Here is a 70,037-nt window from a genome sequence, read left to right as displayed (position 1 = left end):
CCGCTGCAGAACGGCTGGGGGACAGCACAGCCCTTTCTCAGCGCTCCATAAAATGGAGGTCCCTGCGCTTGCCCAGCTGTGGGACCACACAGCATCCCATAGGGACCGCACCAGTGCGGAGGGACGCAGCCCTTGCTGTAACCCACAGTGGCCACCCTCATCATGGGGGTGAGGTTTTTTGGAACTCCATGCGAGGTGCTCCCCTGTCTCCGAGGCAGATGATCACGACAGCCACCAGGCACGCTCAGGTAAAGAGAACCAGGGTTTTCCCAGCAGCTGACACGTATCCCATCACCTGTCTGTTAAAGCTACCCAGGCAGGCCTTGCTGAGCTGGGATGCCCAAGCCCCTCCAGACCTTGGGACATGAGGGAGAAGCAGCCACCAGTCTCCCCCGCGCAGGATGGCAGCACTGTCCTCTCTGCCATGCTGGGCAAGCAGTACACGGCATCGTGCTGCCAGCCAGGCCAGGAGGTGGACAGCCACCCACCGCTCCCACTCCCTCCAAAGAAACCCCATTTTTCCCCTCTAAATTCCTGCCCTAGCTGCAGGAGCACCGACCTGGGTGCCCAGCCAGCACAGAGCAGAAGCCAGGGCTGCACGATACCAGCAGCAAAGGAATGCACAACGCTGCTACGGTTGAGGCTGCAGCCCTCCAGCCACCAGTGCACATCCCAGCGCAGCAGCCAGGAGCTGCCGAGGGTTTGTAGCAGGCGGCCATAGCCGCCAAGAGGAAATGCAGACACAGCACTACAGACTGTGAATTTATAAAGCAAGTGAAAGCCAGGCAGATGAAAGGCCTTGACCCTGTATCAGTACTTCCAAGCAGTAGCAGCTCCAGAGACAGCAGAGCTGCTCCAGTGCAAGACCTTGTGGCAGATCTGGAAATTGTTATCCCGTGGCTAGAAATGCTGTAGTCTCAGATCACCACAGACATCCTGCGTTAAAAGTTGTCTTGCCTGGTTCTACTGTGTCTCATTCAATGATCAGAAAGTCACTTTCTGCTAGCTCACCCTTGCAAGTACAGTTAGCTAGCATGGATGAAGGTGGCAGGCTAGAGCCCTAAATGCTGATGAGATGTTTAATTCATTAAGACTTCCAAGAACACAGGACAAATAAAGCATTGCACAGCCCTTCCAAACAAGGAGCCCACACCTTTCCCAGAGCTCAAGCCAAAAGTCAGAGGTGGGGGGTGCAATCAAGGGACTCCTTGGGTTCCAAAATTGCCCCTCTTGCAGACAAACCAGCTTTTTATGAGGATTCTTCCTCCTATGAGAGATGCAGCCCTGCACCCCTGCAGTTTGTATTTGTTCCACTTAAAGACAACCTCGCCAATATACAGTAAGAAACTACTTAGCACCCTGCGTGCATGATCACCGAGACTAATACCAAGATGATTAGAGCAATCAAGTGGAGCTTCTTGGGGAGAGGATGAAAACTCTCTCCCATCACTAGGGATTAAGAACAGATCAGATGCAAAAATGGAGCAGTCGCACACACTACTCGCTCAGCCTCCAGCACCTACCAATGCAAGCAGATTACAAACCATTTTCTCACAGGCATAAGTTTCTCTTGTCACTCCCAATTAGCACTACCTAGTCTTTCGCCCGGTGCCATGTACCCAGCAGCACCCACCAATTAAAAGAGCTGTACCATCATTTAAGCAACAACTGTCCCCTCACACTCCTACTCTGACCCAGAAATTACCATCACGACTTTAGCAACCTACTACCTACCTTGTAGCAAACAAACCTGCTCCTAACCTTCATTTGCTCACCTGAGCTGTACTGATCTTAACGAGAACTAGGTGATGCTCAAAACTACCCTCTGACCCCAGAGGTCCCAGGCTTAGCCATCAAGAGCTAGTTAGTCACAGGGGACACCAGGCCCTTCTGCCCTTGAAGAAGTTAATCACTGAGACAGGGAGCTTGCTGCCGGACAGCACTGGAGAAACACAGTGCAACTTTTACAGCGCCCTCCATGGATTAGCAACTAGTAACTAACATCAAATGATTTATCCGAGCAGATTTCAAAACATTTTTCCTCCTACCCAGCTGCAGCACATGCCACACTGAGTCAGCCTGAGGAAGAAGCCATGGGCGATGCTCTCTGGGACACTGCAGCAGACAGCATGTGGAGCATGTCTTTCACCAAATACTTTGTCAGCCAGTACAGTTATCACCAGTAAAAGTTACATGCTTTGGAGCTTGGAGGTAAGGAAAGAAAATCAAGTCCAGCGTGTGCTTTGCTGTCTCTTAACACCAAACAGATCTGCAGGCCATTTAGACTAGTGTGTAAGCCGGTCATGCTGCTGAAACGAGAAGTTCTGCCCTCTCCCTGCCCCTTCATTTCTACCTCAGGTGCCTGTGCAAGTATGAGATGAACCACACCAAGGAACTACAAAAAAACCCAGCATAACCAGATTATTCTTTAGCTGGATCTGCTTCCCCGTCCAAACAAAGGCTGGTGCCAGCATGAGGGAAGCAGGGGAACAGAGAGAAAGAGATTGCCCCTTTTGCACTTATGCTGAAGGAAACATTGCAGAAGAGAGATGAAAGGCCTTTTCAGCCTGCATCTAATTTGACAAGCGCCTTCGCAAGACGGCCCTACTCAATGTACTTCCAGCTTCTCCACGCGCAGAATTTTCCCTTTCTACCCTACATAAAGAACTTGTTTCATACTTATCACTGACAACTTGGCCCATGACAATGCCGGCCCAGCCATCTCACCCCAGCATGCACAGGGGTATGAATCAACATGGACTTCAGCGGCCAGCTCAGATGAATGCTGCCTGATGGGACGAGTGAATCAAGCTCCAAGACCACCAAAGCCAGCTGTGTTAAAGACATTGTGGCCAGTAATGCAGCGCAGTGGTGAGAAGCCTTGGAACATCAGCAGACAACATTTTATTTGCTGGCTAGAGGAAAAAGACTTGGGTCAGGCAGAGCCGTTTGGAGCTTGTACTGAGGAACGTACAAGACAAAAGCATTTGGAGTCTTTCCATATACTGGAAATCGAACGTCTGAGTTTTAAATCCCTTACTACATTTCAGGAGCAAGGAAACGCCTGTGTTCCAGACAGCTGAGCAAAATGTGCTTCAAATCGCACAAAGCACTTCACTCAGTCCCTCAGGATTTCTTTTCATTCTTGTTTTCAGCTTTTTCCTCCCCAAGGCGAAAAAATAATTTTCTTCCCGCTTGTCTCCCAAGACGCCAACTCCAGCAGCCGAGTGTCCCGCAGCACAACCCCCGCCCCCGCCAGCCGCTCCAGCTCTGCCCCGGCGCCCCCCGCAGTGGACAGGGGCCAACCCTCGCCTCTCCCGTCCCCTCGGCGCCCGCGGGATGCCCGGCTCTGGGCTTTGCGGCACCCCCTCTTTTTTTTTAAGGGGGGGGGGGGGGCTTCGCCTTACCCGGGCCAGGCGGGCGGCGCTCCGGATGGCCGCCGCCACGGCGCCGCCGTCGGGGTGCACCCGCTCCACGTGCCCCCACATCCGCTCCCAGGTCTGCCCGTCCATGGGGAAGCCGCTCTTGTTCACCAGGAAGAGCGACCCGCCGTCCCGCTGCTGCTCCTCCTCCTCCGAGCCGCCGCCGCTCCCGCCGCCGCCCGCCGCCCGCGGCTGGGCGCTCCGCGAACGGCCCCCCTCCTTGCCGGCCGCCGCACGGCGGGTGCTCCCGCGGCCGCCGCCGCCCGCCGCCGCGCCCGTCATGGCCCCGCGGCCATGCCCGAGCCCCGGCGCGCCGCGGGGACCGCTGTCGAGAGGCGCCCCGCGGCCTCGCCGCCGCCCGCGCCCCCTATATATATTTAATATATATATGTGTGTGTGTGTGTGTGTTACGTGCGTGCGGCAGAAGCTGGGCGCGGGGACGGCCCCTGGCTAGCGGCGGCCGCCCGCCCGCCCCGCGGCACGGTAGCTCGCTGGCCCCGGCCCGGCCTCAGCCGCGCTGGGGGCGCGCCCCGCGCCGCGCTCCATGCCGCCGCGTTACCACGCTACCGGCCGCCCGCCCGCCCTCGGCGCGCTCCTATTGGCGGTCGCAACAAAGAGGGGCGGAGCTCGAGGGGCGGGACGAGCCGTGACTGGCGGAGCCGCTGCCGGGCGGCGCCCCCTGCCGGGCGGCCCAGATCACCGGAACCGGGCGGCTCAGACTGAGCCCCTTCGCCCGCAGCCGCTCCGGCGTGCACGGCTGCCGGCGTGCCGTGCCGTGCCGTGCCTCACCTCCCGGGCCCCGCTGCCTGAGGGGCGCCTGAAGATCAAACTCTTCATCGAAGAGAGCTGGTCTCTTCCGTTCTTCCTAACGGAGCTGGAAAATTCTTTGTTAACCGTGGAGTGCTAACAGCGATGGCAGCGAGACCCCAGCCTGAAGGCGCGGGCTGCTGAGAAAGGCTCCCCGGGGCTCTTCTGCCCGGTGGGCAAACAAGCGCCCCAGCCCCGGGGGAACCCCCCCCAACAGCCAGGGCTCTGCATGCCCTGCTAACGCCAGCGAAACAGCGTCTGACCCCGCCTTGCCGGTGCCCGGTGTGATGAACTGTGCATGGGAACAGCAGGGAACTGTCTCTCCCCCAGGGCGGCCTTGCAGCACCTCCCGGGCAGACGACTCCCTGGCTGCTGCTGCTATCCTCACCGCTCAGCTCAGTTCCCAGATGCTTATTTGCATGCTCGGAGGGATGTTTTTAGCTCTTTGTATCAAGCACAACTGTGTCAGCCTAATACAACTCCTAGAGCCAGAGGTGAATCCCCATCAGAAATAAGTAATAGCCTGAAAAATGTTGCCATCCCCTGCCCATGCACTCACTCAGATCCCTCCTGATCCCAGCCAGGCTGCACATGTACTTGAGCATCTTCTCAGCACCTGCAAGTACTGACTTTCATCTCTTGCCATAAATATATCCATCCAGTGCCCTGATCAGCTTTCTGAAGGCTCTCGGGAGCCACGGGTGTATGTTGAGTCACTAATCACACTCTGCCGGAGTTGACATCTCTGTGAGTCCTACCAGTAATCTCCCTGCCACAACCTGGCCACATGGTATACCTGAATCTCATCAGGAGGTTTAACGTAAGGGAGGCTGGAGAAAGGCTGCTCCATCAGCTAAAGCAAACCAAGGGCTTCAGCTTACACAGCTCGCCCAGTGTCAGCTTTCAGCCCAAGAGATTTTGGTCTAAGGAGCCCCCCAAGCTGAATGGAGAGGCTCAGTGTGTAAATGGCAATGCAATGTAGGGGAGAGGAGGAAAGGTCAGAGCAGATTTAGAGCTGCTGTGAAATCTTCACCCTCTCCGTTATGTCCTGCATTTCCCTAATGATCAGGCAAACACTGCAACTGGAGGGCAAATGTGCTCCCATGCTGGGCAGAGGCGATCCACGCCCCCCACTGGGTTTTGGAGCAGGATCCCAGGGGAAGTACAGTCCCTCTCTCCTTCAGGAATACAGAGGAGGCTGCACACTGGCAACATGTGGGAGCACTGAGATAAGCTCCAGATGGGAGCTGATGAAGCACAGAGACCCTGAGAGGCTGCAGCCACAGAGGAGAGGGCTCTCAAGGAGCACAGGGAGGCTCAGGCAAGGCAGTGCAAGGAAAGGGAGGCTGAGAACGTGTGCAGGTTCACTGGAGCAGAGCCAGGGGAAAGCTTGAAAATCTTTCAGACCTGGATCTTAGGACTAATGGGACTGTGCAGGTGGTGGCAGCCATGCGTGAACAGCCCAGGGGCACGCTGTGTGTGATAGAGCCTGGAGTGCTGGGATTGCATAGCAGAAAGTCATCATCAAGGATGCTGTTACACAAGCTGGGAGTCACCTATTATCCCAGAGCCTTGTTTGCTGGTGGAACAGGTAACTATGGCGAGGCTGCCTCAGCCTCTCTTAGTGCTGCTCCACCGCCCAGAGCAGCCAGAAACCCTCAGATCATGCTTTCCTACACCCACCCACTTCCTAGCCACCCCGAAAGGGTGAAGACCAGAGTGATGCTACATGCTTTGCAATTCAAAGCCTTCTGCACCCACCATGCCAGGGTGTGCTCCATGCCAGAGGGAGGGACTCTCCCTGGCCAGACAGATAAGGATCACGGCAAAGTTGGAACATCACAGCCTTGTCCATAGCAGCCCTTTGCAGCACCCAGACCCCTTCTGATCAGAACTGAAAGAAAAAATATCTTACCAGCTCCTCCTTGATGCTCAGGGCAAGTTGAACTCCCAGAGGCCAGCCAGTGTGTCCAAGACCAGCTGTGGGCTGGAGAGGCAGGGCAGAAATTAGCAGAGGTCCTGAAGCTAGCAGCAACTTTGGAACAACAGCCTAAGTGGATAAAAGCAGAGTCCCCAGTCCCTACAGCTAAGGGAAAGCCATAATTGCCCTCTTCTCAGCTATAAAGTAAGAGTAAAAATAGAAGAATGTTGTCTTGGTTTAACTAATACCAGAGAGGGTTTGGGCTATGAAGAGACATTTGGGTTGAGTAAGAGTAAGGTGGGATATGCAGCATGCCCTCCAGCATCCAATGCCTTTCACCTTGTGGGACTCACCTAATTTTGATACCATACCTCAGCAAACCCACCTTGTTCCCCGCTCCGTGTGCTGCCCTTCCTCTCACAACCAGGCTACTGCCCAGCCACTGCTCCAGACTGCCAGAGCCTTTTGATTTTGAAATTGAGCCACTTTTCATGGAGGTACCTTTCTAAAGCTAGCTCTGAGTAACACCTCGAACCTACAGCCTTGTTCCTAATGCAGTGCTTGTTGCTACCACAGCTGCCTTCTGGGTCAAAGGAACTAATTTGATCATAAAATAATGTAAGAGGGTTTTAACCTTCATTATTTCAAATTGCAGACTAATTTAAATGCAGCATTCAAAAGGCCCTGCAGCGCAATTACACAACCAGCTGGGGGAAAATTAATAGCTCTTAATTGTACCATGGTAGCAAGGCGATATCAGCATCAGCAGTTTTTCTAAGAAGATTTCTTCTCCAAAAGTGTCACCTCCACGCCCCCTCAAAGAGTCCCACTAGCCTTTTCCCCAGAAAGCATCTTCCTACAACGAATTCAGCCCTGACACAGAGCAAACCGTCACAGCCCTGTGGTATTTTACAAACACAGAGGCCATCAATTTATGTATTTATTTGGGCATATTTAGGAAATCACTTCCTCTATTACCCATTGTTTCCAAGCGGCCCTCGTTACTGGCTCAGTGCAGGTGCCAGGAGCGAGCAGGAAAAGGCTTCCCTGGCCAGCAGCCCCAGCCTGGCCCCAGGGCAGGGAGCTGCTGCCAGCCTGGGGAAGGACCTGCTGGCTTTGCTAGGGAATGGACCACTGGTGTGATGAGTGCCTGTGAGGTCCCAGGCACTGCCCATGCTCCCACTTCAGTGCTTCAAAATTCAGTGGTTTTCTCCTTTGCAGGTTCTCTAACAGCGCAGCTCCAGCCTTTTGTAAGGTCTTAGTAAGGCCTTGCTCCAACTCAGCTATCAGCAGCCCCGTGTTAAAATACATCCCATCATGAACAGGGATGCCACTCTATGCTGCCAGGGCACACAAATGACGCACCAAACCCAGAGGTGGAGCAAGACCGGCGGCAGTGCTACAGTAAAAGATGAGCCAGTTGGCAGATTGCTGCAGCCTGGCCCTCCAGCCCCTCTAGGCCAGGCCATATGGTGATTCACCTGGTCCCAGCCCACACCAGTGCCCTTCTTGGTGCCACCACCGTGCCTCAGAGCTGCTCTTGCTGCATTTGCTTTGGTGCCTCTGCAGACAGGCAGTGGGGAGCTGGCCCAGCAGCCCACCTAGCAGGGGCAGGAGATGCTGCTCACATTGTCCTATTCTCCCTAGAACAGCTGAGGTTTGCTTTTCTGCAAGAAGGGGCACTCAAATCTGCTGACATCCAAGGAGGGCTGGGAAGCAATAGCCAGGGAATGGTCTTACACCACCTGAGCAAAAGCTTGGCAGTTTTATCTTTTCACCTTTCCTTCCATCAGATGTAAACCAGTGGCAACACGACAGATCTAGACGTGTGCTCTTATGCAGATCAGCAAAAGCGGATGCTAAGCACTCCACACTCAGTCAGGGTGTCCCTGTACCAGCACTGAGCGTATGAAAGGCAGGCTGGTTACTGGTGGAGCAGGAAATATATCCAGTACCTCCAGCTGGCAGTGGTCCATGCAAAAGCCTGAAGCCTGGGTACCTTGTAAGTGTTCCCAGCTTGGGCAGCCTGTTCTACTAAAACCAAGCGATCGTGATGGCCTTTTCTGAATTTAGGAACCACTGTACAGCCAGAAAAGCAGCAGCTGTCCAAAATGGTTAATTCTACAAAGGTGCTTCAGCTTTTGCAGAAGGGAAGTAGGAAAACACAGGTGGAAAAAGTTTGCCTGCTGAAAGTGAATTGCATTATTGCTATGCAAACATAGCTGGTTTCCTGAAAAGACCATAGTGACCTCATCTGATCCTTGAAAAGTAAAATAAAACTTGTTTGTTTGGGGCTTTTTCCTAAACTGGAAGTCATACTGGAATGGAATTTGTTTAGCAATTAAATGCAAGGTTAAATTGTGATAAGGATGTAACCATGGTAATATGGGCATGGCTGTTGATGCAAGTTTGCAGGAGCAATTTGCGTAACCACAAAGAACAACTTTATGTATTCATCAATGTGATCACTGGGAAAATAAATATGTAAAGCAGACAAAAAAAATCCCAGCAAGCTATAAAAAGGGATGCTTGAGGGTGTGCATCCTTGAAGCTTTCCCCAAAGTAGCCCTTTCTGGAAACTCTTAACACACAAATTGTTTTGCAATAGTCTAGCAGGAAAAACAGCCGTCAGCTGCTTTGAGTTTAGCAATGAAGAACACTAGCAATATCTTTTGATTTCTGCCTGAGCAAGTCCAGGACCTCCTGCAGTAATCCTACTGCAGCAAATCATTACTGTGTTTATCTTAGACGGGTTTGTTTAACTGGGCTCCAACTCATAGCCTAATCCAACAAGCAAGATTTCCAGCATTTTAAAAAAAATAAATAATCAAAGTGGCATGAAAAGCCTATAAATCAGGCCTCCCCTAAAACTAGTTTGCAAGCTTTGTCTTTCCACCCCTACTGCAGGTCAGCATGTCCTACTTGGCCTGAGCTTTGCTGACAGCAAAATAAATAGCCTTTCCTCTTCCAAACTTCTTACAGTTGCTTCACTCCTATGTACAACTGGTAGCATCAGATACACATGATACTGTTGTTTCCAAGTGGTACAACATCAGCATCCCTGTTAGCCTGCCTTACTCTTCCCTTCTTGTTCCAAAGGTTCAGTCCCAAATATTGCTGTAGCTTGGGAAAATAATTACGTCACTACAGTCTGCTGTGAGGGTCTTACCTGCCAGCATATCACAATTTGGTCTCCACAGCACTGTGCTTATAAAAACAAGGAAACATTAACATAACTTTCCATAAATCCCAGCAATCCATCTTTTCTGGACTAGTTACTTCTTCTTTAACCTGTAGTCAGGGGGTAAACTACTCCGCGCAATCACTTTTTTCTCAGGGGAACTGCATAACAAAAGCACAGAGAGTAAAGAAAGGCAGTGGCTAAAAAAAAAAATATCTGCTACTAGAAACGAGATCTCTTTTCAGCAATCGCCAGCACCTGCAGCCCTTGTCACAGGGGAGCTGCCAGTGGTGGCACCAAAGGTAAGTCAGGATTTACCTCCGCTGCCAAGTGAGCATGAGTCATCCTTGCCTGCACGGAGAGGAGAGTACTGCAGCAAAACCTCTGCCTGCTGAAGATTAGAAGCACAGTTGTTGGTGCTGCTCAGAAAGCAACAGAATTCTGTTATGGGATACCCTGTGCCCTCTACGTTAGGAAACACTTTGAACGAATGTTGTCCTTATGTACTAAAGTTCCTCAAATGCATTGTCTTTCCTGGCAGTACCTGAAAGCAGACTAAAAAGTTATTAACAATAGAATGTGTCACAAGCCCAGAAACCACAAACCCTTGATTTTAGGTGCCATGTGAAACCTGCAAAGAGAAAAACGTGTGATACTGTTCTCAATGCGATGGTACTGCCAGATATCATCAGAACACTGATGAATTCATTAGGTTTTGATCTGAAGCACCACTTCAAGCACACCTGGAAGGCAGTGCCCTGCAGATTAAGATTCCCCCTCTCTTGAGAATGATTGAACAGTAGTCAGAACACTGCAGAAGTGTCTGAAGGCGACACTAAAGTTCAAATACCATGGTCATTTTAAAAACTTAAAGCTCATAAAGGAATTATAGTCATCTGGAGCAAAACAATTTTTTTCAGTCATCTTCATTATTTGCCATGACATGAATGCTATTCTTTTTCAGAGGTAACTGGCAAACTCAAGAAGCCTACAGAGAATTTTCCAACATTAAAATCAAAGCCAGGAACATCCTAAGCACGACCATGCAAGCTGCAGATTTCAAGGAGGCTCCATAACGCTCCTTTGATTCTTGCAGCTCAAGCCTGAGCAGATGGAGTAGGCTGGAGGGAAATCACACCGAGCACGGGGCGCTCTGCTCCCCAAAAGCTGATGGGCCTCCGTATCGCCTCTGGTATTCTGGTATCAGCCTGGTTTGGGTAACTTTGTCAAGCTTGTGAGGGCTCCTCTACCCTCCTGAAGCTTCTGTGGAGCACTGACAAGATGACAAATCATGGCATTTCTAGGTATTAGCTGCTAAGTGAATTCCGGGCTTTTAGCATTAGGCCCCTAAATGAATTTAAGTTGTTCTCTGGGAGCAGACAATAACACAAATGCAAGTCCCCTGGAGCCAGTCAATGATCCAAGGGTGAGTCATCCTCTCCCTAGTGGGACAATGCCTCTCCACTCAGCACAGGATGGAGGTTTTGCCTAACACCTGTAGGGTTGTTCAGAATTAGCCGATTAGTGATTCTGAAGAATTCAAGTTACCTTCCAGGAATTAACAGAAAAAACAGTATGCGAAGGCTTAGAAACTGCAGTTATAGCTTAGCTTCATTTCTTTTTCCCTTGGCAGCAGGTTGGACAATTTGACTTCTTAGAGAATAACTGACGTTGCACTCATCTGCAGTCCCTCTTCTACCATACCCAAACTAGTGATCAGCATCTGAGAAAGCTTAGCACTGTGCCGTTCTGAAAAAAGAGATTGGCAAGTTTCTGGTTCAGCCTAGTGCAGGCTAGGAAAACTTCTGAAGCCTTGAATACTTCCCTGGGATTTTTCCCAGCAATTTTCACAGTGCTATAAGAACCAACGTTAGCCCCTGATGTCCCTATGTCACGCCTGCTCACCAAGACCTTGGGGTTTAGTAGTTCCCTACCTAATTTTTGAAAGCCAAGCAGATGTGTGGTCATCAAACTAAAGTTCAATTTTTCTCCTACAAGTCAGTTGAAGAAAGAAACTTTTGAAATACTTTTCTAGGGTAACAGCAATTTCTCCATTAAGGAACACCTAGATAGAGAACTAAACTATCATCCAGAGATCCCATTCTCTTCAGTAGGTTAAGAACTTCTTACTTCTGAGTAAGAAGACTCAGGCAAAGCATTTCTTTCTAGCTGCTATGTCCAATAATGCAAATATTTTACTTAACTGACCGAGTCTCATCCCACATCCACAGACAAATACAGGTAAAATATAAAGAGATGAAACAGTAAGAAATTGCTATTACAGTGATAAAACAGACATTATACACCAAAGTCATCTAGGCAAGGAAAAAGCTGGCTTCTAATCATACCTTCCCATTTCCCAGAATCAGCTCACTGGGATGCACATTCACTGCCTCATCTCCAAAGCTGGTAACTCTGACCTGCAGCCACAACAGCAGCACTTCTGGGCTCACAGGCGGCATTCTTTAACCACAATTTCTTAAAAATAATTGTTTTCATGATAGTCTTCCATCTGCATGCAGTTTATAGCTTTTGCAGGGTCTTGTGTCTGTTTCTAGAACTTGTAACACAAGGCCATGATGCTGACAATGCCCTTTAGATATTATTTATTTTTTTTAATGGCCTAAGCATTGTTACAAGCAGAAGCACTTTACTGAGAAAACACTGGAAAATAGCACCCTGGAAGCTGAATTTTGACCACTACTGATATTAAGGAGGTATTAGCCAATTACAAATCAGTAACTACACCTAACCATTGCCAGTACTCAGCCTCGTTTTTACCGCAACATAGCTGATGAAGTCCTTTCTACAAAGTTCAGGATGTTATTGTTTTGTCTTCTGAAAGATATTGTTTAATTCAAGATGTAAATATTGATTTAGAACACAGTCAGATAAGGCTAGCTCATTGTGAAGCACAGCCAGAAGGAAATCCAACAAGCTTCCAAAAACCTTTCCCAGCCTAGGAAGCAGCTGAACTGTTAGGCACCTGCCTATTTGTCCATGCACAAACCGAATCACTTTCTGGCAGCGGTAACACCCATTAACTTTGGATACATAGGACCTCCTCCCAACTATAGAATCAATTATCTGACTAATCATAGTTAGGATGGTGTAACATCTCCCACTTACCTGATGAGGTTTCTAATGTTTTCTTTCAAGAAAGCCTGAGCAGCTTCCAAAAAAAAAAAAAAAAAAAAAATCAAACAAACAACCAAAGCCCCACAAACTTTAAGGCAATAGTAATTTGCTGTGATTGTTCCTTCCTAGATGCGGGAATGTTTAAATTACAGAGGTGAACGGGGATATAACCTGCAGCTTTCATAGAAATACTGCAAGAGGAATACCGCCCTGTAGTCCCGGTTGTAAAATAAAGAGCCCGTCTGAAAGTGCAACCCAGTGTTGAACTGGATGTTAGTGTTGTTTTATGACAAAAGGCTTGCATGTCCTGTGCTCGGCAGCACCTGCAACCTCTTTCTGTGAAGAATCTCTTACAGAAAAATACCTTAGAGATAATCCCAGTTTTGTGGAGAAGGGAGATTGAAAAACACCACCAAAACCCAGAGCATTTTCTTACAGCGATTCTGCTTTCTTTGAAGCAGGTTCCTCCAACTTACCCAGCTCCCAGCTGATGTGCTGGGCTTAACGCCTGAGGGTGAGTGACCGAACTCTTGCAGTGTTCACAAGGGTCCTTCTGTGCTCCCACTGAAGACCACTCTGGTTTTAGAAATAAAAGTTGGGCCATAACTGAATGTAATGTCTCATTCCATCCTCTCTAAGAAGTTATCCTACCCTCTGTCCCCAGATAATCCACAGCTGGGTGCTTCATTAAAATAATATTTGCACTACCCTTAAGGAGCTGCCTTTGGATTGCTCTGCTTTAGAAGTTAACAGCACTTTCTTTTCCTCAAAGATCTTTTCCAAAGCAAAGGAGGAGAAATCACTGTGCTAGAGCAGTGCAACTCAACTAATGATGCTAATAATTTAATTAGATGCCCTGAGAAAATTTCTCTGTAAGCCAATACTCCTGTGTACAATACATTTATATACCCTGCGTACATGCACTCTGCATATAAGCATGAATACATGTTTATTAATGACACAGTGTATCATTCACTTATAGATTTTTCCTACATTAAATGGCAGCTTCTAAGGAAAAAAATGAATCATTTTTAGACCATCAGTTGTAGCAGCAGCTGTCAAAAATGGTAATCTTATCTCCAATCAAGTTACACGTTATACACTTTATTAGTAACACATAATGGTAAGGAATAATGCCACCCACATATACACATACATACAATATTGCAATCCGAGAATATTCATAAGGAATTTTAATTGTCTCTTGAAAAAAAGAATGGGACACTAACAAAACCAAAATATTACAGAAAAAATATTTGCTCTCTTCATGAGAAGAACCAAGACATGAGCAGTAAATAACATGGGTCTTGACATGGAAATACATTTCTTAGGAATATTTTTTGCTGAATTCATTCTAGTTCATGCGTTAACATCCCCTCTCCTCACAGACTTCAGACTGAATGGTGGAGGGGGAAATCACCTGCAATACAATAACTTAGCTTGCCATCTGTGCATCATTAGTAGCCTATAACACTTAAGGTGATACATACACGTATTGAAAGACAGCAACCCAAAAGGTCAAGTTCCCATTCACGCAGGAAAACTCATGAGTTCACAAAATAGAAAACAAAAGCAATAAATTCTTACAGCTTAACCCAACTTCACTTGGTTGTAGACACACAAGATAGTCCAAATATTTCTCAAAAAGCATTTTTTCATTAGGCAACATGGGCTGGCATCTCTAATTACACACTCCAGTGATTGTCTCTGAAACAACAGACTGTCTTGAACAAAAAAGATGTCCAAGAGGATGAAGTTAGGAAAGCTCTATTAACGTGAAATGAATCCTAGGTATTCTTTCCACTCCTTCCCTTGCTCATTCTTCCTTGTAAAACATAGGCATTCAGCAATAGAAAGAGATGTTATTAAAGACAAGCACTCATCTACAAAATAAATGCTCTGAAGGACTTATCTACCAAGCTGAAGAAGAAAGCTCCTGATGGCAGCAGTTCCAGACTATGCCTGACAGGTCTGGTATTTTCACACCCAGCCAAAAGAAACGAGGATTTTAAGGCCATGTTAGGAATCCTAAATGAAAATGGGTCAATGTTCTCTGGGTCTCTCCCACTGAAGTTAGCAAAAGTTTAAAATGGTCTGGAAGAAACAAATGAAGAGTTATTTTAAAGGCTCATCTTTGAATCTTGTAGCTGTAAGTTAGCAATTACACATGCTGGTGGGCCCCTGGGAACCTGGGGGCAGCCCCCTTGCTCACCATGACATGAGTTCTCTTGCATCCTCTACAGTTCTCTTGAAGCTCTTCAAGGAAAAGCATATTGAAAAGCAAAAGCTGATGCATGGGACTTGAGATGCCTCTTCTCACTTTCCTACTCCATCCTCTCATAGTTGAGATGTAGAGCTGACACGACAGAAACCCTATTTCCAATTCCAGATGGACGTTTGATTGGGTGGATGTTGTTTGTTTAAAAAACAAAAATTAAAAGCAGAAAAATCAATGCCCCAACTACCCCAAATCTATTTCTGCCATGAGCTAGAACCTCAGTGTCTTGACAGACAGGTAAGATTATTGCATAAAATACTGGTTTGTTCTTTATTTGCTCTTTAGTTTGCTGCTCGGCCTTTTATTTAAATACTTAGAAATAGCTCACAGGTTTCCAACTTTCAAGCTCCTTTTAGAGGGGGAGTATCAAATCCAGGATGCAATTAAGCCTTCATTATTCGGAATATTTTCTTTCAAGGGACCCAGCAGGTTTTGCAGCATGCCAAAATCTTGTTTGGACCTTTTCAGAGGGTAGCCAAGTAATTTGGCAGAAGATAACAAACACAAGGAGCCAGAAGGGCTAGAGTATTTTTTCAATAATTGGCTGAACATAACTAAAGAGACTGGAAACGAGTAGTGAAGAAAGGAATTAGAAGAAAAAAGTTCAATCTTTGACCTTGAATAGTGTGTACTGGACGTCTTGGAAAGCATTCTGAATACTGCCAAAGACCTTCTACTGGACATTTGAAAACACTTCTCCAAAACTGCAAAAATATTATCTCGTTAAGATATTGCAACAGTGTAAGTCTAAAGCAACCACTGGCCATGAACACAAATATTTACTGAATCTGTATCTTGCTGAAGAACGTATATATTTTGGCACACATTATTACCATTTTTCCAAAGGGAAAACCCACCCACAGATACCAAAAGGCACAAACTTTCACTTTGCTCACTCAGGCTGAAAACGTATACACCCCATCATGGGGCAGCTTATATCAAAGTAAGTCATTAAATGTAAAGAACTGACATAATGAAAGCATCTCTACTTCCACTCCTATACTCTTGCCTGCTGTTTGAATATGTATGAGTTACTTTTCCTATATTCAGCTACCTCACCAGGGGACTCTTCCCACCGACCTGGCCTCTCCAGGAGCAGCAAGATCTGCCCATTTTCTCTGTAGCACTGGACCTGACAAAGAGACATAGATCCTTTTTGGAAAGGTGAGTGTTCCAAGCATGCTTAGCTTATCCTGACAGGCATATTGCCATTCAGCCTTCCCATGTCTGATGCATTTATCATACAAAATGTTAAATCAAGATCATCAAGTTTAGAGGCTAAGTTTAGAAAGCTAACTTTACAAGGTTCTTTTTCATAGAAAAGGATTCTCTAAATCTACAGTGAAACAAGAGAAAGAAAACTATTTAATGATACTTTTCATATTGAAAATTATTTTGGAGTTAAAAAGTTCCCCACGCCCAACTGTAACAATCCATGGAAAACTTCGAGTAGGGTTCCACCTTCTGGATGGCACTACATCTGTGGGAACTCAAAGAGACGGCATCACTGATGGTACTGAACCTGCAGGCTGAGCTTAAAGACTGCAAAAACTGAAATGTTTGCAAAAAGTCCACTAACTCAGGTCTGACACTTTCATTAATAGTAGGGCCTCAGTATTACTGTAGTGCCATCGGTTCTGTAGATGTAGATAGAGCACAGGGTAAAGGAGAGTATTTTCAGAAGCACTGCAGTGAGAAATCCACATCCCAAATTCATATAAATGTAGTAACACCAAGTGAGTGTTAATGAAGTCTGCTCCTTTTGTAGCTAAGAAGGACAATATAAACAGCAAATATTTCATCAAAGTGAAACGTCACTATTTTCCTTTCAGTCATCCTTACAGCTTTTAACAAACTGCAAAAGACATTAAGTTATATGAGCACAAAAATTTCACAGGACAAATGATACAACTCACAAAGCAGACAAATAAATGCAAAAAAGGATAGAACAAATATTCAGAGGTTTAACACACAAAATGGAATTTCTTCAGCAGCACTGATTAAACCCAAGATGAGGCAAGGATCTTTACAAAGTAAAGGCACCAGCTCTTTGTAAACACGTACTCCTCTCACTTTAACTGAGAAAGCACTCAAAATATTCTGTGGAGGCAACCTGTGCGGTAGTGTTCCATTGCCTATAAATACTTCACAGGAGAGATATCAAAGGCCTTTCCTCTCCTTTTTACTATATTTAACAAGAAAATTTTTTCTTCAGTTTATCTAGTGGAAAAGTCTTTAAATCTCCCCAGAAATGTTATAATGAATCTGTAAGACAGTGTTTTCTCTTATCTGCCCTCTGATATCTATCAAGAAGTTTCAAGGCAAGAGAAATTTCAGATGCCAGTATGAACCACACACATTTGCAGTCATCTCTTGTTTTCAGTATTGTGCTATAGACAGTTTCCCAGAAGGAACCAATGGCTTATATTAAAAATACAGATACATTTAAAAAAAAAAAAAAAAAAAAAAAAAGGAACTTGTGCACATCCTCCAGCTGTACAGCTACCTACTCTGACTTTTCAAATGCACTAGCAAAGACTGAACAAGAAAAGAAGATTAGATACTTCTGATCATGATAACTGTACTTCAGGATTCCAGATTTTTTGAAGTACGCATCCTGAATGTACACGTCTCCCTAGCGTGGAGAATATTCACACAGTTCTTTACTAATGAAACTGCAAAACTCAAAAACTGGTAAAATAAATACTCCATACAAAGGTGAATTGTTTGCATCTTGGACAAAAGGAACTGAGCATCTTCACAGTGTCCACTGCACAACTATCACAAATATCACCAAACACATTTTACTACTCATACACACAAATCCAGTGATTACGCTAATTGATGTTGTTCAGTATCCAACCAAGCTTGTGCGTTTCCAAGTCACCTTCTTTCAGCTTTATAAAGCTGACTGAATTTTTAATGTAGTACTTTCAGGTTCTACAGGACTGTCAACTGGTACCTGGAGAGGGGGAAAAAAAACCCGGGAATTAAGCTGTTATTCAACAGAAGCTATTCTCAACCTCAGTATTCCTGGGTAATTGCATACACTATTGGAGTCTAACCTAATAATTAATTAGCAAAATCAGGCATTTATAGAAAGCCTTATTTTCCTTTACCTTCTGTAATGAAAAAAAAACCAAACAAAAAAACCCAACAAAAAAACCCTACAGAATTGAGTTTCTTAGTGTAACTCTAAAGTATGTATTTACTGCATATAGATATTTATCATCTAGAGAATAACTTTCAGGTTTTTTTCTTCAATACATTTAAACACAGCAGAATCTTGCTGATCAAGGTTTGGTATCAAAGTGCTGTTGTACCTTATTAACACAGGCAGCTCTCTATTTATGGTAATAACAGGGCAAGGACTCCCGGCTTCTGTTACACCCTGGCTAATAAGTCATGGGCCACTGCCTATAGTCAGCATGTACATCCCCAAGACAGCCCCGACCCAGGCTGGTAAAGCTACAGGACGCCCAGCTGCAGAGGTTTCAGGTTCAAGTTAGCTCATATAGCACCAACTTGGAAGTTTCTGAACGTTATGCAGACAGTAACAGTGTGCACTTGATCACAGATGATCAAAAGCAAGACACCTACACATAAAAAGAAGCCTGACAGAGGATCTTGCAATACCCAACTCCAAAAAGCAGTTTCATTATCTTAATCCAAATGATCAAAAAACCCACAGCACTGAAAAAATGTTTCCACTGACAGCCTTATTTCTACAGGTAACGGTGACAATTTGGAAAAGCTGCTGAAACAGTCTTGGAACCGCCTGAACAGCTGAAAATGCTGCGCTCACTGTTTAAATTGAGAGGGTGCTCAGCAGAAGAGGAGACCCAGCTCTTCATGTACACAGGATAGAAACTGCAGCATGACTTCTGTTCACCAGACACTGACTTCACCTAAAAGGACTTCAGGTATTTTAAATAAAATATGTCATCTATAGCACAGCCTCCTAACCCAATACACAAAAAGGCTTTACAATTTACAATGCTACCTGCAAATATGAAAAAGCAAGATTCAAGCAGTAAAAGCAGAGATTAATATTAGCCACTTAAAATTCAAGAAAATCTGAGAGCAGAAGTCTTTTAGTTTTTTTCATGGGAGCTAAGGGGAGAAACAGATACCTGAGGGTACCATCCCATGTGGTTCTGTTGTTCCAAAACAGCATGGAAACAATCATAAGATTTGGTCAATTGTCTTTTGCTGTTAATATTATTATGCCAATAGAAGCCAAGCATTCAAGTACAGTAACACAATCATGGTAAGAGAGTCAGCACTTACAGCTTTAACATCCAAATTCATAATCCCTGAATTCACATTGTGTCTTCGCAATTCTGATTTTATTAAGGCTGAAACAAAAATGTAAAAAGAAAGCTGGTTCACAACTTTGCAATGACATGCATTTCAAGGGAAACACACAGTGCAAGCACATGGAAGCTGCTTTCAGCACATATTAAAATACCTGTGTTCGGTCTTTCACAATTTGAACTTACTGACAATTTGAACTCGCTCCTCACAAAGCACACGCAGAAAACTACAATAAAAGCTTTTAAACCATGAGTGCATAAAGCAAAGCTTATTTTAGCACTTTCAGTACATTTGTAAGTATCAGCGTAAGTCACAGGTACAGTTCAGGAACACATCAGCAGTTTCTTGCATTTGGAAAACTGCAAACTGTCTCCATTTATGTATTTGTTTACATTTATTATCCTACTCTGGAGACAGACATCTGCCTCGAATTCAAGACATGGCGACAGATGGCTGTCCATATATCAGCAATATTATCCTTTAAACAAAGGGTGTGCACACAGCAATTATTTGAAGTGAAAAACAAAGCAAAAAAACCCTTTCAATCAAACCCTGCCTGCATTTATAACTTTTGTCAGTCCAGACAGAAAGCCACATATTTAAATCCCAGATGTCTGAGACATCTAAAAACTACCCAGAAATTCACTATCTCAAAAAAGCTTCCACATTTTTACATTAAAGAGAACTCATTACTTACATTTCTGATTAATTACCTGTTAAGATAATGCCCACAAAAATCCAAGCACAAAGAAAGAGGTTTCCTGCACGAGGACTGTAGTCTGTTGTGAGCTTTCCTTGAACAAGCGTGAAGACAATTCCAAATATCTATAAACAAACAAATCATTTCATCAGGATCACATTGAAAACAGTCATCACTTTACCTTGCAAAGTTTCAGGTCACATCTTAAAATAACCAGATTAAAAAATTAAGGCTACAGCAACATGACAGAGACTTAGCAGCCAAGTTTGAGAAAGCCACCTTAGATTTGAGCAGAGTGGCTTTCCTGACCATTACTTCACTTGAAGAAATAAGATGATATAACCTGTGCTGATGCATTAAGGAGACCGGAGGAAGTGCCTTCAGATTCTGGGTATGTAATTTCCACAGCGAATTCAAACCCAAGTGGGAGATAGCCAGTCATGAAGAACCTGTTGAAGATAAGAGTAAGAGGGTGACAGGTGTGGCCTTCATCTATTACTACAGCTAAGAAAATCAAATGTAAACACATGGTATTAGGAATTAGCTGGTACTCTTAACTGTCTGTTTTCAAGACCTAACATGATCCAATACTTGTTTTGCCTGCTTCATTCCCCTGACCTCACCCAACCATTTTAGCTATACGTCTCTCTGTTTTGGACAAAGATGTTTTAACATATTTGTCCTGTTTCTCATAATAACCTGCACTCCACTCCTTACATATTAAACAACCTTCTCTGACCAGTCCACAAAACATTCCATAACTGAAGCCAATTACTTTCAAAATGAAAGACATACACAAACACCATCCTTTGATCAGCCCAAAGATCCATGCTGGAGGACAAAAAGAGACCATCAGTAGAGAGAGAGGCTGGACACTGGAATGTCTGCTAGCAAGTGCTGTGGAAGAAGCTGAGGCGACCGATAGGTGACAGAAAGAGCAGGGATTTAATGCAGTTGAGGTTGGTTGATTGATTAGTCATTAAACTGAAACTATCCAGACATTTCCGGCTCTACCTTGACTGCTGTGTCTCGATACAGCACTATTCCCCAAGCACCTTTTGGGGCTTTTAGATTACATATCTATGAGAAATGCTCATGCTCTTCTGAGCAAACAAAGCATCCAGCATGTTGCTTGGGTTATCAAAACATAGATTAATAAAAATGCACAGAAGCCAGCCTTCCTAGATTTGCTCAGTCAAACCCTAATCATTTATGAACTGGTCAACAGAAAGATTCAGCTTTACTGCAGACAACTTTTTGAATTCGAACCAAACAAACTGATCACATACAGACTTCTGTTAGGTCCATTAAAATCTTAAATGGAATTCACTGGAAAGTCAGTTACTTTTATATTTATTCTGATGTAACAAGATAAAACTCTAGTAAACCCTATCTGTACTGTGAGCTATAGGCATAGGTTGAGAGCATGGTGACAGAATATACATAGAATCATTTAGTTAAAACAGTTAAATATTGTTTCTGAACAGAACTGAAGTAACTCTTCCAGTCCTCTTTAAGTGCTCACCCAAGTACTCCTCCAGTCACGAACACTACTATAAGGTATCCGAGGTCCAGGGTGAAAGTAAATACAAGCAACCCAATGAATGAGAGAATGTAAACAATCAAAGTAGTTTGCCTGCAACCCAACCAAAAAAAAAGGAAAACAATTAACACTGTTAACATAAGGTCATAGCACATTGCTGAAGCATGGAAGAGTAACATAGACATTACTTACTCCCTAAAAACTGACATTCTACAGCTATAGAATTTGCTTTGTGTAATTCTGACTCAAATGTATCATGTAATGAGAATGTATCTCTTCCCAAACTATTGCCTTGGTTATACGACTGCTTCACTCAAGGCTACAGACACTTACTCAGACTCTTTAAAAGAGTGGACAACCACAGGAGATACTGTTACCTTAAGACTATTTTAGTTCTCCACTATACTGCACCTCTTGGCCATTCTGAAGTGCTGCCCATTTTGCAATACATGTGCAGCCAAATCGAACACCAGTAGCAATAAAAGTCAGCCTAAGAGGCAAGTCAAACAAATCTCATTACATTGTTCTATTTATTTGAAGTCTGGAATAAAGGATATCATCCAAAATATTAAAGCACACATCACTTATTTATAAGCCAACACACTAGCAAAACCAAAGCCTATCTACAGCATTAACGTCCATTAGGTTTCTAGAGCTCTTGCCCATAATGTACTAAGAGTCACAGGGGAGAACTACCCCAGCACAAGAAGCACTGCTGAGGGGCACCACACCATGGGTGATAGACCCAGAAGCTCCTACCCCAGAACAGAGTTCTACTCCACGGTCATCCCCTGAATTAACGCAATGTTATGCTTACTAATAGGACCAGGATTAGAATTAAAAAAATGAGAATCCATCAACTGCCTGTTTTACAAAACAATGCAGAGTAAGTTTTGAACCTTTATGCTTTCCTAGGAGAAGGAGTCCACTGGGCCACCCGGCCACTGTATGTAGGATATAAAGTGCTTTTCTTGTTAGCCTTACACTCCTGAAGAGATAGGAGTAGATGGAAAACCCCTTCGTATCTTTGCATTCTCTTCTCTCATTTCTTTGGGCCAAGAACCAGTAAGAGTTTCAAGCTTTTGCTGTAGCCTCAGAAACTAGTCTCCATCAAGGCCACTAAAAGATCACGGATGAACTGCACTTTATCTTCAGTTCACTTCAGCCCTTACGTCGCAGTATTTTTCTAATGCAATAGCACCGCTCTCCTACCCCTAACCCCATACATGCCTACCCACACTTACTTGTATGTTTTAGTGTAATCCAGCCACAAACCACAAATAATCGAACCCACCATTCCTGCCACCACCAGTGTCAAGCCAATTCTCCCAGCGTTCACTTCTTCTCCCTTTCAACAAATATTTATATGGTGCTCATTAATAACTCGCTTCCACTCAGAGTCAAGTTCAGACCTCTTGGCAGTCATAAGCGCAAACAAACATTCCTATGACTCCCACAGCTGTATGGTGCAAGAAACTGTAGGGGGGTATAAAGGAAACCAAATGTCCGAGCACACATAGCACCTTCATAATAATGAACATCACCTCTGCAAATGTACAGTTAAAAAAACAAAACCAAAACAAAACACACAAAAAAAAACCCACCCAAAGAAGATCCAAGAAACTTACCTCATAATGAGTTACTATCATCTGGTTTAATAACGTGGAGACAGAATAAAATGCCCCAGTCATAATACCTGCAGTACCAAAAGAAAAGCTTCAGTCATTCCAGGGGTACACACACAGATCTGCTACCCTAGAGTTAATCTTCTGATATTTAAGACTCACGTTAGAGGCAAAACTTTTTATCTGCCAAGTAAAATCTCTTCACCAGGCCTTTAAATGGTATTTTGAATCCTGCCGGATTTTCCAGCATTGGCTGCTGAGTAAGTAAAAGTTTGACCCTCCCTTCCCCATAAAAAAAACCACAACTAAAATACGATGTACTTTTAGCACACATTTGAACTGTTCTGCCAGACTACAGCCAGACAGCACCACTCACCGTAACTGATCAGCAAAAGTACAAATGGAGCATTTTTGAACAAGTTAATAATCGACTGCTTGTAGGAATAATCCTCAGGAGGCATAGTTTGCAGGACTGCTTGAGAGTGACTAGGAGGGTATTTTGGCTTTTCTTCAAACACTGGGGAAAAAGAAGGAGGAACAATTTTGATTTGTCTTTATCAGACTAATGCTTTTTCTTTTTGAAGTGTTTCAGCTTGATGAATTTCAGAATATTAACTTTTTTTTAACACTTCCATGAAAAAAATGTTCTAGATGTCCTCATGGAAGAATCAAGTCACAGCCACAAAGGGCGTGCTAACTATTTGGTCACAGCTGATTGCTACCAACTTAAGAGTCACAGACAGACTTCATCTGCAATGTGTCTAGACACTACACACTAGTGTCTGAATGTTAAGGTTAACAGAGAGAATTCAAATTGTATCATAAGGTTTTTCTAGCAAAAAGCCTAAGCTGCCTAAATATTCTGAGAGATGTCACCCCATGTGAAGAAGCAACATACAGTAAACTACTTGTCACTTAACCCTGGCACAACAGGTAAGTGAACACAAGTAAATTGGAGAAAACATAATCTCAACTACTTTGAGCAAAGCCAGATGCTTTAAGAGATGTGCTAAACACCCCCTACAGTCACCGTTTAAATTGCAAGAACAGCACACTTACCAACCCCTGTTAAGAAGAACAAAAGCGTGGAAACTATTGCTGTGCCGTAGAACATGATGCTGATGTTATGTGCCATTAGATCAATATCGTCAGGCGTATTTGGAACCAAAACAGGCGGCAACAAAAAGCCAATCGCAGTGCCAAGCTGCAAAGCAAGAAAAGAAAACCCAAAATCATTTTCCTGTGAACATAAAAATTAACAGAAAAGAAAATCCTTACCAGGTAGAATTCTGAATTTGTATCATAATAAGTATTAATAAAACTATGAAGGAAACGTGTTCCTTTAGTATTATACTTCTGAGCCATTTGCTGTCAATGGCATTTCACAGTCAGGTCATAGAATCATAGAATGGTTTGGGTTGGAAGGAACCTTGAAGACCACCTGTACCAACCCCCTGCCACGGGCAGGGGCACCTTCCACTAGACCAGGCTGCTCAAAGCCCCATCCAACCTGGCCCTGAACACTTCCAGGGATGGGGCATCCACAGCTGCTCTGGGCAACTCGTTCCAGTGCCTCACCAGCCTCACAGTGAAGAATTTCTTCCTTTTCTCTAATCTAAAGCTCCCCTCTTTCACATCTTCCATAATTCAGGTTTTAACCTTTCTACTTCTGAATTAAACTGCAATACTATACCTAGTATATAACACATTTAACAACTAAGCATTAAGGATTTTTTTTCAGAAGAATCTTTCACAGCAAAACACTGTGCATGTCCATAAATACTGCAACTGAATGCCTAGAACATTCCAGCTACTCTTTAGAAACACTCCTCTCGATGTCACGATCCTGCCACTACAGTAACAGACTGACAAGCAAGGTTTATTGCAGAACTGATAAAGCAAAGAAGAGCAAGAGAAAAGGAGCATCCTTATCAACAAACACAAAACCAAAACCTACATCTGCCATTATTGCTGAGGAAACAAAGGAGAATCACACAATATAGTAGTAATCCGTTTGTATCTGGAGTCAATTCCAACGTAGCAACTGATTTTGTATGAAAAAGAGACAAAAACCAAGAACTGAAATTTTTAGTGCGTAGAGATAGATAGAAGGAAAAAGAAAAAAACTATGAAGGAACAAGAGTCTTGGACTACTCTCTAATTTCTCTCTGCTGCTCCTCCAAAACTAAACTGCATTTTAAAGTGTTAGAAAAATGTTATTTTTTTAAACTAAAAACCCCTGCATCTATTTCAGGTAAAAGATTTTTAAAAAAAAGCACCAAAGACTGTTAAGAGTAGCAAGTCCAACACTCAGAAACCACTCAACACAAAGGTGTGCCAATGTGGATACAAAGTGCCCTTTGTGTGTATGCCCAACGCAGCTTTCGCTGCCTTTTTTTTTTTTTCCCTGCAAAAACCATCAGTTTTACACTGAATCCAGTGCTCACCTGAAGAATTTGTCTTTTTATTCTCACCCTTCAGTATATGAACCCTAACAAACATGAACTGAGCACACAATTACTCTTTTACTTTAGATATGTTTTTTCCTCCCCCAGAGTGAGCCTACACAGTGCCCACAATATTCCAAGAAAGTCACGCGATACCATTTTTCACCTTTTACACCCAGAGAGGCTAAGGCCAGAAGGATAGAGATCTGGTATGCCCAGTTTGAGATGCTGAATACTTGTGGAAATAACCCTTGACGGGTACATCACTGCATTCCCAGTGATTTGTGTTTCAACTGCAAATAATCAGCATCTCAAGAGATAATGGGTGCGATCTGACTTTCGATAAATACTCTGTCCCTCCCCTTTGTGCGGTCCCAGCCCTGTTTGCTGTAGCGATGAAGTTATGCAAAGTACCTGACAAGAAACTGGCTGACCAACAGCCCAGTTAGTTATAGCAACTTCATTCTGGTACGTTGTGCAATTAACCAATTACAGTGCGACTGTATTGTAATGTGTATGCAGGAGTGAACTGCATTGGGATACACAGACAACATTACCTCCAACTTCTGAGGTCTAATTTGGTGTTTCACGCCCTTTTCAATCTAGCTTTCTAGAGTGCTTTTTTTTTTAAGAAAGTAAAAACTGAGGACAGAGAAATTCTGTTGTTTGACACCACGAGACACAAGCAGGACTGGGATATTAAGACCTACACAGCACGAAGCTCTGAGCCAGCAGGGTACCACAGAGCTACAGAATAAGCCATTATCCTTTGTGAAGGGCTGCCACAGGGAGATGAAATGCACCTTTGTCAGTGCGTTTCACAGGTGTTTCCCTGGCAGAGGACCATCAAGCATGTCAGCACATCAAGATCTGTCCTAGCTTCTGGAAGGGAATATGCTCCAGAACTAAGGTTTGGGGTTTTTACATCTCTGCTCCAGTTTTCCTTGCCCATCTTTCTCATGGTTCCTACCTGCACAGCCCCTGCACACCTGCTTCTGTCCTGCACCGCTCCAACTCCCCCATCTCAGCATCTGAGCAAAGCACCAGTTTCAGACTCCAAGTTGCATCCTTGGCACTGTACTGTGGAACTGAAGTCTCAGTAACTCCTTGCTATTGGGATGACTGGTGCGTGTCTGAAAGAGTGGATTTAGCTGCCAAAGAAACCTTTAACCTGATTCCAGGTCATAGATGCAACATTTTTGCTCAACTGCTAAAACAACCAACAAACAACTCCCAAAGTCTTCAGTCCAAAGGGACAGCTGACTTGTCCACTGGAAGACTTCAATGTAAAAAAAAAATTGGTTTAGATAAGCATTGGTAAAACCCTCAGCATCCAGGTACAAGCTAATGAGCAACCCTAACTGTAAATATGTAACGTTACTATTACCACTGTAATAATCCAAAGTGCACAAACATAAAATCATTAGACTCACCCAAGGAAAAACAAATCCCCTATTACCTTAATAAAACCATACCTAAGACCTCAGCCTTCACCAGCAATGTCGACTGGAATCTTAACATATTGTTGGCACAAAAAAGCAGGGACAGTAGCAGGGGGCTGGAACAAGGCTATGGGAACAAAAAACCCATCGGTATCATATCCTCACCCGTGCTTTCAGATACACCTGTTCCAGCTCTCTGAAACCAGCCAGGACCAGCAAGCTCAAGGAAATGCATGATTGTTAACAGCTGCCCACAGTGACATGAACTACCCCAGCGCTACAGAAAACTCAGAAAACTTCACAAGTGGGACACTGGGGCTCTCTGTGAAAGTTCATGTACTTTACACCCCTCCAACCTGGGGGTGGATTCAGTCTGATGAGTGATGCAAGAGGCAAGATGTCTCATGCAAGAGCAAGAGAAAGCAGAGCAGGATGACTTCTGAAAAGGGTCTCAACCGATGTACTGCAGGTGGCTGACAGAAGTGCATGAGCTGCTGCTCACTGCCAGAGTCCTGCAAAGCCCAGCCGGCTGCGATGGAACATCACCTCCATCACTCTTCCTCTCTCCAGCGCTGCCCCATAACCCTTTCCTGAAGAATGCTATTTCCCCACTTGAAACGGCTCAGTTTTAACTCAACGCCACACCAGGCTAAGGTGGCCCACATCCCCCCAGCCTCCCTTGCCCCTCTGCCCCTACCTGGTTGCCCAGCACCGCCACGGCGCAGGCAGTGGAGACCTCGGTGGGGCCGAACCAGACGGAGGCGATGCGTGAGGGCAGCCCCAGGATGAAGACCTGGGCGACGGCGCAGACGGCCTGGGCTGCCAGGGTGAGGGGGGTAGCGGCCGGGGGCCAGGCTGGCACACTTGAGCCAGGCGCCCAGGCCGTTGAGGCCAGCGCCCAGCAGGGCGGTGAGGCGCAGGCCGCGGGCATCCAGCAGCCAGGTGGCGGGCAGGATCAGCGGCACGTAGGCCACCATGTAGACCATGGAGAGCCAGTCTATCTGCGTGAAGGAGACGCCGTAGAAGCCGGCGAAGACGTTGCTGAGGATGCTGTACTGGATCCACTGGAAAGCGTTCACCAGCGAGTAGCAGCTGAAGACGGCCAGCACCGCCAGGCGCCGCCGCGACAGGCGCGTCTCGGGCGGGCCGCCCGCCGCCAGCATGGCCTCGGCCTCGGCCGCCCGCTCGCCCGCCGCCTCCTTGCCGGGCAGGAAGCCGTTGCAGCGCTGCAGAGCGGGCACGGCGGCGGCCGCCGGCATCTCCGCGCTCTCCCCCTCCGCCTCCTCCTCGCCGCCCTCCTCCACCATCTCGGCCGTCTCCCCACCCAGCTTCCCCGGCGGCGGCGGCGGCGGGCGCAGCCCGGCTCTGCCTGCCAAGGTCACCTGTCTCTCCGGCTGCGGCCCCGCCACCGAGCCCACGCCGCCGCGCCACGGGGCGGAGCGGAGCGGGAGGCGGCCCCGGGGCGGGCGGAGAGGGCGCGCCGGGAGGGGCGGCTGGGGCGGCGCGGCGGTGCGTGGCTCGGTGCCTGTGCTGGGCAGTCCACACGCACGCACGCAATGCGCGCACGCACACACACTTCCCACAGTCCTTTAAACGGAACCGATAGAGCCTGTCCGTGCGGGTGACTGCCCGTACGGAGACGGGAACGATGTACATAACCCCCACGACACCCCCGAGGAAGGCGCATGACCTCACCCCGCAACGGCTCTCCCGGCCGGCGCGCCCCGCACAGCCCGGGCCGAGCGGCCCCAGGCCCGGCTGCCACCTGCCCCCCCGCCTGTCCCGCGGGCACAGGGGCCCGCAGCGCTGCCCGCACCCTCAGGGGCGACCCCTGCCCTTGCCCTGCCACAGCGAGACCTGCCTCTCGGCAGGATGCAGAGGAGCGCGCTGAGGTGACACGGGGCGGCTGGGCAGGGCCATGGGCCGGCCTGGCAGGGCAGGGCAGCCAGGACGGGCACAGCGCGGGGGGCTGCAGGCCGCCCCAGCCCCTCGTGGCCTCCAGAGCCGCAGGCGGCACGTTCCTCGTATCCACCAGCCTCTGACGTTTGATTTGATGCGTACCCCAGACAACTGCCCGTCGGGGTGACGCGTGGAGGCGGTTAGCTGCCACCTCGGCGAGCAGCCTCTCTCAGAGCCCGCAGGGAGGTGTCTGGGGGAGCGGTGCCTGGCACCCCGCCGCGGCCTGCAGCACACCCTCGTCAAGGGACAGGTCGTTCTCCAAAGAGCATTAGGAACATACAGAAATATTTATGTCTGTTAGCATCAGGAGTACGTTACCGGTCCCTGTGGGAAATGATTTGGGGCGCGCTCAGCAGATCACACAGCGCCGTTGTTCACCTGTATGGCAGAGCCTGGCCTGGTCTGTGTCCGCAGGGTAGAAGCGCTTAGCCACCAGCCTCCAGTTCCCTCGCTAATTATGAGGTGGTATTTTACTCCAGATCAGGTGATCTGTGTAAGCCACAGTCTCTGATCTTATTTACAGCATGAAGAATAATACAAACACATGCTTCAAAATATTAATTAGGCTACTTTTGCTTTCCTTAGCTGAGCAATGGCAATGATAATTGCAGGCTCTGTGGATTTTTAGAGGCTACGGGAAGTGAATCCTGAATTTACAGATCACAGGTGTGTGTGCTAGAAACCTGCTTTTTAAAAATAAAATTACCTATGTCAGATTTAGGCCCTTCTTGCCTCTTTCATTCATGCCAAGAAAAAGCCCAATTTATTTTTACTTTTCCTGTGTAAAGCCAGAGGCTGGGTAAATTCCTCTGAATTCTTTTGCCTGACTTCACAGTTCAAGTGCTACTGCTCCGTAGCAAGGAAACCTATTTTAAAACAGGAGAACTTCAAGAGGAAGTGTAGTAGGAACTGAAACAAACATTATCAAAGCAACAGCATAGCCAGCTTTCACTTCAGAAACATATGTCCATGTTACACATTGGCAGAAATATGCTAAAAACACACCTGAGATTATGCCTACATTAGTACTTCCAGCAGTACCCATTCGTGGTCACTGGGACCCCGTCACCCACACTGCTAAACTGCTACAGCAATCCCAGGCACAGGTTGCAGATTGGCCTTAGGGCCAGGGAAAGGACCGTGACACTTTGCCTGGGTTGTATAGATGTAGCATTAGTGTCCTAAACAACTCTTGTTCTTTTGGAAGAAAATGTAAACATTGATCCACAGCTGATTTAATTTAACGTTTTTTCCCCATTGAATTTTCAATGACCTTAAAGTCCATCCAAAGAAAACATCTACTTCTTAAAGACAGAGGAAAGTAGGCTTTGTTCTTTTCTCATTCTTCCTTTTCCTACTGTTACAGCCTTGGCTCCATCCAGCAGGCAGAGCGGCTGCCAGCTAATACCCTCAGCAAGAGGTTCAAATTCAGCCTGTTCTAGAATTGCTGGCGCGCTTTGGGTTTCACCGCCACAGTGCCCACAGGGCATTGTCTCCTCTGTCTGCCTGACGCTTCAGCACACAGAGCATCATCTGCTTCCTGCACAGGGATCCTGCATGGAAGAAATAACTAGACATCAGGGAGCTGCAGAGAAAGAGAGGCTAAGCCTGGCAGTGGAAGGAGCACCTGGATGAAAGCTGCCTCCCATAAGGACAGGAGACTTTTTTCAGAAAGAAGTTTTATTTAAAACAGACTAACACAAAGCCAAATCCACCTTTGCTACAGCTGCACTGATCTTGGTGGAAAAAAAAATGGTTGATTTTGATGAGGTACGGTCAATACAATTCCATCTTTGGGGATGTTTATCTCCAGAAGTAGCTTCCTAAACAAGGAAGGAAAAGGCAAATCAAACCGACAGCATCAAGGCAAAGCTTTGATACTTACCTCCTGACTTTTTACACTGCTGTATTTCATAGGTTTCACAACCATTACTTCTGATTTACACCCATTTGTACAAGAAGCAGGGCCAAGGACATAGTTGCCCAACAAGAGGAAGTCACCCCATGAAAAACATCCATGGTAGGAGTTAAATTAAAACGCAAGTCCTTGGATTTCTGCATTTCATGGACAATTTATTAAGCTGAAAACAGTACACTGATGTCAAGGTTTACAGCACAAGTTTAGCTTAAAATGGCTATTATCCTTTTTCAGCCTACCCTCTAACTGAAAATTTATTATCTCCTGGATATTCCTGTTAGTGATAGAGCCAATAATTGCTCCCATATACCCAAACACTGAGTTGTTTTCCTGAATGCTGTGAAAAGACTACAATATGCCTTATGTATCAGGCAGTCACTGGCAAGTAGCTGATACTAATGTACTCCACAGCAATTACCTTCTTGTGCCCAAATTTCAGAAGTCAGGCAGAGGCCAAGCACTCAAATTTTCAGGCTGGAGAAAGTTAAAAAGCAATTAGAAGTGCAATGCCCTATTTTGTAGTGGTGTTACTGCTCCTCCTGTAATACATGTTCCACTGAAAGAACAATGTATTTTCATAACTATTTCAAAACTTTAATTTTATCTTGCAGATAATGCCATCTTTGTACAAAAAATGGCTCAGAAAGTGCCTTTTTGTTTCAGTCCATCCAGGGCATTTCGCAAAATAAAGGAAACCCACCTACAGAGTGCTGCTTTCAGGGTGTAATTAGCTTTCTAACACTCCTATCTAGATTATTTCAGTGATACCAATTCCCAGTTATGTCCTTCTTCCAAATCTCAAAATAGTATTTAAACCACCCCCAAAAAAAAAACCCCACAAGTAATCCATCTTTGGAAAACTTGAGCCCAAGGTTACTAGTCAGAAAGAACGATATAGAATTTTGCCAAAATATCAACAATGGTAAAATAAAACAGCAGGCACACAGTTAAGACTTCCAGATTTTCTTTTTTAACAATTCAAACCAAGTATTTTAGTCTTTAAAGGAAAAAAAACCCCAAAATTATTTAAAAATGCGTTTAACTCTATGACTTTCAATGCAAAAGTTGATCTCTCAATGCAGAGGAAACATACATGGCAAGAGTGCACCAGGTCCTTGTCTTCCAGACAAGCTGTTTAAACAAGAAAACTACAGCAGCTTAAGAAAGGGAATTCAGAACAAAGGATCTGAAGTTCCAACTGAGCTAGAAATGACCTATTATAGTAGGATGCTAAACAAACCTCAATAAACTGGACTTGAAAGAAAGTAGTTGGGAGAGTCACATGTTTAAATTTCTTGATTGAAAGCTATTAGAGAATACAGGGGAAAATGTAAACATCCTCTTCCTCCTATACAGTCCTCATTCCAGCAACATTTGCCCACTGTCCCCACAAGATAAAGCCATAATCCCACCCAGAGAATGAACAGTTGCAACACACGCCACTTAACTGAAATTTGTTTGTAGGTCCAGGTGTTTGTCTAGCCACCTCAGTTTTGGAATATGCCTGCCCACAGTAGGCATGTTTGCCAATGACCTGGATTCAATTTTTCATGTACTGACAGGAAAATAGAAGTATACTCTTAAGTATCAAAGTTCTGAATTTTAAAATATGGGTAATGAACTCATCTACTGTAAACAACAGAAATTTGTGTTCCTGGGTGTCTCAATCCATACAAAAGATGCAGAAATGTACATCTGGTACTTCTGTCAGCTGCCATCTGGTCTTCCTTTTCTAGTTAGCTATCATTTTCATATACGTAATGGAATTTTACCCCTAAGTTTCCTACCAAAGCAAGTGCAGGAAAAAAAAATTGTGTACGAAAAAATAATCATGTGAACAAATACAGTAGGTAAAATTTATTGAGTTCTTATTCACCAAGATTAACAGGCTCTTCATATATTACAAGAAACGTTAACTTCCATCTGAAACCTTTATACACAGTAAGAAAAGTGTATACACCCACAAAAATTAATAAAAAGTATGATCTGCAGAAGGGTTGTCTTGGATGAACATTTTTGGTTTTGACAAGAACCCATTTGCTCAAAGGCTGGTTAACTTTGTGGAGAAGCTTTGAGGCATTTTGTTTTTCCTTCACAAATTCCCTCCACTGATGTGCCTCTTACCTGAGGAATGTGCTGGCAGACAATCTGGATCTCCTTGGGTTCATTTCTTTCCTAAAAGTTAATTGACAAGGCTCTTTCGTGAGAGAGACCAAGTGACAAAAACGTGATCTGTGAAAGGACCATGGGACAGCAGTGATGAGAGAAGTCGTGCAGATGCAGCCAGCGCATCTGAGTGGGTTGGCTTGGTTCACCTACAGCTCGAGGAACTGCTCAGCTGCAGTTCACTCCATCCTAAATAGTACACCGGGGAGATATTGCAGGCTTCCATGAACACAACCCATCTATCAACTCCGGGTTGATATCCAGGTAAGAATTCAGTAATATGAGAGGAATTGCCCCCTAAAGGCTTTCTTTACTGGCTATAGCAGGCTCCCAAGTGACTAACCCAGATGTAGCCTTCTGTGGATGCAGAATGCCCGGAGTTCCCGCTCCCTGCCCCATCTACACAGGAATATATAGCAATGTGGAAGCAATTTGCTGGTGAAACAACCGTTCAGAGCAACAACGACAAAATGTCCGCTCCACTTTCAGGACGTCTCACGTAACGTAAGAGCTATAATAATTAAAGCACTGTGCTCATGAAAAACACATAACTTAAATTTTCCATCTCTCTTTCACTACCTGATTCATTGCAACGACCTCCCTGGTTCATGCACGTACATCCTTTGAAAATTAAATGGAAAGGACGTGGATTTGGAGCTGTTGAGAGGAAATGGAATATGGAAATGTGCTTGTATTTTAGAGACAGATTGCTCACCCAAGCCTGAGAAATGTCGGTACTTTGACTATTGAGGAAAACCAAATATTTAGTAACAGCTTGAAGTTCCCAGTTTCTCTCTGAAGAGGCTATCAGCAGGAAGAGAGCCATGTTCTTTAAAGACCTACATCCATTCGATGGGGAAAATGCTGGCTGACCTCAGCTTAACTAAAAACCAGCAGGAATTTTTTTGTTTAGCTAGAATAACAATAAAAGATGCCTGCCCAAGACCCTGGCTGTGACAGTATGTTATGGAAAATGCATTAACATTCCAGCAGTGTTAATCACTTGATCAGGAAGTCAGCCAGCCAGACACTAGGGCTTCCTTTTTGGAGCTCCTGTGTTGAGAAAGCGCTCCAAGTGTTCTCCAAAAAGCTTTTCAAACAGTTGTCTTTTGCGGCACACCTAGCAAGATATAAACTATTTCAGATTAGCTGCAAATCCAGAATCTCTCACAGAAAATTCCCTCCCTTTTATTATTAAGGGAGATAATAAATTGCCTCCCTTTTATGATCAGTGACCCTGTCAGCCATACCATTACTGCCACAGCCACTGGTCAGTGGGCAGCTCCATGCTGAGGACAACCCCAGAGCATCTAGAGCTTTTTGCATGGGAGTGACAACATCTGCTCGACCCAGATATAGAGAAAGCGGGGGAGAGCCTGGCTTTCTGCTTCCACCTCTTGCCTGCACACTGACCCACTCAACGCTACATCCAGGTCCTGACGGCACACAAGCAAATTCCTACAGTGTCCTTCCCTCAAGCATTGTTTAGGGCTTTTGTTCTCCTGGGAACGGAAGGCACTCAGCACCTCTGGCACTCAGGCACTCACCCAGCACCTGACATCCATGAATACATTCAGCAGTGTGTTTTACTGGAGCACCAGTCATATAATGTCAGCCCGATAGCTGAGGTGTTGACTTACAAATTATCAATCTTGTGAGATCCCTTCGGCTCATATATATATAATCGTAGAACCATAGAATCGTGGGATCATAGAATCATTTCAGTTGGAAAAGACCTTTAAGCTCATTGAGTTCAACTATTAACCTAACAGTACCAAGCCCACCATTAAACCATGTCCCTAAGTGCCACATCTACATGACTTGTAACCTCCAGGGATGGTGACTCAGCCACTTCCCTGGGCAGCCTGTTTCAATGCTTGATAACACTTTCAGTGAAGTTTTTCCTGATAGCCAATCTAAACCTCCCCAGCACAACCTGAAGCTATTTTCTCTGGTTCTATTGCTTGTTACTTGGTAAAAGAGACCAACACCCATGACACCCACCCATATATATATATATATATATATATATATATAAAAATAAGGTTTTTTAAAGTAATAAGACCAGAACAGTAAAAAAGAACACATGTAAATGTTATATAGCACTAAGGCTCTTACAGTGCATAAACTTTAGAGAGAATATAGGAAAAGGATTTTAAAGGAGAAAAATGTAAGGACTAATCTACATGTTTTTGACTATACCTCTTTGTTTGGAGAAAGGGAAGGGGAATCTGTCTCCAAGCAAATGTTCTCCAGTGGAATCTGTTTAATTAACTTCTCTCACCAGTGCAGCCAGGAAAATAAATAGCCCATGAGAAGGTCAGTCTCACAACAGCAATCAATATAGCAACATGCAAAATAAGCTCTGCCAGAATGGCATCCAGACTGTTTAAATCTTTGGAGATAATCCTGTATTTCCCATGAACTGCAAACACAGGCTGAACAGAGTATTTATGTCCTTTAAGACCTCAGACAGTACCAACAACTTGTAGGTTTTAGAAACCTTAGGAGGGGAATGAAGAGGAAATAACTGGGGTCCTGAGAACAGCTCTGCTTTGGGTGCTTACTTCTCTCCACTGGCTGTACAACAGCCTTGGGCTCCTAGGAGCTACACACAGGACAAAGCGATGCTGGATGCCAGAAAGCAGATTCGGCAAGCTGCTGAAATCTGACCTTGAGTCAAGAAGGAGTTTTTAAGAGTAACTCAACAGGAGGCACATCTGCTCCTGGGTATCATGGGCAAATCATTAGCCAAGTTCCGTGGAGGTGAAAGCAGGCCCTCTTTCATTTTTCACCCCTTTATTCAATAAGAACCTTTCCTCCCCTATGTCATATAGTGTGGGAGAGAAAACGAAGCCTTGAGAGTAATTATCACAACTCTAAATCCTGAGTGGTCCTTTCAGGGAAGCATAGCCCAGTTACCACTGAAAGGATGGTGTGGGTACTAACAGAATAAAGGTGAAGAATCATTAAAAAAAAGTGTCTTTGGCAGAAAGTCTAGGAAGTTCCCACAACCTTAGCAGAAGCACAGCTGGAAAGGAACATTTTTCTACTTCACGTTTGGCAAAGATGTCACGCTCCTAGATGTCAGTGCTCACAAGTATTGTTAGTTTTTCATCTCCAGCCATTGATCACTTGGATAAACTCAAACTTCAAAACACCCCATAGTGTTCTTTAGAGCTTGCCTGTGGAGCTGTGATGCAGGAAACAGGTGTCGAGTCTAGTTAAAGTCCAGCGTATGAAGAAGACACTGTGTGAAAGGTCTCTGGCTCACAGCAGCAAGGCCAGTTGTTTTGCCGTGGCCAGCTGCAGCACGACTCTCTGCTGCTCCTGGCATTGCTCAGGCATGGACATGAGCCATGGAGTGAAGTCCAGCCCAACCCATGCAAAGCGCCAGCTAACACTTCACAAAATGGGATGAACTTCAAACTGTGGGGATCTAATGCTTTTGCTAGCTTCATTTTCTCAGGAGAGGTGGCAGAAGCTTTTAGCAATGAAGAAACAGCAGAAAACAGCACCCACCAAAAGGCAACATACCTGGAAATACAGTAACATATGAATAATAAAACCCAAGAAAATGTGTCATCAGCTATGAAAATACTCCTGGTAAAGAACTAAAGTAGCTTTTCTAGCTTCCCTACAACGTCTTCATAGCAGGAGACCAGCATTCAGACACCTATCAATACATCCTCCTTGTGGGGCTTTGCAATTTTCATTTTAATCTTGCACAGATATTTAGCCAGGAAAATAAAGTTTTTGGTTTTAATCCTAACTCATTTTGTATCTGTCCACACAGAGGAATGTAAACAACCAGAGATTACAATGAGTTATACGCACCTTAAGACAGTTTCCATATAGTCAAATCAAGCAAACTCTGGTTATGCAGAAATCAGAGCAGATTACCTCGCCAATGGCCACCAGCTTATCTTTGTATTTCTTGAAGAGCAGGAGGACAGATTCCACGTCCTGTAGTAAACCAGCTCATGTGCTTTGTAAAGACTGCTGGGTGCTAAGCTGAGCCACAGCAAACAAAACCACGCACAGCAGTATTATTGTGCATCTTGAAATGCAAATCATGAAAATGACAGTCTGGGACAGAGAGTATCAGTCTACTGCATTGCTTGCAGCTTCTGAATAACCTAATTACTCAGCCCTTTGAGAAGAAAATGAAAAGATAGATTCAAAGATGGTTGGAGGGATACTAGTCCAGGTAACTCTGCTAGTAAGCGGAGGAAGAAAGACCCCGTTCTTCCTAATCTGGCTGAACTGAATTGAGCCTCATCCTCTAAGAGCTGGGAAACCTCTGAGAAAGGCATCTTGGCAACTTAATAGGTCCCTGGCAGCCTGGTCCTGCGTGGTGTCCTTTCCAGAAGGAAGGCAGTTGTCAGGGAACAGGTCTTGTTGGACCAGACCAGTCCCAAAAATCACTGCCTTTTCAGCCAAGCCCTTCATCACTCTGGGCTATTCAAGAGCACAGGGTCATGTTCAGGAGCTCAACAGCAAACAGGACACAGACAAACCAATTTCCCAAGCACCCTGTCCTCAGCTTTGGTAAAACTTCCCTGTGGGCTTCCAGCAATGAGACCCCCATCCAGTGTCGTGTGGAAAGAGGCTGGGAGGGAAGGAGACCTCCTCATTCCTGGGAGGTGGGGGCAAGAGAGCCTCTACCAGCAGGGCTCCCACTGAACCTCAACTCTGTCTGCACTGGTGGCAACGGGGTCAGCACTTACCCTCCTTGAGTTATGCCCCAGCATTCACCCTCCCCTGCCACAACGTGCATCCACTAAGACAGCAGGGATGAAGCAAGACCACTGTGTGTAGCTGCATGTCTCCAAAAAAATGGGCAACCTAAGGACTCCAGGAGGAAGCTCTGATCATCCTGATACCACAGCAGCGTCCATGTGCTGGCCAAGAAAAAAACTCTTTGGATAAATGGTGTGTCTCCCCACACAGATTATCAATGGATGTGCTACACTCACTGAGCACAGAAGGGATTATTTCAGAGAGCGCTGACGTCTGCTCATGCATATTATATACGTGTCACCCCACTGCATATGCACTTGCCATTGCCTCAACTCAGCACAGAGGTCCTGTGTAGTACAGACCTGAGTTTCTACCCCGACTTTTCCACCCAGGAATAATGGCCCCTGAAGAGAAAGGAAGTTATTTAGTGATAGTTTGATTGGTGCTCCCCACATAGTGCTCCATTTAACTTCTTCCCACAGTGCTCCATTTGTTTGCTTCCTCCCCCTTTGTTGTGCATCCAGAAATGTTCTGAGCACAAAAATGCTCTCTCTATGTATTTATAGCAAAGGGTCAGTGCCAATCAGGACTTCAAAGCTGCCCTCTCCAGGCAGTGCACTTCACAAAGACAGACCTTCCTGCTAGATAATCCCAGGTCCTTTCCCTTTCATGGGTTCACCAGTGGTCATGTGCTGAGCAGACCTAGGAGGTCCCAAGCAGCAGGTCCAATTCCGCCTGGGAGATGCAGCCTCCAACATACACATATTCCCATGCGTATGGAAATGAGTTAGCATGGTCATGCTGCCTCCTAGTACACATCTACATCTCAGGTTTTGACGGCGGTCAACAAAATTTGGCAGTCGAACAGAGCTCTTGAAGATACAAAGTTCCTATAAGGTTTGTGAGAGTTGGTGGCCACGTAGGTGACACTGACCCTCTCCATTCCCCCTTGAGGCTACCAAGAAGAGGCACACACCCAGGTGCTGAGTCTGACAACCCAAGCATGACCTGCCCAGCTCCAGACTGATCTCAGCATGTGCTATTTCTTGCCTAAATGGCGATCCAACCATTGTCTCAGGGAGACAACATGGAAGAGAGATGGAGAATTACAGGGAGACCACAGGGACACACAAGAAAGCCAAGGTGCTGTGACGGGCAAAGCCCAGAGGGTACACGGCGGAGCAGGTGGTACCATGGCAGGGATCAGGGAGCTGGAAATGCGGGACCAGGAGTGCTGGGCTGTAGTGAGAGCATCACAGGACATGGGCAGGAGACTGGGATTGCTGTGGTGAGGAGGTCATAAATCCCTGGGACAAAAAGACTTTATTGGTTGTACTGCTTGCGAGATAACTTATGTCAATGCAGGATACATGTACTTTATCTAAGCTGCGGCTGGGCACTGCCAAGGAGCCAAGCGTCTCTTTGCCCTCTTTGGTGACAGAGCATACAGCCCTGGCACAGCCGAGACAGAGGATGTAAAATCTGAATGTGCATATTAAAGAAGTTAAGCCAAGTGTCCACACCCTGTCACAGAAATACAACATACACATGGGAAGGAGCCAGGCACGTCACCTGGACTTGCAGCGCTGCACTGCCCATCTGCTCTGCCCCAAATGGGATGAACCCAAAACACACAGTGACGGAGCCAGGATGCCTTTGGGGGCGGGAGGAGGCAGGGATACATCAGCTGTTATTCCCTGGCAGCAAGCGTGGCCCAGGTGCAGTAAGTGCCAGCAGCCGCGGGGACCTTGCAGCAGATGGAGTGGACACCCGTCATGGTACCATGGGGCACAGCTCTGCTGCTCTTTAGCACTACGGGCTTCATAGGTAGGGACTGAGCGGGGCTGGGGGCACAGGCAGCTCTCCCACCTCTGCAGGCAGGCTCTAACAGCCAGCCCCAGGCACAGCCCATGCCCAGCAGGCGGTAGGTACCTCCGGGGCATCACCAGTTGGATTACGCTGCCCATGTTGTGGCTTTTCCAGGTCTCACTCCCTGCACTTCCAAAACAAGGAGATGTGGCCCTGCTTCCCCCCACATCGGTGCTGCACTAGGGTCTTTCAGGCAGCTGTCCTCGCTCCTGCGCTGGGAAGCTGAAGGCTTGCTCAGCCACGCCACACCACTGGTGCTGTGCCGTGGCCGGCCAGGCTCACCTGTATGTGGCCACTGGCCATGGACACCGTGCAGCTGCCTCGCCTGCCCTTGAAGGCAGCATGCATAGACATGTTACCTTGCCCAAGCATTGCAGACAACATCTATATATTTTGATGCTGACTGTCACTTTGGTAGGACATCAGATATGTCCCCAAGCATCGTCGCAGTAGTAGCTTGCTGCTCTTCTGAGCCCTTTGAAAACAAGCCAGATATTCCTGTTCTGTGCATGTGCTGCTTCTCTAAAATTTTTTTAGCTTTGCCTTAGGTTCCTTGATGCCGCCTGTGCACTCGCCTACATGGCAAGCGCTCCACACGCCAGTGGCTCTGTGCCCCCAAAGCACAGTTTTCTAGGGCATAGAGGGGCTACACCTTGTTCCTACAGACTCCCTGACCCAGTGCCTCATTATTTCTGCTTTTTCAGGTGGGACACACCACCATTTTCACCAGCAGACCTGGGTGTGGTAGTGGCACTGATCCCCTCTGCTGGCATTAAGCACCCTGTTAGCAGCATCTCTCTGTGCACAGCACCGAGCATTTGGGGACGTGGGTATCAGTTCCTGCCCCAGGCACTAGTTCATCAGGGCCATGATCCTCACTGTGTTTCCTCACTGTTCTGTCATTTACAGCAGCTCAAAGAGGGGCATAAAAATTTGCCAGGCCCTGGAGCGGGTGCTCTGCACTCACTGCACGGTGAGCCCCCCACGCAGTGCGGTGAGGGTTTCCATGCCCGTGCCCCAGCCGATTCACACCAATGGAAAAGTCAACCCAGGGGAAATGGACGGATGGATAACCACCTGCTGAAAAGGGAAATGCTGAGACAACTAGGTGCTATGGCAATTCATATCCCTTCTTTGATCTCAGCTGTATCTTTGTACTGAGTATAGAAAGCAAGAAGAAGAAAAACAAACCTTTCTGCTAAGCAGTGACTCTCACAAATCCATTTTCCTGCTCTATAACGGGAACAGAGGATCGAACCCCAGCCTGCATTAGTGAAAAAACAAACAAAAGCAGAAGTTCATTCGCGATGAAAGTTGCATTTCCAGCCAATTATTTATTTGCTTTTGCCTCTAAAGGGCCTATCTATGTATTGCATAGGAGCCTGTTGGAAGCACCTCCAGTAAAAGTCTTTGGTCAATTTGTTTAAACTCTTATCACAATAAACAGCAGGATTAAAGAGCATATCATCCACTTGGCCTCATCACCACCTCCTCGCTTGTTCCCATGTCAAAATCTGGAAAAACTCATTACCCTTGTAACTTGTCCCAGAGTTCAGGCTCTGGTAGTCCATGACTAAAAACAAGTTTCAGAAGAAAGGGCCCAGGAGGTTAAACCACCTGCAGCCCTCCAAAAACTATTTGAGTGAGCACAGATCGAGCCCTTAGTCAGACACTTAGCTGTTGGTCCTGAACTCAGAGAGGTTTTCCAGGATCTGAGGTGTTCAAGTGACTCATCCTGAACCTTGTAGTTCTGCTATACCCTCTCCACTCCTGCAAGTCACTTGGCCTTCAGGCAAAATCACCTCAGTCTTGTTCCACGTGAGTCCTGCAAACGGCCTGGCATGCGTGGCGAAAGAACAATGATGCCAGCCAGCTGAGGAGCAGCAATTTCAGCGTCCTTCCCACCCTTGGTACTTACTGATTCAAGGAAGGTTCCTCACTGAACCAGGAAGGTGCAAAGTACCTCTGTGTGATTTGGTAGCCACTGACAGCACACGCTGGCCCACTATTTTGTCTCTATCAACAGACAAATCCACTTTAGAAGCAATCTAGATCTCCAAGCTCCACATCTTGCCCTATGGAAAGTACCTTCACATTATTACCGCCACCCTGCACCCCCCTCATTATTTACGCCTGGTGTTAAGCTATGCACTCACCGTAAGCCCTTGCACATGTGGGAGTCCCTGGTGCACGCAGTACATCTGCGTGCGTTATTTTAAGCCTGGAAAGAACTGAGTGACATAGGGCTTTTCTTTCTGGCAGAAGCTGTACCAGCCAGAGCTGTATCAATAACAGAGTATTGACTGACGAGCAAGGCACTACTTATGCCAAAGAAATCACAAACCTTTCTTGATTTTTCTATCACATCATGCACATCCTGAAAGACACAGACATGAGGAGTCATTCAAAAATGCAGATCCGCTGCCTGTAGCATCCCAGGGAAAGGTGATGGCTAAAGGTGTCAGATGGAGCTTCGGACCTTCCGCCTTCTGTACTGCTGCAGAGCATCTGTGCCATTCCGTCTGTGAGACAGAGGTCACCAGGGCTGTTGGCGTCTCTCAGAATTAATGGCACAAATGAAGAGAAAACTTGGGTCTCCACTAACTCTGTGCTCTCTCTCATTTCCTCTCAGGTTTCCCAGAAGCTAAACATGGCATCCAGCTAAATCTGCACTGAGCCCTTCCTCTGGTACATCTCTGGCCACTCCAGTGTCCCGTACTATGTGGGAGGGGACATGGCTTCTCGGGACAACCTGAGAGGCTGCTAAAGGGCTCAGCACACACTCTGGTATTGCTGAGGGCAGCCTTTGTGGGAATGGCGGGTTTCACGGTGTGCAGCCACACGGCTCCCCATGAGCCGCCCTGCCTTCCTGAGCCCCCCCCCGACCAGGTGTTAGCCTGGAGTTGCAGGCAGAAATGCAAGCTCTCTGATAAATCCTCCTTTCCAGGGAAAGATGCAAGACGACTGCTGAGGGATCAACGTTGTTTCCCAGCTTGGAAACCACACTTCCTCCCCCTGCACATTAGCTGCCACCCGTTCTGAGCCAGTGCCCTAAACCGGTGGGTTTCCTGCACAAAGCAACGGCTTCATTTCCAGCACCTGCTGCCTCGCCGGCACCGACTGCAGCGGGCTGGGGCACGGCTCGGAGAGCACAGCCAACAGCACCGGGAAAGGGTGCTACTTCTGACCCTTGTTTGGTGCTAGGGTTGCCAAGATGGGGTGGGAATGACGCTGCATTTTCCTTTTCTGAAGCACCAGGCCACCTCTGCCATGACTTAGCTCAGGCGCCACAGGTCTAAGGAGAGGATAAAGTCAGCCTGTTTTGCCGCAGGCACCCTGCCAGGCTCGCCCTTCCCACGGCTGTTGCAGTGCCAGGGCCCTCTCACCCTGGAGGAATCAGCCCCACACCTCCTGCCCCAGCCCCACTCCTGCGCCACCGCAAGCACCTCTGAGCCCTGCTGCTGCAGGGACGGGGGCAGAGGTCCCACAGAGCCACCCATGCTGGGCTGGCCACCCTCAGCAGCGCCCGACCCAGCTGGTTGCTGCGGGTCAGCGTGTCTACAGGGTTTTGCAGTGCTGCAGCAGCAAAAGGGATTCAAGAGCTCAGGGCAAATATCATCTGACTGACGCTAAGCCTGAACCAGAGCAATGCCACCCCCTTGCAGGGAGAGGAATTTTGAGCAGACTAAATACTTGACATTGCCCTTTTTTGCAAAATCAGCATTTTCATCCAAGACTAAAAATTTCATTAAGAATAAGGCGGCCAAACCTCTGCAAGCATTTGAACACTGCCTGACTTTTTACTGGGAGCATCTCCATATATAATTGCATTCCCATGCAATACTGGGAGCCTTCCCATCACACAGGCAGCAGGAAGCACATATAAAGGTGCCTGGTATCACCTGTTTAGCATCTCCAACAACAACGTGATTATTTATCGTTAATGTCAATCACATTAATATTCTTAAGACTACTGCACACCTGTTCCCTAGCACCATCTGCAGGCAAACTCCGTCCACCCAATTTAGTGGAAATGGTGCCCGTAGATCCAGGATAACAAATGGCTCCGACTACTCTGGGTCAAACATTCAGCAAAGATTCAGGTGTTTGCTGCTCTGAATACACGTTGTAATAGGCAAATTATTCAAGTTCAGTTTAGGAACATGTTTAGGAACGTTTTAAACTTAATAAGCTAACTCTAAGCAAAAAGCAGACCACCACAGCTGTTCTGCTGAAGACAGAAAAAAACCCTCATGACAATGTGGTTTTAAGAAACAGAAAAATTCAACGTGGAGGAAACCAAAAGTGTAAGATGTGTATCACTTACATGACAGACTTCCCGCCCCGCCCCCCATCTGGGAGCTGACATTTTCTCCAGCTGCATCCTCCTCAAAACAGGAATAAAACCCAAACCCTCGTCTTGCAGTCCTACACCCCAGAAGGCAGACACCAGGTGATTTCTGAACAGGGCATTACGAACCATTTTGCAAAGGGGCAACTGGTAGGATGCTCTGACCAGGAAGTCTAGTATGAAAAATCACATAGGCACCTGAGATATAGAAGACGTGCCTGAATCTTAAAGCCAAGTGCTCTCACCATTGGTTGATAACGATGCATGATTTTGTACCCGAGGTGGTCATGGACTAATACTTGTGTATCTTCTTCACTGAGCTAGTAAAACTTCCCCTAGGGAGACAAAGCCTCTGCTTCCCTCATGGACCTCAGAACAATTGAGGATCATATATAACTCACACCACTGCTGGTTTATAGTCAGAAAAACTTTGATCGGTGTTTCAACAGGCCCACACCCACACAGGTGCTGTAAGGGAGCATAAGATTCCATTTTTAGGACACTGGCCAATGAAGCAGAATCAGCAGCAGACAGACACTTGCGAGATCTTACAATATTGGGCTTGTCTACCTTCCACAACCTGTATCTCCTGATACCGAGTAAGTCCTTGAAGTAAGATCAAACCTAGTTTTTTTCCTTTGAAAACTATTAAAAAAAAATATAAAAAGATCAAAGCAAATCAAAGCCACAACCTGAGCAACTGTGAAGTTACTGTACACAAGGTAAAACGAGAGAGAAAAAAGTTGCTTCTGCATCACTCTCAGAGCCCAGTCAACGTGACGTACAGATAATGTCCATCCAGCTGGGTTTTTTAATGGCTCAGAAAGGGATGTGCAGTCTGTAAGTCCTAAGAGGAGCTTTTGTATCAGGAGTGGGCCCACAACATGTGACTTTCTGTCAGCAGAAATTAAGGCATGAGTGGGACATTAAGCACCGCACATTAGCCATCTCCCAGGCTAGGAGCAGCTGAGCAAGGAGTCTTGAGAAACTAAACCAACAATTTTATGGTGCTCTTTGCAAAGTACTTGCTCAGAGACATGAGATGCAAATGAACAACCTGTCTTTATCACAGCCAAGAGATGACAATGGCACATACCAAGGTCTTTGAGAAATTCCCTATATTCATCCTGTGCAGCTATAACATTGCTCACTTCTTGAGCTTTCCAACAGCAAAACTCCACTTTAAGACAAGATGTGCACTGGTTTTATTCATTACACCATAAATAATAGTGTCTGCAATGTCATACATTTCTGAATCTATTTCTGAAGAAAGTTCCGAAGTTTGGGGAATACTTTCAGTGCATTCTGTGTAGTCACTTCTATAACTTCTTCAACTGGAATTCCTTTAATTTTGGCAATATATTCTGCAGCAATGTAAACATTTTTTGGTTCATTCCTCACCTGCAAGCAAATAAATAAGAAAAACACAGACCAAATTATAGATCCTGACAGATCACAGGTGTTTCACATTCAGTACTTCCTGACACAACTTCAGTCACATTGCGGCATGTGTGCCAGAAAAATTATGTGTATCTACTCTTATTGGATTATTTTCCCATTTTACCCATTACTGGATTTTCTTCTCCTTTCCCAGCCTCAGAAACACTGGTTTGTTCATCACAAAATTTTCACTTGGCAACCCATGCTTACACTACTTCCCTCTCCCGTGCCAGTAACTGACCTCCATAAGGCGTGGGTGTGGAAATACACAGAAATCCCTCCCCTGCATCATTTACCTGTTTTTCAGGCCCCAGAGCAGGAGAGTCAGTTTCCAAGCACAAACTTTCCAGAGGTAACAGTTTCACAAGCTTCTGTTTCTTGAAGAAAATAAGACAGCTATTAAATGCTTTATGCACTTAGACCTAGGGGAAAGAATATATGAAGGGAGGATATACTCTGCACTTAAAAGCAATGTCAAAAGACTTTGGTGCCACTGTCTGCACTTTATCAACAATCTCAGAATGGAAGCAAAAATACCAGGAGCTGCTCCAGAAATCCCTTCAGATTAGGATTATCCTGGTTTTTAAATATCCGGAGTACTATTCTAAGCAATGAATCCATTGTTGTTTATTAAATCATGTAGTTATATTGCACAGAATACCCTGAAGTTGCCAATGTAATTTTAAGTTGCTATTCTTCTGCATATATATTTGTGTACCTTTTTCTCATCTCTGCTTTTACCCCTCAACCCCAGTTTGCTTTCCCTTCTCCGAGTTCCTAACCTCATCCCCAATTGTATACATCCCTCACACCCCCTCCCACTTGAATCATGCCTTCTCAGTTTCCTACATTTCCTGAGCTTATCACAGACAGCGACGATGGTTGCAGGATGGGAATAGGCTGCTACCCCAAAGAAAGAAGTTAGCATAGCTAGTGGCAGTCCAGAGTAGAAATTAAAAGAGCAGTCTCACCAAATCAAGGGCTGAACCTGACCAATACCATCTTTAAGCAATTTAGCTGCTTCTTTGCTGGGCGCATCTTGTGATAAACACAATTTTTCAAAGGTTTCTAACTTAGCCAATTGTGAGCAGATATCCTTTTGAACAGAAAGTGCCAAAGCACTGTAGCAGAAACTAGTTCTTTTCCACATGTCACATCCCTGCTCTAAAACAGTACGGTGACAGAAGCTTCCAAAGAAGAGTTCACCAGAAACTACACTAAAATGAGGAAAAAAATGTCTATTTTCTTACCCATTTCTCAGGAATAGCTGAACCCTTTCAGCCAAAATTTTCCCCAAAAAATTCTAGCTAAGGCAAAAGCCCGAGGTAGAAATTTAGCCAAAGTAAAAATATGCAATGCTGTAAGCAACTGAAACTTCTATTGAGAATCATGTCAGCTGACAGCAACTGTGTGCGAGTGCTGCAAGCCCCACTTCAGACTGTACAGACTGAAAAAACAAGCATATTCTTGAGCTGCACAGTGAAAATGGTCACGTTTGCCATTGTGATAAGCTGTCAGCTATCACCTGGAATCCTCAGGCAAGGAGCAAACCCCTTTAAATGTTACCTGTTCACTCCTTATAATGGAAGGAGGAATGGAGAAGAAGTATCCAGCCTTCAACCCTTCCATCGCTACAGATGGCTTCCCATCAAAAGCATGGAGCAACACCTTTGTAGCACCTCAGAGAAAAGAAGTAAACCAAATCATTAGCAGTGCTTACAGTAGGTCTGTGATGTCAGATTCCAATGGGACCTTGATCCCATAAAGAATGAATGCAGAATCTCTGCACTACTCCTCCCAAGTTTCATGTACACAAACCGATGTGAGGACATGGCACAACTGAAAAAACTCTGTTGACAAAAGTCATGACAGAGAAAATGCATTAAAAACACACCTTGTTCCTTTAAGAGATTAATGGTTGGTCTTCCAGCTGAGCGGGAATGAACATTTCTGTATAGCAAGGAAAGGCCTGGCATTAGGAAATTCAGCAAAATACTTTTTTTTTTTGTAAACACAAACAAACTAATAGCAGCTTGAGATGAAAATAATTAATCGGTATTATGCTTTTTAACAGGAGGAAATCTAGAGATGTGTACACATCATTTTAGATACAGCAAACGTGGCAACAACAGCAAGGACAGGACACAGAAGACAACTGTATTCAAGTGCAAACATCAGGAAAATTCTATAATGAAATCTCAAACTGGAGACTGATAGGACACTAATGGCAGTTAAACCCATGTAACAAAAGTTCTGTGGGTTCTCAGTAACTATAAATCCTGGAAAATATTTCCACACTACTGAGATCTGGCAAACTCTCTACTAGTATAAACAAAACCTACAAAGGCAAATCCAGTCTTCTTGCTAACTCAATCTGCTTGATGAACACCTGTCTTTGTCCTTCCTTCTGTTCATCTGTGCTGGCAAATCTTGGAGTGAAATCTAGTCCAACCTACAGTATAAGAGAAGTGAAAAAATTTTACAAACTTAATGCTTGACTAGACCACAGTACTATACATAAAGGCAAAAAATGCTTCAAAACTGCAAGGCATTTCAAAATATACATATCAGCTACTGCAATTAAGATGAGCTCATCTGTTGCTTAACTCAGAAAGGAATCCATTCTCAACCATAAACTTTTCAACTATGAAAGCATTTGTGGGCAGACACGTTACTAACGAGTGTATTTAACATTTTAATCTGTAACTGGTTTTCTGGGGTTTTATATTGTATTGAATATTATTTCAGATTAAATCTCAAATCTGTATCTTCAATACAAGTAAAATTTCTGACCTGAACCCATAGCTTTAGTCCTATCTCTAGCAAAAATTATCCACTAATGCTACACTTTTTTGATTTAAACATGTTCAGGCAGAATTTAAAGTTTGTCAAAGAAGATCCATTCACAGCTACAACAGCCAAAGTCCTTGATATACAGTACAACATGGTACATTTAGCTACAAAGCTCTGCCAACACCTGCTCTTCCACAGCCAGTGCAGAACCAGCCATAAGTCCCTCTGGTACCAACACACAAAGGAAGTAGACACTACCCTAAAGCTTTCAAGCCTCAATTAGTTTATAAATAAGACAGGAGACAACACACAGATACAGACAGATAAGGGATCACAAGAAAAAAGGACTGTACAAGTCAGTGAGGTGTACTGAAATCATAGCTCAGACTAACCTCATCAGGGAAAAAGGCAGGAAGGATCCGAATGCGGGTAACAACATGACTCAACACTTCACTGTGCCAGAGTCAAAAGACATTTGTGTGTAAGACAATATGGCATAATTATGAATCTTCCTACTAAATCCACCAGCATAAATGCCACCTATTACCTAATAATGATAATGAAGGAAAAGTGGGAACCCAGCAAATCAATGAAGGAAAGCACATTAAGAAAATTACAAATCAAACTCAACGCTTGTTCAGACTAATAGCAATGTTTATTGCATATACAAAATCAAGTATTCACTAAGTTTTTGTAATTCTGGTGACAGATGCTGCCGAAGCCACAGACATTTAAACAATTTACAGAATGCTACTTACTTCTCCAATCCCCACCAGTTTATCTTTGTAGAGTTCCATAAGTGGCAATGCAGCATCCAGATCCTGCAAGAGCAAATTAAGGACGCAACCCTCACTGCCCTCATAAGATGGAAGGGTTATAGACGCAGCATTATGATTAAATCGGTATTTCCTTCATTGTTCTTAAATTCCATACCTTAACATTTCCTATTGCTGCAAGTTGTGCAGTCAGACAGATTTTACAAACCTGCACGATTTCCCTTCTTTACTGACTGCCCCTTAATTTCAAGTTACCTTTGCAAAGGAGCAGAAGAGGTAGTTAAAACAAGGCCTGTAACAAGCCTGGCAACATCGAATGGCTGCAGGCAGCTCTGCAAGTTGTTCAGGCTAAGGGCACACGAACGGTTGGTTGCCTTCCACCCCCCACGCTAACAAGAGGGACATCTGCAAACACACGCATGCTGCCTGCTGTAAGCCAGTCACTTGGGATTTTCAAGGCTGTTTCACTGCAGTCACCCAGCCAGATGACTCCACTGAACAGTTCTGCTTCAGGAATAACAGGGACAGATGTGCTAAGAGACCCTGGGATTTGGTCCGCTAGGTCTTCCACGTTATAGATGTGCAGAAAAATCACCAGGCAGCCCCGCAGTGAAAGAAAGCAGAGCAGAGCATCCCATCGCCGGGCAGCCCCGCAGTGAGCTCAGGCGGGGCAGAGCATCCCATCGCCCACCCCGCGCTGCCCCGCCAGCCCGGCCGGCCGCGTTTACCGCCGGAGTAACGCTGCGCTGCTCCCCCGGCGACGCCTCTTGAAGCGGGTGGACTCCCAGGCACGGCAGAACAAATCCCGGGAATCTAGGCACGGCACCGGCAGAGACCGAGATGAAAGTCAGAGAGAGCAGCCGGGCCGGGCGCGGAGGGGCAGCGCCCCCGCCAGCCCCCCCAGGGCGCGGGCCCCCACCTCTCGGACAGCTCCAGGACGCGGCGGCACTCCCCCGCCTGCTCCGACACCGCCACCAGCGCCGCCACCGCCGCCTGCGCCAGACAGAAACCGCCGCCCCGCTGACACCGGGCCGGGGGGCCGCGGGGGCAGCCTGGGGAGAGAGAGGGTCGCTGCCGGCCGCCTCACCTGCTGGGCCGCCCGCACCACGGCCGCCACGTCCTGCAAGAGACACACGCACCGCCTCAGCGCCTCAGCGCCTCAGCGCCGCCGCCGCCCGCCCCTCCGCGCCTCACCGTCTGGAAGCAGGGCGCGGCGAGGTGGCAGTGGCAATCCACCGGCCCCGCCGTCACCGCCGCCATACCGCCCAGGGGAAGAGGGGGGCAGAGGCCGCGGGTTCCGCTTCCGGGCCGGCATTTTCCCTGCGTCGGAGGCAGGAAATGGCGGCCAGCCCGGCGCCGCCGCCCAGCCCGGCCGCCGCCCGGGACCCGCGGGTGCAGTGCTGCTCGCGGCGCGGGCTGGGCGAGGTGATGGCGCTCTGCGCGCCCTTCGTGCGGGCCCTGGCCCAGGGGCAGCCGGGCGGTGACGCCGCCGTGGGGGACGCGCTCGGGGTGAGGCTGAGGCGGAGGCGGAGCGGGGCGCGGGGGGGCCCGGGCCGCCGGGCCCGCCCGGGCCGCCGGGCCCGCCCGGGCCGCCGGGTCCGCCCGCCCCTGACGGGGGCCCGGCACAGGGCTGAGGTGCCCCGCGGTGCCGGCCCTCGGCCCGGCGGGGGTGTAGCGGGCCCCGGGTGTCGGCCTGGGCAAGGCGCTGAGGCAGCAGGGGCCTCTCGGGCCGCGGGGGTCGCGCACCGGTGCCGAAGGATGGCCTTCTCAGACCGCCCCGTGTCTTGCAGAGCTTCGAAACGGCGGTGCGGGAGAACGTCACCATCAACGGGCAGCCCTGGGAGGTGACTCTGGATGACTCGCTGCTGCAGAGTGGTACGCGTTGGTTTCCATTGTTTTCGTGCTGGCCGGTTTGGTTTCTGTATGTGGTGGTTTTAGTTGGGCATTTTTCCCCCGGCTGTCAGCAGCGGTAAGGGCGCTCGCAGAGCAGGTGAGGCCAGACCCCGGCCCAGATGTGCCCGTATAAAGGTGGGAACTGCTGCTCTGTGGGACAGCTGTTGTCAGAGTAGCGTTTATAAATGGAAAGAGGGGTGACCAAGGCACGTAGGGACTTGTATCCAGAAGAAAAGGGAAGGTGAAAGTGCTTTATCTGAAGGACCGTTGCTTGCTTGACAGTTCTGTCAAGATCCTTACAGATATTGAGGCAAAAGTTCCAGCTATCACTAGTACGGTGCCTACATAACTTAAACGATCTGCTCTTGACTACCAGAGAAAAGTAGCTTAGAGACTCCCAAAGTATCCAATATTAACATGGGAAAAATAAAGATTTCACCGAGCTTAACGCTTGCTGTCCTGCTGGAAAGTCTACAGCAAGCTTTTAGAAAGTCGGTATTTCAAAGCAAGGTTTTTCATTTGGGAAGTTAGGAAAAAGTGTGTTCTATTTCATCAGCTTCTCTTATCAGAGTAAAGGGAGTGTACAACATTTAATGGAATAGGGTAAGGTGATCTATTCTTAAAGATAGAACGCAGCAATAGGATCCAAGTCTGGAGGCTTCCTGCCCTCGCTGGGCAGTCAGTTTCTGTGTTTGACTGTCCTGATGGTGAAAAATTCCTTTGCTGTGGTCTGCTGGAATTCCCTTTACTCTAACTTATCTGTTGCCTCTCATACTTTTGCTGCACACCTCTGAGAAGAGCCTGCCTCTGTCCTCTCTAGAACCACCTAGTAGGTAGCTGAGAGTAGCAGTTAAATTGCTTCTAGCCTTCTGTTCTCTGAACAGACCCAGCTTCCTCAACTGCTTCTCATACGTCACGTCCTCCAGATGCCAGCCCTCTTGGTGGCGTTCCATTGGAATTGCTCCAGTACTTAATGAAAGTCTCCCAGAGCATTCAAGCTAGGATGTTACGGTCTAGGTAGGTCACCATCATGGCCGGATCGTTGAGCTCAGAGGGTAGTGTTTAATGGTTCATACTTCACCTCGGGGCTGATTACGAGCAGAGTTCCTCAGGTGTCTATTCTGGGACCTGTTCTTGTTAATGTCTCTATCCATGACCTGGAGGAGGAGTTGCCTTCACCCAATTTGCGGCTCACATCAGCCAGGGTGGGATGCAGTGAATATGTACAAGGGCAGGACCATTCAGTGTAATGTAAACGGGTTGGAGAAATGCATCCAGGAATCTCATGACATGCAGCAAGGACAAAAAGCAAAGCCCTAAACCGGGGAAGGGGTAGCCCCCTGCAGAGGTGCAGGTTGAAAAGGACCTGAGGGTCCCGGCAGGCTAACCATGAGCCAGCCTGGGGTATTATGTCAATAGCAGTGTAGTCATTAGATCTAAGAAAGTGATTAATTTTTTCCCCAGATGGTTCTCTGCCTTGTCCCCTGCCCCCCAGCTCATTTACTTCAAAAGTTAACTGGCCAGCATCGAGTCGTGTTCCAATTCCTATATCGCTTTAACAAGAGATTCAAGACTTATATTTATCTCTTCATTGATAATCATGCATAATTTCTTATTTCAGATCTAAAACTTTTTTTTTCTTATGACTTTGCCTCAAATTAAAAAAAAAATTAGGAGAATTCCTACAATAACTTTGTGTGTTTGTCATTTTTAGGTTCCAACATTAAAATTCTTGAAGATCAGTTTGATGAACTAATAGTAGAGACAGCAGCTAAGCGTAAGCAGTGGCCTAAAAAGATACTGGTACATGCTGTCCAAACCATGAAAGCAGAGCAAGAAATGTTGGTGAGTAACCTAAGATTTTCAGAAAACCTTTGCACATAGTAGCTGCTGACCATGTGTAACTTGAAGAAATAAGTCATCCAATGTTGGGCCTTTAAGCTCGTTCCCGTAGTTGCTTTTGATTCTTCATCATATAATGAAATTGGATTTTTGCATTAACTGTGAGGGTAGTCAGATGTTGGCACAGGTTGCCCGGCGAGACTGTGGAGTTACCTCCATCCTTGGAAATGTTCGTGGAGGTATTCAAAACCTGACTGGATGAGGCCCTGAGCAACCTGCTGTAGTTGACCCTGCTTTCAGTAGGGGGTTGGACTAGACTGTCTTTAGAGGCCGTTTCCAACTTCAGCTGTTCTATGATTCTGTACTGAGGAAGACAGAGATTTTTCTTAGAAAGTTCTTTTAAGAGCCCGCATTGCATTTCTGAGAACTAAAATTGACAAACATAACTCTAGGTTAGCCAGGCATAGATGACTTGCAGTAAGTAAAAGTGCATGGGTATGTATTTGTCTTAAACCTGAGATATTTTCTAACATATATTGCCTTTTCTGATATCTCTGTTTTTTCAATATATCAAGTATGTAAAACAAACAACAACAAAAAAATCAACTAAAATAGAATATGCTATTGCATAACAAGACCTTTTAATCTTTCTGCAAAAGGAAAACTTATGTTCTACCTGAGTCTTGAAGTGAATTAGTTACTTAGAATGCCTCTCATGCTATCTTTTTTCTGTTGTTGGGGTCTTTGAATTTTACACCACCACAACTAGATAATAATTTTAATTAAAATTGTCTGCAAAATACAGAAAGATTTTAGTTTATCTTTGTAAATGAAGTGGCTTCCCCCCCCCATCAGCTACTTCTGCAAAGGTGGTAGTTGTTTGTCTGCTTTTCGTTAAGGAATTTTTATGTTGTTCTTTGACGGTAGCTACTCCTGGGGGGCATGTTTTCTGAGGCATAAAGAGCAACTGTGAAGACACAGTATTTAACTGCAGTTTGTCTGGAGAGAACCACTCATTTAGTGTGGTGATCTCCCTATATTGCCAAAGCAAGAGATCACCCTGTAGGTTTTCAGTTAATACATTTTGTTATATTTTTTCTTCTGCTTAGAGCTGTTACTGTAAACTTGCTAAGAAGATGTGTGAACTGTGAAAAATTTGCTCTGGTAAAACTACAGGGAGGAATAAGGGACTTTCCTCCTACTTTTGGTTGAAGAAGGTTGGGGGACAGCTCCTGAAGGGGAGAAAAATACCAAATTGCAGATGATATAACTCAATGTTCCCATGTCTTTGCTTTGTTTCCTTCTTCCCCAGTAGTTACTTCTAATTCCACCTTTTATATAACTAAATATTAGTTGTATTCAGTATTTATTATTATTTAGCTGCATGTCACAATTAACTGATGTCAAATGAAGGACTCACAGTAGGACCAAGAAGCCAGAGAGCCTCATTTGTGAAGGAGCGTGTTCTTACTTATGCATGACAAATTGCAGAGGTAGAATGTGGTCATTTAAATGTTTTCTTTTTCTTAGCTTTTTGTCTTAATATACCCTTTGTTTGAATTTGCTCTTCTGTGAAGGGGTACTGGTTTTGTGAATGGCTCTTTAAAAGCCAGAGCTGCTCTTTTTTCCTCGGTTGTGCAGCAGGTGGCAATGCTTCTTCCAAAATGCCTGGATTTCAGTTCTCATGCTTTAATAATTAGAATTCTGCAAAGCAAAGCAGGTTTTGGAGATGTGTTTGCAGTGAACTTAACTGTGTTAACCAGAACACTATTTCCAGTAACTGAGTATCTATAAGCTGTACTTCTGAAACATTGTTTATCTAAATAATTCCAACACCATCTCCTTGTATTAGCCTTTCTCAATTGGTCTGCTATGTGTATTTCAAGAGATCTATTTAATCATATAAGGGTGTTTCAGAATTTTTCTTTTTTTGAATATGCAGAAGCTCTACCAGCCTGTCGTAACACCAGAAAAGATAAGATCACAGCCTTCTCAAGGTAAAGATTTTGTGGGGAGGGCAATTGTCTGAGGAAACACTGCCTACCATACTGGCTAGCTGTAAATGTTTAAGTTTTCCTTCTTTAAACTTGTTTAAAATTATTGACTGTTTAAATAATTAACTAAAATAGCCAGAAGTTTGTCATAACTGAATGTATTGCTGCATCAGTTTATTGTGTCCTTTTCTCTTGTTCTAAGTACTACCTGCTGTTAGACACTGTACTTAAAGGCAAAAGCTCCTGTTCTGTGTGTATTGGGTAGAAATTGCCACGGGCCTACCCTCAAGAAGTTTTCTTACTACTTTCCTTCACCGCTGGTGGAGGTCAGATGGGGAACTAGATGGATTGCTGACATTATACTTTGACCATTCTTGTGTTTCTTTTACATGAATACTAGAAATGCTTCAATCTCTCTTCCTAATCAGTTAGTTTCTTCAGGGAATTGAAAGCAGTTGTGTGGTGCTTAGTGATGGCAGCATTGACTCTCCTAACTTGCAAAGTAGACATCAAATTTTATCCTGCCTGTGTCGCTTGTAAGGGTTGATGAAGAAACAAAACAGCAAACAATATCATAAGGTTGCCTCATGCTTTGGAAAGATTCCGTATACAAACTCCTTGGAATAAGGCTCTGTATTTTGCAGTTGATGATTGGGATGTGCTTTTTTGAGGCTGGCCTTAAGAAATTGAAAGTTTTGTCTTGCCTGTTATTAAGTATTGAATAATGACACAATTTACCAATGCTCTTGTAAGCTGAAAAGCGTGGTTGCAGAACCCTTACTATGGATTACAGACCATGATGTAAAGCTGGTGTAACAGGTGGTGGTGTTAGAAGTTTGAGAAGCTGAGCTTAATGTTCCAGTTCTTACCCTGTTGATCTGACTTGCTCTAGACATCATTTATTTCCTCTTTGTAAACAGGAGACATTGCTTCCAGAAATGCCAGCCTGTGCAGCAAAGCAGCTAACAGGAGCAGTAAAGAGCGTCAGTTTGTCTGAGTTACTTTTGGTTTCTAGTGTCCAGATCTATGCTTTTCTGATGCAAATCAACTACTTTTAAGTTAGTAACAGCTTACACTAAGGTACTGCGTTTTTAGGTTTGGTAACAGCAAAGTCCTAGGCAAGATAGCAGCATAGGGTTTGTGCTGAATTTTAGTATTATGTAGTCTTTGGGAAGTTTATGTATCCCAGTTTAGCAAGTACAGTGGCCAGAAACCAAAAATGTTTCGATTACTCAATACCTTTCGTTTCCTTTTTTCATTTCCCTATGTTTTGGGAAGCCTTGAACACTGAGGAATATAATGCTGTCCATGTTAATCTGAACTCCTGCAGGCAAATTTCACTTAACTGTGTGTCAGTCTTTCTGTATAACTGGACTAATCCAAGTATTTATTTTTACTTAACTCCTTCCTTACTGTTTCATAGGGTCACTGGTCTTCCAATCCCAATACTCTATTGTAAGAATGCTTCACTGTGGACATATCCTTCTTTTAGAGAATGTCCATTCATAGGCCTCTGTGGTGTGTTTAAAGAGGCTGCTCTTGGACTGTTCTTCCAAACTGAATGATGGGGCATTTTAGCATCCATGTTCTTATGTGGATTGTATGTTCCTAAACCATGTCTGATCAGCACACTGGGCATGCAGACAGACAATTTAATAAAACACCGTCTCTTGCTGTTTGCTACATTTCAGCAGAGGATCACTGTCACCCTGCACTAGAATACAGTGACTGACTTAAATTTTCAGTAGCGCTAATGAGATAGACTTTGAAAGCAGAATGCTGTGTTTAACTCTGAAAGGGTTTGAGGCGTGTGTGCACCATCTAACTTTGCATCCTACTGCAGGCACTGGTGAAACCCTACAGAAAAATCATAATAGTGGAGGTGAGGCTGCTTAGTTCCCAAGAGCATGATGTTTATCTGCTGATTTTATTTTTTGTTGTTGCTATTGGTTGTGTAGCATTGCAGACAGAATGGCAGAAGACATGCAAAACATTTTTATAACAACTTTAGAGTTTAACTCTTGAGTAAAGAATTACTACTGCTTGTAAATCAATTGTCAGAAACTTACATTGTGTTGATGATCTTATTATATTGCTACTGCAATCAAATATATGCCATTTTCTCCCAGTGTTCTGCACAGGCTGCCTGCTTCAGTGTTCCTGAAAGCTGCTTTTTCTTTCTTTTCTTATTAAACCAGCAGAATTAATAGAGTTCATGTTGTTTACACTTGCTTATTTTTTATTCTTGGTGTTAATGCTTGGTAAGTTAAGCCAGGAGAAAAACATAACCTTTATTGTCAAAGCAGACTTGCTGGAGTTGTAAGATTACTTTTTTCCTCTCTTTAAAATGGGTTTCCTTCATCTCATTTTCTCCACAGTTCTGTTTATTCTGCTGCTTTCATGTGTTTTTCTCTTTTTATAGCTGTTTTCTTCCTTTATGACAAATACTCTTTGTGTCTCCTGTTTTGTATAAGCTGTAGATTTTCTAGTGAAGAACTTTATGGCTTGCTGTAGTTGAGACTGCTGGACTTTACTACATAAAGAGTAGTAACAGTGAGATAAAACATACAAGCTGTTGTCCTCAATGCTATAGTGAAAGGGATATTTTGTATGTTTAAGTTTTACACAGGGACTCTACTGCTTTTCTGTCCAGTTTCTAAGGAGTTGATAGCAAATACTGGGGGGAGTTACATTGCAGAAGTTTATTTGGGCTTTATGTTTTTCTGTAGATGCTTACATCGCAGATCTGAAGCAGGTGACAGAAACGGCATCCAAACAGATTAGTGGAACAATGAAGGTGAGATCTCTGTGTGCTCCATGAGGATATTTTCTTATGTTCTTGGTCTGATAATATGTCACAAAACAGGAGTTCTAATGCACCTTGGTTAGTCATGTACAAAAAAGCCTGTACTTTTGAAGCGAGTACATCTTTAGGTTTGGACTGCTGAAGTTGTATCTGTAAAGCGTTCCCCTCCCCTGCATGTGGTAGTAAGGGAGATGGGACTATAGGAAATATTTTTACAGAGATTGTAGAACCTGCAACATCTGAAAAATAGAACATCTTTTGAAGACCTGTACAGCTTCACATAGCATATGACATTTATTATTCCAATACCAGCTTAGACATGAACTGTGATGTTCCTGTGATACTTACTCAGCTTAGAGATGTAATGAAGGAACATTTAAACTTGGCATACTCCTTGCTTGGCTTCTGAGTGTAGACCCTTGTCACTGGTAGGCTGGTAGCTCTGAGTTCTCAACCTTCACCTGCCATGCTAAGCATCGTCTCTGCAAACATTGAAGCTTTTGTGCCTGTCAGAATCAAGTTAACATATTTCATTCATTGTAACCATTACTTTTCCCATGTAACTTGAGATAGTTGCATTTATTTTTGCAGTCTCTCCCAGTGCTAATAGAAAGAGCAGAAGGTTTTTCCCAAGCGTTAACTTGGCAACCAATCTTGGAACTCTGCAAGCTGCGGCATGAAGTCTTTGCTGGCTGCAAGGCAAAGGAGGATAATAACGTCCAAAGTTTTGTATCGCCAGGAGAAGTCACACCAACAGACACTCTTACCAGTAAAAATCCCTATGTTTTGCTAAAAAGAAAAAAAGTTGCAGATCCATCGGAAAGAAGACGCTACCCACTTCGACAGAGGAAGATTACTTTCAGGACATGAACTTCTCATTTAGTATTTTCAGGTTGGAATATGCATTGTACTCCTGTTCGGTGCTTTCAGTCTTTTTTTCTTAAAACTTTGCCTCCTCTCCAATTCAGTGCTGTACATGGAAGCTAATTATTTAGCCTTCGATACTTCTAAATATTTCTGGTTTTACTGGCATACTGATGGTATATGAGCCTACACATACCAGTAGCATCCAATATTCAGCAAATGTATTTGGTGATTAACTCTCATTTTTTGTTTTTTACAGCATTTAGCTTGAGTTCTCATGCTTCTCAGAGTTTGTGCGCATGCTTTATGTATGTGGGCGGTCTTTTAGTAGACCACTAAGTGCTAATTTACATTAAGCATGTCTCTGAAGAGGCTGGAGAGTGTCTGGTTCTCCTAATGCACCCTCATTTATTACCAAGTCAAGTGGCTATTTTTTTAATAATTAAAAAAGAAATTCACATTGGAACATGTTGAAAACATCAGATTTGATACAGTGTTATGGTTTTTAGAAAATCCATGCACAAATCTGACATTGGTCCCTGCTATTCCATTTTTCCTGAATTTGGGTCAGCTGGGCTTATTTATAGTCGTGTTTGTTCAGACTTGGATTTTTAGTAATTGTATGTGTTTACTTACAGTGTGCTTTTCTGAACAAGGATTCGACCATCCACATCTTACCATCTCTTGTTTCATTTCATGTAATCCAATTATGCAGTCTGGGGGTTTCCTGGACAACATTGCTACATATTACAAGATCTTGACTGGGTCATGTATGCATTTGTGATGTTTGACTAAACTTTAAAGATCAGTATAGGCTGCCAGTAAATGATATGAAGTTGAACTAGCTGCCTTTTTTTTTTTTCCCTTTACACATTAGTACCTAGACGATTGCACAGTATTACTAAATTGAGCCTTGTGTCTTAACCATTCATAACTCTGGTTTATCATTGCATGTGCGTGCAGTAAATACTTATGTAATGTATTTCTCACACAGAAAATGGAGGGGCTTTTTAGAAGCTTTATTAATGCAATGGACTGTTGTAAGAAGATAGGTCCAACTTAATGTCTAAGAGACTGAAAATTTTCAAGAAAATGTGACAGATTTTAGCATCGTTTATTTTGTAAAGGTGAGCATCTATATTGAGACTTTGTATATTTAATTGTGTGTAAATATTTTTTCCAATTTCTCTTCTATACTGACGTGTGGTTTTTTATGAACTAACTTAAATCAGTCCGGGAAGATTAAGGTTTCAGATAATGTTATCCGTTCTAATCTTGGAATAGGTGGTGACTGAACAGTGAATGTACTTCAGAAGACATCTGTGTCAAATTTTGGCTCGAGTAACTGAAGTGCTTCCATTTACTGCCTTTGAACTCACAACTGTTATTAATCCCAGGGCTACAAAGCATCTAATGTAAGAGAGGACAGGATGTGAGAGGGACGGGAGCTGCAAAGCCGTGGAACGTGTGACTGGAACGGTTGTGTTGAAAATCCCAACTGTGGCTTGCTTCACCAGGATTCACTGATACTCTCTGAGTGTTCCTAGACTTAAGATGAGCCCTGCAAAGTTTCACATGGCTACCATTATAGTATTTAAGTGTTTACTGTGTTAATGGGAAGATTTCCCGTTCTTCTCTGCAAATAATGATAGACAAGTACAGAAAATAGCTAGGAACAGGCACATCTCTTTGAAGAGGTCCTGTCAAAAATGGCCAAGGTAGCACAAATGCCTTGGGAAATAAGGAGAGAGAGCACTATGGATTAAGACTTACTAAGCCAGTTAATGAATTCACCGTACAGTGCGTGTTAGCGTTAAGAGATTGCGGGGTAGCTGGTCTGCCCAGGGTCTGAAGGAAGGGGGAATGGATGCCCTGAGCTAGGGCAGTTGGGCCTTGTTCCGTAGCCCTTGTTTCAACTACAGCTGGGTGGGAAAAGAAAACAAATGCATCTGGCAATGCTGGCCAAATAAACAGTGTAAAGGAGGATAAAGAAAACAAGATTCCAAGTGCAGCAGGTAAACTATGAATTCACAAATCTTTAATGGCTGCTTTTGGCCAAGCAGCAATGGAAGGTGTCAGATGACCTCCCTTTAAGTGCAAGTTCTGTGATGAGCTAAACTCAACACATGAATGTTCAGCTGTTTTTCAAATTATTATTTAAAAACTCTTCAGTAAGTGATACCTGCAGCTGTCTGTGCGTGGGATCTGTTCTTCCCAGAAATACATGAAATACCTTGGTTTTCCCATTCTCGTAGCCTTTTGTCCTTCAGTTAACTTTTCATAGAAATCAGCAGTGTTATGCAAGACAAGTGTCTTAAGTGTCTTCTACTGAAATGTCACAACATCCAAACTTCTTATTTTTAACTTGGGGCGAATTGGTATTGCATCAAGAAATGTCTGGTAGTTTTTCTTTATATAGCCTTTGAATTTTGTAAGACAGCTCAATTGTGACGGATACTTGGGAACATGTGCAAGCCAAGCTTGAATTTCTTGGCTTTTTGGGGTGAGATGGAACATCTCACTGCTCGTTAGTATGTACTGTCAGCAACGTGCATGTCACTCGAGGGTGGGCCACCCCTACGCAAGAAAAACTTGCAAATTGGAGCAGTCTGTACACATACTGTTGCTGCATGTAGTTTCTGAACAAAGGGGATTACGAACAGCATGCAGGGAAGCTCCTCTTCTAGAAATCTTCACGTGGACACCGATGTCTGGAAGCTTGGGTGCGCTGGTGCTCTGAAGCCCAGTTCTGACACATACCATTCTTCAGAAGGGCCGTACTGTGCTAAGCTGCGTACAGCGACTAGTTGCATGTGTGTAGGCTGCTTCAGTGCAGACGAAAATAACAGATAAACTGCCATTATAAAATGTAAACTCAGCTGCCTAGACTGCTTTCTGGGCTTGTTTTATCTCCTGCGTAGAAACATTCTGCCTTTACTGCTGCGTTACCTGGAATTACTGTGTAGGCATTTCTACAGATGTACCAGAGATAGTTTTAATACTAAGCAGAAACTCATTCCCACAAGCAAATTTTGACTTTTAATTTCCTTTGCCACTTTGAACGTGAGCAGGCTGTATTCAGGCTCAAGGGGACTGTCCCGTGACTTGTTGCATACTTTGGGATCCTGGAAACCTTACTCTGCAGCTGCTGGGAATTATTCAATGAAGTGGGTATTTATTCAGTACTAATAAATTCTTAGTAAGCCGTTCAGGACTTGATGCTGTTAGATAGCCTGCTTGTGCAGTTGCCAGTAGCGGCAGCATTGCTCCTGGAACGGTGTGAGAGCTTCCTGTGAGGTTAATTCGAAGTCCCTCTGTGGAAGAGGACTTTGTTTCCCACAGGTCACTCTGAAGGGATGTCGAGGTATTTTGTCTGCACAGTTCATAGATTTTATTACAAGAGAATATACCTGTTCCCTGAGCTTATGAAAATACCGGCTTCTAGTCCTGTTCATTTCAGCTGCGCTAAAGCCAAAAAGGCAGCACAGAGCCCAGCATGCTCTTTCTAAGCAGTGGTCCCAACCAAGTCTGCACATGCCTATATTTCTACTCCGTTATCTTCAACAGCATGATGTGTTGTTAACACAAGATTGGACTGTTTCAGAGGAGCGGTTGTGAGCAATTCCCCCTCTAATCGCTCACTGCCTGGCGGCTAGGGCTGCCTTCTGGGTCACGTTGGTTTGGATCCCCTCAGCTGGAGAACAGCACTGAACCCACGCCTTCTGCCACCTCCATGAGCATCCCCTTGGTAAGCGTCTTGTTGGATGGTGGAGGAAGGGAGAAGCAAGGCTGCTTTTAAAGAAACCAGGGGACTGGGAACATCCTGTAAGATGCTCGGGGAGGCCAAGCGCAGTCTGGGGACTCGGGTGAGGTCTGGACACTTTGGTGAGGGTGCCCCATCCAAGTTGTAGGTCCCTGTGGCCGTTGGAGTGGGGAAAGCTCAAAGGTACTCGGTCCTCTGGGGTCGGAGGAGCTACTGAGAAAGTGTAAAGGCAAAGGTGTGGGTAGCCTGGAAGATGAAGGCAGAAGCTGCTTTGAGGTGGAACAACCGGCGAGAAGCGCTTGCCATGGGGAAGTCCTGCTTGGGTTTTTCAGTAATGCTGATGGTCCCAGAGCCTTCCAGGAAACTTGTGGCAGCGTGCAGACTGCAGTTTCTCTTGGACTCCTGAGCAGTACGGCTCTTCCACCTTCAGCACAAACTGTTAGCCAGATCTTCCTGAAAGGATAGTCTATGTTTACTCAGCTTGCAAACTTTGTAACCTCATCTCCATCTAAGCTGGATGACTCAAACTTCTGGGGAAACCCGAAAAATAGGGAAGTATCTAATTTATTAAGATACCTGGGGCTTTATGACTGCTTGCCCTAGGGTTTGGGGGCACTTAACCCTCCTCGCACGGCCACGTGTTTGCCCCGTGACTGAGCACAGCCTGGGGCGTGCACCGGTACGGTGTATAAATGCAGCTGTGGCAGAGCAAGGATGCTGAAGTACCTGCCGGTGCAAACACCTTCCCTTCCTTCAGAGCACAGGGCCGAGGCAACGGCTCAATTCGAATGTCAGGAAAGTGTGTGGAGGGCTAAAAGAAACATTGTTCAGCCTGTTTAAAATACTCTCGACGGAATAGTGGAACAGAGAGATTTTTGTCTGCAGCAACTGTGTTTTCAGCAGTCTTGTCTGGCTTCTCCTTTACAAGAAGCCCGCGGCATTTCCTTATTATTTAAAGGAACAGGGCGAGTAGCGAAAGTGAAAATCGCTTTATCCCGGCACCGGTGCCGTGCCCTCCCGCCCGCCACTCCGGGCTGAGCCGGCTGCCGCTTCTCCGCAGCTCGCCCGCTGCCGAGCGCCGATGCCGCAGGAGCGCGGCGGGCAGGAGCGGCCGGGGGTGAGCGGGCCGGGGGCTGCGGGCGGGCCGGGGGCTGCGGGGGGCGGCCCGCCCTGCCCTGCCGCCGGGAGGGAATCTGGGGAGAAAGGAAACTGCGGGGCGGGTATTTCTGCGAGTGAAAGCGGCGGCTGGGCCGCCCGGAGGGGCGCCGGGCACAGCCGGACCCCGGGGCTGGGGCTCTCCCGGGGATTTTCAGGCGGTTCCTGCCCGGCAGCGCCGCGCCCCGGGGGTGCGGGCTTTCCCCTGGCTCCCGGGGGCTGCGCTGAGTCCGCGGCGCGGCGGGGCTCGGTCCCGGGGGGTCCGGGCGGGCCAGGTTCCGCGGGCCATGTGCCGACCATGCGGGCGGCGGGGCTCCCGCGGCGGGAGGCAGCTCCGCCCCCGGCCCGGGGGGTGCCAGGTGCCGCGGTGGCCCGGGGCGGTGCGGCGCGGCCCCGGCCCCTGGGCTGCCCCGCCCCGGCCTGCCCTGCCCTGCCCTGCCCTGCCCTGCTCTCCCTCCCACCCGCCGCGGGCCGGGGCAGCCCAGCGGCGCCCCGGGGCGGCTCCGCAGCCGGCGGGATGTCGTGCGCCGTCCCGGCGGCGGCGGGGGGCAGCGCGGTGCCGCGGAGCGCGGCGGCCGAGGGCAGCCAGCAGGTAGGGGCAGGGCGGAGGCGCTCGGCGCTGCGGGCGGGCACATGGGGCTGAGTCACGCCGGGCAGCGCCGTGCCGGGAGTGCCCGCTCCCCCGGGCACCGGCCCTTCCCCTCCCGGGAGGCGGCCGTGGCGCCGGCCCCTCCCCAGGTGGGAGAGGTGCGCGGAGGGCTCGCTGCCGCCGGTACACGGCGCGCTCTGCGCCGGTTCCCCGCTGCAGGCAGCGGGGGCGCCGGGAGAAGCGCCGCGGGGAAACAGCGCTGCTCCGCCGGCGGCGGCTTGCGGGGGCCCGGCGCCTCTCCCCGCCGCTCGCACCTCCGTCTGCCCGGCCGCGCTGCGGCGAGGCAGGTGTGAGGGAGCCCGTCGGGGAGCGCCGGTCCCCGCCGCGGTGACGGGGCCGCCCGGCTTCGCCACCAGCGGCAGAGCGAGTGGCCGCGGGGCTCGGCGGCCGTCCCACGGGCATCGCCGCCGGCTGCCGCCCCTCCGCCGCGGGATGCGCTGCCCTCGGCGGGCACCGGGCGCTCGGTGGGAGGCTGGCGGTAGGTGCTGTGCAACTCGGAGTACGTGCTCGTTCTCGCGAACGGTTCCACGCCTGGTTACAGCCATCTCTGCCTGCGCCTCAAACACTAGCGGAGTGTTTCTGGCTTATGTCTTCCAGAGTCATGAGGAAGATGACAGGAAGGTGAGGAGGAGAGAAAAAAACCGAGTTGCTGCGCAGAGGAGCCGCAAGAAGCAGACTCAGAAAGCAGATAAACTCCACGAGGTGAATGGGTAATCGGTGTTTTGCCGGCACGGCTGGGGTACGGAGCGTGGGACTTGACAACAAGTGGGACTTCTCGAGCAGGTGTGGGCCTGTCGCTGCGCTGTCGCAGCTCGGGGAGCCGCGGGTGCGAGGTGGGGGCAGGCAAGCTGGGGGTGCCTGGTCGGGAGCGCTCAGTCCCTGATGCTGGCGTTTGACAGCGCAGCTCTGCCATCGGTGACGCTGCCAGGGAGAGAGGGGTCCTACCCCTGCCTCACCCTCCCTCTCTGGCTACTCCTTTGACCACCCGGTGAACCAGATCGCAGGGCTCCTCTGCCCTAAACCAAACGCATTTTCTTCTGGATTAGCATTAAGCTTGTCACGTTGGCTGTGGCAGAGACTGAATGCTTGCTGCCTTGTGAGGGGGAAGGCGATGGAGGAGGAGGGTTCGGTGCTGCTTAGTGGCAGTGCTGGCTTAAGTCAGTTCTAAAACTACAGTGTGAGACAGAAATACCCAGTTGAAGGCTTCTTAGGAACTTCAAAACCTCCAAGCGTGAGAGCTCAGTTCGGTTAGCTGTTATACTTGTATGCTCTGATAAATAACAGTGGGTGTTTCAAAAAAAAACGTGAAAGTAACTGATTCTTCCAGAAACTCTAAATACTTCTCAGTATCACAATGTGGTGTAGTTTTCTCGTGTCCCCAGTGCAAACACTGGAGGACAGGAATCCCCTTTCTCTAGTTTTGGATGTTACCTCACACAACAGTGCTTTTGTTGTAGCCAGGGCTCTTGGGGTGTTAGTTGTGCTGCTGCAATTGTGACTGGGTCAGTTGTCCAGCTCTGGAGGTTCGGCACAGGCTCTTCTCTTTCTCAGCATGGAAGGATCTGCCAGCTGTCAGCAGAGGACGAGAGGGACAGTGTGGGGAGTTTTGGGTTTGGTTTTTCCCAGATATCCTCTGAGTCAGCGACTGAGAAAGCCAGGTGCAGGGTACTTCTGGAAAGGAGTAACCCCTGGCTTTTGTGAAATCTTTTCTGGGCCCTGTGCCGTCCTGCAGCCTCTCTGATGTTCCTTCTGAACTTGAGGATCTTTCTCGTGCTGGGAATCTTCATTGCCGGGCATGCAGGTTTTCCCAGATACAGGCAGATCTGGTTGAGTAGGCATTCATTCATAGCAAGAATAATTTGCTAGTCTTGTCCCTGAAAATGGGACAGAGCAATACTCACCCCAAAACCCAACCACATGGGGTTTGGGGCAACAAGAGGCGAGCAGAGCAGAACCAGAGTCAGGGATGGACAGCGTGGCTGGAGTTCGGCTACAATAACAAGTTGGGAGGACTGTACCTGTTTTACTCCATGGGTGTGAGGTGGTGGGAGGCTGCCCAGAGGAGCATTGCCTGAGAGGCTCTCTCTGCTGCCTGCAAAGCCTACACAGGCCTTTTAAGGTATGTGTAGGCTTTGAAGTTTGCTCTGAAGCTTTCCCAGGGAGGTGACATTGAGTGGGTGACTCCTGAGCCCTAGGCCAGCAGTGAGGTGCAGACACCTGCAGGTTTTCCATGGGCTGGCTCTGAACCTCTAGCTCTCTTCTCTTTGGGATGAGAAGTCTTGACAGCAGGGACGCTTGAGACACGCATTATCAAAAAATGTGATGTGTGAGTCTGGCATCCGTCAAAGATGTATGCTGCAGAGCATCTCAAAATTCCCCTGCAGTTAACAGCAGCTTATTCACTGCCAGAGAAGGCTCAGCTCAAAAGCAGCCCAAGCGAGGGATAACCAAGGCAGTGATCAGGCTTTCTGGTAACAAAGTGGAGCTAAGAACAAGCTGGTGTGATGCTCCCTTCCTCCTCGTGAGCTCCTGGGCATCTGAGCAAGTGGCTACAAGCCCTGGCCAGCCTGGAGGAGAGTGGCTGGCACTGGTCACACTGTGCTAGGTGTGCATCTCAGCTGGCACCTGGCCTTTCCCCGCACTGGCTCAGCACAGGGGCTGCCCTTTCCTCACTGGCAAAGCCAGGCGCCAGGTTTTCCCAGCACCTACCTGCAGTCAGTCCTTTCATTTTCTATGCTCTGAGAGTGCAGAGCTGCCCTGCTGTGCTCAGCAGAGGCAGCCCAGGGCTGGAAGAGGCCACCACAGGGATGCAGCCACCCACAGCTACAGCCCTGGGCTGTTGGGGACCCCAAGGACCAGGAGCATCTCCTGGTCTTCAGGGCCACGAAAGCAACCGCAGTGTGGTCAGGGCACAGGCTGTAAAGCACTTGCCCTGTTCCAGCACCCAGGCTGTGTCTGCCTTTCTGTAGCATTTTTCACATTGTAATGAGAAACCACACTGTTTTCTACAGTTATGTGAATACACTCGAGGTAGAAGCACTGAAAGGAATGTTTTGACTATGAGTAGGATTATTTTTTTTTTCTCCTTCCAGGAATATGAGACTCTTGAGCAAGAAAATACCTCCCTGAAAAGAGAAATTGGAAAGCTAACAGATGAAATGAAACACTTGAGTGAAGTGTTGAAGGATCACGAAAAGATCTGTCCACTGTTGCACTGCACCATGAACTTTGTGACCGTCCCAAGGCCCGATGCACTCACCAGCTGCCTGCCAAGATGAGAGCTGTCCTTAGTCGCCTTTAAATGTGATGCATGAAAGTGCCATTAATGGGAGATTTGAAGAACTGTCTACTGATGGTGAAAGTCTTCCATCAGAGGGCTGGGCTTGACCATGCAGCTCTTCTCCCTGTTGAAGTGTTATAGTCTTCTGAATCTCAAGAAAACACCACTATGGAAAAAAAGGCAATTTGAACTGTGACTTCTTATTTGGTAGGATCTTCAAGCCACAGTTTTGTATTCAGAAATGTCAAAGTGCGGTGCAGCCCACCATCGGGCATTGGAATGTAGACAGGGAAAAGTACCGACCTTGAGCTGGGATGCCTTTCTCCCACACGTCCACTGCCAGTAACCCTTTGTCACTTGTCATCCATGTGTATCACATCCTGGCTGCTGTTTTTGTTTGTTTTGTTTTTTTTCTCTAAACAGGTTTGGTTAATAAAAGTGATGTCCCGTCTTTACGATGTTCTCCACCTTCTTCAGTAATTAGTCTTTATAACATCTTTGCTTTTTTCTTTACTGGTCAAATCCAAAGTCTAGTGCTAATCTTCCTGTCAGTTATTTTATTATTTGCTTATCACCTCTTCATTAGTTCCTCCTTTGAAGTGTGTGTAACAAATGAGTTTTCCCAGTCTTTAGTTCTTTAACATCCCCAGTCATCAGCCCTGCTGACATTAGTTCTTGGAGTGCTTTATATCCTAAAATATGGCTTGGCCAGTTTCTAATGCTGATTGTCAACTCTGTGTGGAAGAAAAGCAAGACAAGAGTTTGCTGGTTCTACACATTGCTTTAAAAAGCAGATTTTAAAATTTACGGTTTTAATGCACCTACTGGAAATTAACAATATCGTTCATCTTGCATATTGCTTCTGGTAAATTATGTCTGTGGATAGAACAAATTGCATTTAGCTAGGCAATTTTTTTCTATGTCCACACTGAAGATGTTTGATAACTGCTTGCAAGACAAACATTTTCTTAAACTTTTTTTTTTTCACAATATAATACTAAAATAATAAGGAAGAATTATGACAATGTTAGTGACAAATAAGTAGAAAAATGTGTTTACCTTCTCTGAAGATTCTTGGTAGTGTCAAGCTCTAGAAATGTCAATGCTGTAGCTTGGGATCCAGCAGAGTGTTTTTCTTGCAGTATTTCCCAGTCAAAGAGCATCTTTGGATAATAAAAATCTCCACCCCTTTGCCAAGCACTCACTTCAGCATTCGGATTTTTTTTCAGTTCAACTCATGGGATTAATTTCTCCCCTCATCAGGACTGTAATATTTATCAGCAGAATATGATCTGAAATGTCTGAAATATTATTTTTCTTTTTTAGCTTCTTTAGTAGAATGAGGCATTGCAGATTACAGCTGAGATAGAATTAGGGAAACTGTGTAGTCAACTCTGCCTTCTAAAGAGCCCTTTCATGCCATTGTCTTAAGCTGGAAACTCAAGGTAACAGGCGTGGGCTGTTGGCTTCTTTAAAAGTTTTCATGAGGTTGTCCCCAAGAGAATTTTCTGCATTTGCAGAAGCTATCTACAGCCTAAATGCAGTCTTCACAGTTTATTATGGTCCAGTAAGAACTGAGTCCTCCTACAAAGAAAATCTGGTGCAGTGCCTGCCAAGGAAAATGAAAATTTAGGGACACTTTGGAATACGCATTCTGAATTATGTCCTTGATATGTTTCTGTGTGTCACCCTTAAGAAAGGAAGCTATCTTAAGCATCTTCATTCACCCACCCACATTCCTGCGGGCTCTGGATGCCGCTGTGTAATTTGGGCAGAGTAGAGGTGTAATGGAGAAGGAGGAGCACAGTGGAAATGAACATTCACTCTAGGAAAATTCATTACAGCTCAGGATGGAGGGAGGATGAGAGAGGATGTCTCATATCTCTTAACTAGGTATGTGCAACTGAGCTGAGGTAGCTGAGGTCAGGGCTGGTGCAAAAGAATTGCCTCTTCTATGGAGCCCTGCAGGTCCTCGAAAATGGCAGGAAAGATCAACCACCTTGGCCAAGACAGTCCACTCCAGCAGAATCATTCTAAAGATTTTTGTCCTAAGATACTTGCTTCAAGAAGCAGAGATCTAGTTCCCCATGTAAAATCCTCCTTTTTACACATTTCTTCTTCTAAACATCTCTCTAGAAAGTGGCTTTAGAAACCAGCTTATCATTTCGTAGTCCAAGTTCTATTGTAAGCACTATTCTTGTTCTGTGATGCAAGCTTTAGCCCACTGCTCCTGCATTGGAGCGTATTGGTTTATTAACTGTATAATGTCTATGCAGAGTGTACAGGGGAAGACAGCTGAGTTCACAGCAACATTGTGTGCCAGCAACAGCAACTTAATGTTCAACATTATCCCGCTGTTCCTCAGAAAGGCTGGGAGCTTTGCAGGTGCCCTCACTTATACCAGTTCCTTCCCACAACTGTGGGCTGTAGCTCTAGCCTGTGCATCATTAGTAACAGCGGCCTTTGAACCCTTGAAGGCCTGGGCTGCTCCTTCCTCCTTCATCTATTGCATCACTTCTTCCCAGCACTATTTCCAAAGGGCCTTGGGCATCATTCTTCTGCTTAATAGATTAACTAAGGCATCTCTCACAAACAGTATATTGTGTGACTAATGTCCAAAGGCAGCTGGGAACACTAAGTAAAAGAAGTGAGCAAAATAAGCATCCTATTCCAAATAAACCCGACATTCCGATATATTTATAGAATTAATATCATAGCTGAATCATGGGTTGAAAGGGACAGTGAACTGTTAAAGCACAGACATGTATTTCTAAGCAAATAATATGCATACAGGTTGATTACACTCTTTGCAGGAGCAGTTCATAAGGACACTGATTTACAGAGAATTTCAAAACCAAAAGTATGTTCTGGAGCCTGGGATAATTGTTACATGAATAGGGAACCAGAAAGGAGAACAGAAAGGAAAAGGCCTATTTCTTAAGGAAGCAACAGAAA

General features: G+C 46.0%; 4 protein-coding genes across 13 annotated transcripts in view; 1 reads left to right on the top strand and 3 right to left on the bottom strand.

Annotated features, from left to right (window-relative positions):
• The window catches only part of VASH2 (vasohibin 2), a 38,813-nt gene extending 32,650 nt beyond the window's left edge, over positions 1-6,163 (bottom strand). Inside the window, exon 1 of one of the 2 annotated variants that reach the window (XM_027809180.2) lies at positions 6,145-6,163. Coding sequence is in view for 1 of the 2 variants with exons in the window: in XM_055725522.1 (XP_055581497.1) it covers positions 3,408-3,704 (297 nt within the window). In the remaining variant the exon portion in view is untranslated. Of the gene's footprint in view, positions 1-3,407; positions 4,001-6,144 lie in introns of those variants that run through there. The other variant, XM_055725522.1, reaches the window with a different exon arrangement.
• A 7,389-nt stretch (positions 6,164-13,552) lies between these two features.
• Positions 13,553-28,347, bottom strand: FLVCR1 (FLVCR heme transporter 1). The gene is given in 11 exon segments (XM_027809223.2): positions 13,553-17,709; positions 19,038-19,105; positions 19,778-19,889; positions 20,108-20,213; positions 21,290-21,400; positions 22,552-22,655; positions 22,936-23,003; positions 23,309-23,449; positions 23,992-24,136; positions 27,519-27,656; positions 27,658-28,347. Coding segments are annotated over 11 exon segments (1,527 nt in total). The 5' UTR covers positions 28,129-28,347; the 3' UTR covers positions 13,553-17,646.
• A 16,661-nt stretch (positions 28,348-45,008) lies between these two features.
• On the bottom strand, positions 45,009-50,151 carry TATDN3 (TatD DNase domain containing 3). Of its 4 annotated transcripts, XM_055725651.1 has the most exons (10): positions 50,031-50,114; positions 49,924-49,956; positions 49,756-49,829; positions 49,565-49,649; positions 48,819-48,881; positions 47,610-47,719; positions 47,162-47,217; positions 46,834-46,946; positions 45,564-45,644; positions 45,009-45,228 (listed from the first exon to the last, which is right to left on the bottom strand). In XM_055725651.1, the coding sequence occupies exons 1-10, from the start codon at positions 50,094-50,096 to the stop codon at positions 45,085-45,087; spliced, it is 825 nt and encodes a 274-aa protein (XP_055581626.1). In that variant the 5' UTR covers positions 50,097-50,114; the 3' UTR covers positions 45,009-45,084. The 4 variants fall into 4 exon arrangements, with proteins under 4 accessions (XP_055581626.1, XP_055581624.1, XP_055581625.1 ...); XM_055725649.1 differs by lacking the exon at positions 47,610-47,719 and having other exon boundaries at positions 49,756-49,956; positions 50,031-50,151; XM_055725650.1 differs by lacking the exon at positions 47,610-47,719 and having other exon boundaries at positions 45,564-45,638; positions 49,756-49,956; positions 50,031-50,151.
• A 23-nt stretch (positions 50,152-50,174) lies between these two features.
• On the top strand, positions 50,175-67,537 carry LOC102054520 (NSL1 component of MIS12 kinetochore complex). Of its 6 annotated transcripts, none has more exons than XR_008734931.1 (7): positions 50,175-50,345; positions 50,627-50,711; positions 52,444-52,574; positions 54,514-54,568; positions 57,295-57,362; positions 57,963-59,362; positions 59,633-61,113. XR_008734931.1 is itself a non-coding variant. In XM_055725653.1 (7 exons), the coding sequence occupies exons 1-7, from the start codon at positions 50,175-50,177 to the stop codon at positions 67,078-67,080; spliced, it is 801 nt and encodes a 266-aa protein (XP_055581628.1). In that variant the 3' UTR covers positions 67,081-67,537. The 6 variants fall into 6 exon arrangements, 4 of the variants coding, with proteins under 4 accessions (XP_055581628.1, XP_055581631.1, XP_055581630.1 ...); XR_008734930.1 differs by having other exon boundaries at positions 59,520-61,113; XM_055725653.1 differs by lacking the exons at positions 57,963-59,362; positions 59,633-61,113 and adding exons at positions 64,400-64,504; positions 66,895-67,537.
• The last annotated feature ends 2,500 nt before the right edge of the window (positions 67,538-70,037 follow it).

This window comes from Falco cherrug, chromosome 13 (genome assembly GCF_023634085.1).
Source record: "Falco cherrug isolate bFalChe1 chromosome 13, bFalChe1.pri, whole genome shotgun sequence".
In the NCBI taxonomy this organism is placed as follows: Eukaryota; Metazoa; Chordata; class Aves; order Falconiformes; family Falconidae; genus Falco; species Falco cherrug.
The sequence above is the reverse complement of the archived record's forward strand: the minus strand, read 5'-3'. Positions and strand labels throughout refer to the sequence as shown.

What these genes read in the sequence shown, in the direction of transcription:
- LOC102054520 (XM_055725653.1), top strand. Translation starts at nt 50,175, where the DNA reads ATGGCGGCCAGCCCGGCGCCGCCGCCCAGCCCGGCCGCCGCCCGGGAC. An exon ending in AAGATCACAGCCTTCTCAAG is followed by an intron (nt 54,569 to 57,294) that starts GTAAAGATTTTG and finishes GTTTTTCTGTAG; the next exon opens with ATGCTTACATCGCAGATCTG. An exon ending in AGATTAGTGGAACAATGAAG is followed by an intron (nt 57,363 to 64,399) that starts GTGAGATCTCTG and finishes TATGTCTTCCAG; the next exon opens with AGTCATGAGGAAGATGACAG.
- TATDN3 (XM_055725649.1), bottom strand. Translation starts at nt 50,151, where the DNA reads ATGCCGGCCCGGAAGCGGAACCCGCGGCCTCTGCCCCCCTCTTCCCCT. An exon ending in TAATCTCTTAAAGGAACAAG is followed by an intron (nt 46,947 to 47,161) that starts GTGTGTTTTTAA and finishes CTTTTCTCTGAG; the next exon opens with GTGCTACAAAGGTGTTGCTC. An exon ending in CTCTGGGGCCTGAAAAACAG is followed by an intron (nt 45,229 to 45,563) that starts GTAAATGATGCA and finishes ATTTGCTTGCAG; the next exon opens with GTGAGGAATGAACCAAAAAA.